We start from the raw sequence: 72,089 nt of genomic DNA on the forward strand, positions 1-72,089 counted from the left end.
AGTCGTAGTGAAGTGGCGATTAAACAGGTGGCAGGATCAATAGCAAAATTTTGACGATGCTTTGTTACGCGCCAACGTCATCGTCACGGTTTATTAGAAACTCTTCAATTTCTTTTCTGACTACTGGGGTGGAAAAATGTACAACAAACTGCACAGTAACTTGTTGCTGCCTTTTTCTTTCTTTAAGCAAGGCAACAGTCAGGCCCCATGGAACTTCCGTCAACCCTTCCATGATTGCAAGAAATTCAAGTTGGCTCTAAATATTGCAAAACGGTGTGTATACCAAGTACTTCCAGTGCATCAAGTGGTATTACAAGATGTACTGACAAACATTTAATCTTATATGCACGTGTTTTTGGCTTATTGCCATTTTCCCTACGTGACGTCATACATTTCACAGTTGAGTTTCTTAACACAGTACCCAAGATACCCCTCTGACCAGATTTCATAATTTTCGGCCATGCAGTCGAAAAATTTTCGCAAATATTACTCTGCATATTTTTCCTTTCAGTATATTTACATCTCCAACTGTTTTCTCTTTAAAAACTCGTTGAAAGTTAAGTGAGTTAATTTATATATATATATATATATATATATATATATATATATATATATATATATATATATATATATATATATATATATATATATATATATCTATCTATATCTCAACTTTAAAAGTAAAGTAAATCAAATGTAATATTTTTTATTCAAAATTAATAATTTATAAATTTGATTTGTACATAACGCATTCAAAGGTATTTGTGACTGTAAATCCTTTTCTTTATGACCTTTCAACAGTAGTAACTTAAAATGGATATAAAATTGGAGAATCATAGTCAAGGGTATTTTTCTGTAGAAGTACCTGGACGCCGTCAAGATACCAAATTGATGCACAGCTATATATTTTTATACATATACAGACAAAAGATTAAAAGTAAAATATTAAGGGAAATATAAAATATCAACTTCATGGGTGAACATCTGATACATAATTCCTTTAATTCGTAACTGCTTTCTACTTTTATACGTAAGCCAAATGCAACGAAGCTTTTTTCCCAGGTAATTAAAAAGGTTTGTTTCTTCTGTATAAAGAGAGACATCATTTACAAAAGAAAGAGCAGAGCAGGAAACAGAAGAATTGTTGCAGAATCTGTATGTTCTTTTCACGAATCATATTTTTACACTAGATGTGGAAGGAGAGAATGCAAGTCCAATACGACGTCCATAGACACAAAAAATCGAGTATTCAAAAAGTAAATGGAAAGAACACAATGTTTTATTATTATTATTATTATTATTATTATTTTTATAGATTTTTAGCCATCTTTAAACAATTCCAAATATAGAAATACAAGTATGTATTACACCTATAGAATCACACATTATTTAGGGCACACAGCTGATATTCACAATTCTATTGCCAAACTTTATTACTTAAATACAGATGACCAATTATAACAATTTATGTCAACAATTCATTGATATACATAAAGCAATATGACTAAAACAAAATGTTTCAGTCAATTATGTTAGTAGACTTCCACAGATACTAGTAATGAATCCAATCAAATATTCTTGTAGTAATATTTGGTCTCCAAGTTGAAAAAAAATATGATAAGCACTGATACAAGTCACACTGACTTACAAGCGTGACAGAAGTGCACCTGTTCCTGATGATGTTTGAGCTGGTTTGATATATTTGTAGTAAGAATCTAGTACCTACAACAAAATAAAAATAAAAATCTAGTATATGTATTAGTAAAATCTTAATTATTTTTTCACAAAATTTTATCTGAAAATTACTGAATACATTTGTAAAAAAGAACAGAATTTTGTTCATACATGTACCTCTTTTTCATTCAGCGGGGATTCTCTGGCATATTCATAAAGAGCCTGATAAACCTGTCCATCATATCGCCCCAAACAACTATCAAGTACAGAATCTGGATAATCGAAGGCATCCACTAAAGCCACTGCATTGGGCCTTATCTCTTTTAATAATGAAGTCAGCTTGTTTTGTAAAATTTGAATTTGATCAGAACTGAAAAAACCATCCTGAAACGAATTTTAAAAGTGTAAATTTTCCTTTCAATCATTTTTGTGACCTAAAATCTAATTCAGTTGTCGGAAAATATAAGGAAAAAAGAAGTTACATACATAATACAATGTATATTTTTTAAAGATATAAAACTCAATAAACAAACAGTATAGTAAAATAACACATTTAATATTAAAGTTAAAAAGGAAGCTCAATATTAGTTCTTTGCATATGCATTATATTTATAGTTATTTGCAGTTATATTTAAAAAGTTTTAAGGCTTTTATATATGAATGAATATAAAGATTACCTGGATAAATTCTCCAAGGTTTGTAATGATTCCATGAACAGCATAGAGCTTACATAGTGACATCATCACACGTTTAGTTTTGTCATCTAGATATCTCTCAGAGAGAATTTTCACAAAATTCTCAACAACAAACGCATGACAAAATGCCTGTAAAACCATTTATATATGATTTGTAAATAAATAATATAATTATATTTGCCACAGCATCTGAAGTGCAGTTATAATATCAATTTTCTTAAAGAGTGGGTAAATGAGGTCACTTATCCGAATATATTTACCCTACTAGCCCAAAACAGACGGACTGTTGAAGAATTCCATGCTTCCTGCTGACTTTTGCCTTTACTGACCAAGTTCTGAATATTGTTGGAAGCATCTGATACTAATCTATCATTTCACAAAAAAGAGAAAATGTTAAACAGAAAACATTTTAAAATATATTGTATTTTTCTTAAAATGAAATTAGACATAACTGGAAGGAAATGGGATCAAATACAATTAACTGATGCTTTGCACATACCTTGCAACCCTGTGATTGTATGCCATCACAAGACATTTGAGGGCAACCTCATCTGTCATGCAAGACTGCTTGGAAAGGTCAATTCCTAGACATTGTGCAAGGGTTGGAAGAGGTTTCCCTTGCACCATGTTGGCATACTGCTTCATAAGAAACCTGAAATAAAAATGTAACATCAAACAAGAGGCCCAAGGGCCTTAACGGTCACCTGAGTATGATACAACAATTTCAAGGATGCATAGAGTATAAAATGAACTGAAAGGTGAAGCTTTGTTGCCCAAAAGCAAGAAAAATAGGTTGATTATGATCAACAAAATAATTGGTCTTAATATTCATTAACAGTTCATAAATTAGGTTCTAATCTGTTCCCCATTTATCACTATCACTATACAGTATATTAACAAATTATCAATGCTTCTGTACTATTTTAATCCTTTGTTGAAATCTCTTACATTGGCATCTCTTGGTCTTTGATGAATATTTAATAAGACAAGTTATTTTTGTCTCATTTTTATTTATCTACTACTTACAAGTCTATCTGATCATTAAAACTATGAAAGTACTTTTTGTATTATACAATAAAAGTTTTTGCATAATTCTCTTATTCTATTTACCTTTCAAGTATATTATTTACAGTGATAAATTATCAAAAGTAAATGGCAAAGGGGAATAACTCCTCTCAGTAGAATACAAACTAATAGAGCCCTGGGCAGGACCAGAACACTTGACCAAATGGTCCAGATGTTCAAAAATCTGGTAAAAATTCCCTTCCTTGTAAAAACTTTTACTCTGTTTGCCTCAGATATGCCCAGGTGCGGAGAAGATTTTTAAATAAATAATGCATTTTTACTACAGATTCACTATATTATCAATAGAGCCCCCAACCCCCACCCCCAAAACACCAGAGCTTCTGACCCCGGGACCATATGTTTGCTCATCATCACTTTGTTTATCAGCTTAACACTAAGGAGCAAACAGGATTATTTAATAGAATTAATGCATTTTCACTAAATTATCAAGAGCCCCACCCTCACACCAGCACATCTGACCCAGGGGTCATGAAATTCACTACTCTGGAAGAAGAACACTTGCTCATCATAACTATACACTTAGCTTCTTTGCTTTTTTAACCAGAAGAAGAAAAGAATATTTTCAAAGAAATTTTGCTTTTTCACTTTATAATCAATATAAGCCCCCCCCCCCCCCCCCTTTCACCAGAACCCTTAAACCTGGGGTCATAAAATTCACAATTTTGGAAGAGGCATCCTTGTGTATCATAACAATGTACTTTAGTCTGTTTAAGCAATACCCAGGGGCAGAGAAGAAGATTTTCAAAGAAATAATTCACCTTCACTATAGGATCTATGTAGCCCCGCCCTAACACCAGAACTCCTGTCCCCAGGGCCATGAATTTCACAATTTTGGAAGAGGCATCCTTGCTTATCATAACAATGTACTTAGTTTGTTTAAATAATACCCAGTTGCTGAGAAAAAGATTTTTAAAGAATTAAAACATTTTCACTTTATAATCAATAGAGCCCCGCCCTAACACCAGAACCCCTGATCCAGGGGCCACAAATTTCACAATTTCGAAAGAGGCATCCTTGATTATCATAACTATGTATTTAATGTGTTTCAATAATACCCAGGAGTAGATAAGAAGACTTTCAAAGAATTAATGCATTTTCACTATATAATCAATAGAGCCCCACCCTAACACCAGAACCCCTGACCCAGGGGCCATGAAATTCACAATTTTGAAAGAGGCACTCTTGCTCATCATAAGTATGTACTTAGTTAGTTTATTTAATACCCAGGAGCAGAGAAGAAGATTTTCAATGAATTAATGCATTTTCACTATATAATCAATAGAGCCCCGCCCTAACACCAGAACCCCTGCCCCTGGGGCCATGAATTTCACAATTTTGGAAGAGGCACTCTTACTCATTTTAACTATACACTTAGTTAGTTTATTTAATACCCAGGAGCAGAGAAGAAGATTTTCAATGAATTAATGCATTTTCACTATATAATTAATAGAGCCCCACCCTAACACCAGAACCCCTGACCCAGGGGCCATGAAATTCACAATTTTGAAAGAGGCACTCTTGCTCATCATAAGTATGTACTTAGTTAGTTTATTTAATACCCAGGAGCAGAGAAGAAGATTTTCAATGAATTAATGCATTTTCACTATATAATCAATAGAGCCCCGCCCTAACACCAGAACCCCTGCCCCTGGGGCCATGAATTTCACAATTTTGGAAGAGGCACTCTTACTCATTTTAACTATACACTTAGTTAGTTTATTTAATACCCAGGAGCAGAGAAGAAGATTTTCAATGAATTAATGCATTTTCACTATATAATCAATAGAGCCCCACCCTAACACCAGAACCCCTGCCCCTGGGGCCATGAATTTCACAATTTTGGAAGAGGCACTCTTACTCATCATTACTATATACTTAGTTAGTTTATTTAATACCCAGGAGCAGAGAAGAAGATTTCCAAAGAATTAATGCATTTTCACTATATAATCAATAGAGCCCCGTCCTAACACCAGAACCCCTGACCCTGGGGCCATGAATTTCACAATTTTGGAAGAGTCACTCTTACTCATCATAACTATATACTTAGTTAGTTTTTTTAATACCCAGGAGCAGAGAAGAAGATTTTCAAAGAAATAATGCACTTTCACTATATGATCTATATAGCCCCGCCCTAGCACCAGAACCCCTGACCCTGGGGCCATGAATTTCACAATTTTGGTAGAGGACTCAATGCTTATTAAAATGATGCCACAGTTTGACTGCTTGATGTCCAGGAGTAAAGAAGAAGATTTTTAAAGATTGCATTAATTTTGGTGGTTTTAGCCCCACCCCTCAGGCCCACGGGGGGCAGGGACCATGAAATTCACAATTTTTGTTCCCCTTCACCCATAGATGCTATATGCCAAATTTAGTTGAAATTGGTTGAGCGGTTTCAGAGAAGAAGCTAAAAATGTTCAAATGTTAACGCACATCGCACGACGCACGACGACGGACAAAAACGGATAGCAATAGGTCACCTGAGTGACTCAGGTGACCTAAAAAGACTAATCCTGATAACCATCACTTCCTATAATAAAACAGTAGAGTTCTACATCCTAAGTTTATTTCAGTAGATTAATTGATGGACAATTCTGTAATGGATCTTCTGCCATTGTTTTTTAAAAATAAAAACATGGCTTTTTGGTGTAAAAAATGCATTTCAACATCTGAAGAATATACAACTTTTAAGTAACAGTATAGGTGAAAATTTTGATTAGTAGAATACTGTTGGAAAAATTACACAAAACAAGGAAAACCATATAAATTAACAACCTTGCAACTTGAAGCATAAGAACCATATTTTCTCCTTCGTAGGTACAGGCTGGTGTACAATCTACGTAGATTTTGGGTAGTCCACTAGCATGAGAGTAACCATGTCCGCCGCAACACTGTCGACATGTTTCTACTCCCTCAGAGCATGCCCAGGAGCTGAAGGCCTTCAGTCCGGCACTCATAGCGTGCAACTTAAACAACAGAAATAGCAACACTCAAGGATAGTTCTACCTTCAACATGGACATGACTAAACTAAATATGACAAACGTTAAAAATCGTTGGAAGATTTAGCCAACTATTATTATGATTGTCATTGTCTTGTTTTCTGTTAAAAAATATTTAACTGAATTTTAAAAAAAATACACCATACAGAATACCAGCAGACCTTGAAAAATAAAAAGTAATAATCATCTGCCTTTTTATTATGCATTTATAGTATATGTGAAATTTAACAATCATATACAATGAATTTGGTGCCATTGATTTCAAACGTAACAATGCTGCATAATCATGTAATATTTTCTGGGTTCCATTTGCTGATTTTGCAAAAAAATTAGTAGGATTTTTGTTCGTTTGAAACCGTAATTGTCTCACAGTTAGGATCATCGCATAAGTTATAATTAATAACACCTCTCAAAATCTCTGATAAATGCTAGAGAAGATATAATGCTGATGAGATAACTGGTCAAATAATTTCATATCTACTGACAACTAAATTCTGATAAAATGAAAGCATTCTTAAAATGTCAAATTAGTGTAAAGAGATAAAATAATATTTTATTTGTAAATCTTCAACGAATAAAATTATGGTGAGCAAAATTAAATAGAATTCAGAATAAATATTGCTTCAAAATATTTCATCTAGAAAAAAAAAAATCAGATTTCTAATATTTTCTCCTGCATAAATGACTTTTATATTGTTTTAAAGTTAAGCTGAAGTTTATTCATTCATCAGTTCCAAAATAATAAAAGAGAAGTGCCAGCAAGGCCTGCAAAATGCCTATATCTTTAAATGTGTAAAAATCAAATTATCGGAAAAAAAACTCTCCCGGCAAAAATTATTCTAAGGTAAAAAATCAGGATTTCTTGGGATTTGTACCCAAACAATAAAAATCCTGAGTATGTTTTTAGAGACTGACATGCTAACCATTACACCACCCAGCTCATAATAGGTAGTGCTATTTAAATTTTGTTTGTGATATGACCATTGAATAACTGGACTTCAAATTTTCTTGGAAAAATACGATTTTTTGTTGTAAAAGTGTATTTTTACAGTAGAGTGGGTCCCTGTTCCATTTTTTTTGTTAAGCAAAAAAAAAATGTAATTTTTTTTAACATATTTTAAGATATACTTTCAAAAACAGGGGCGATTTAAGACCCACTTATATTGAAAAATGTGTGTTATAGTATGGAGAAAAGATTATTTTTACCCTCTTTGGTATAAGTAAGCTATCTCAAAGACGAATAATTTTAACAATTGGCAGATTGTTGCAATGTTTGGAAATTTTACATAAAATATTATATGCTCTGCAACATAGAAGAATGTTGTTTTACAACTGAGATTTAATTTTTCACTTTCTTATTTATCGAAGCATAGACATTTTGATCTGCTTGTTCGCCCATCTTGATTTTAAAAATGTATTTTAAAAAAAACTCCAAAAATATCATTTACTTGTGGTAAGTACTCGAAGTTTCCTGCAGCAATTTCTGGATACTTGATTTTGTAGAAATTAGATATGAATTCCCCTGCAAAAATCATGGCAAATGAGGTGGCTAAAAGAGGAAAGAGTTTGTACTGCTGGGTTTGGTAGTCAATTATCTGTGCCTCTTCCCCTCTGTAAAGGAGAAACAACATCACTTAAAAAAACAATGTTCTTTACCTGTAGATGTAAAAGGTGAAGATGACGAAAAGTGATCAATCTCGTGAATCCAGTAAAGAATATAGATGGTGAACCGAGCAAAAAAAAAAAAATAAATAAATAAAATAAATACATGTAAATAAATAAATAAATGCAATAATTCCTTTTATTCTATCACATTTCATCAAACATAATTTATATTACTTTAATTTGCACGTTCAAAAAATAAAGCGAGAAAAAACTGAGATATCCAAGGGTTCAAAATATTGAGGGTAAAATACTTAAAGAAAAAGTGATTGGGACTTGAACTCACTTCGACATATCCATGGTATTCCAGATATCAGTATCTGAGATACCGAAGCTCGGCTGTATTTTAATTTGCATGTTCAAAAAATAAATCTATGTCATATTCATGTATATCAGTACTCTACATATTTGAGACTTTTGAGTCATTTCTAGGAAACACATTTTATGCCCTGTTCACACGGAGAGTTTAATTCGAATTAAACGTAAGTTACTGCGAATTAAATTTGATCCGCGTTCACACGGAGAATTTAATGCGAATTAGTTTAATTCGAATTAGTTTACTGCGCATTAAATTACTTCGCATTAGCTCCGTGTGAGCGCTAAGCGAAGCTGATTCGAATTAAATTTTGACGCATGCATAAGGGCAGAATTAAGTCACAGGCCACACGTCGAAGGTCAAATATAGGTACTTGTGCTATTTTTGAGTGGAAAACAAAGGAAAATTATGTAAATCACTAAAATGTGTACAGACACTATGACATTATGTCAAATGTATGTCTGCTCTGCACAATATGACGTGATTTGTAAATGACGTCATAATAGCCTCACTGAATAGCCTTGTTGTAGAAATAAAATTATAATTCGCATTAGTTTACTTCGCATTAGTTGTCGTGTGAACGCAATTTAATTCGCATTAGTTTAATTCGCATCATTTTACTTCGCATTAATTTACTGCGAATTAAACTCTCCGTGTGAACAGGGCATTAATAAGATAAAGGACAAATGACAATAATTTTATCTCATCTGTCAAGCTGTATGAAGCTACATTGTAATTCTCATTTTGTCAGAATATCATTATACATAAGCCAAAACTAAGCCTTTTGTAATATTAATCATAATTTTTAATATTCAGGGACACAGTTGGTGAAAATAGATTGGTCAAAATGAATTGTTATCATGCTAAGCTCAATCATTGTATTGTCATTTTACAAAAAAAAAAAAAGATCATTAATAAACTATTCCATCAGATATGACATCTAGAGAAGAGGGAAAATAAATTAATATCTTTTGCATTCTACATAAAAGGGTCAATTGCCCTTCATAGAGCAGAGAGAACTGTAATTAATCAAAAATACATTCCCAAAACTAATTCAATAATTTAAGAACAGCTGAAAAAAGTTCATATAATGTTTTCAGATAACAATCTTCTGGGTTCTTTATTTTCATTTATATTTTTGGTACAATTAGATGAATTGTATAATTTTAGAATCTGGCCTTTTTAAAAAACATTTTATTAGCAACGTTAAATTCAGATGTATCAAGCAGCTGAAAAATATCATCACATTTTGATATTTGCAGTCAGAATATGGGTAAACTGTAATAGAACAAAATATATTGATATCATTTTTGTTCCATGACTTTTTCAAGGATTTATATAAATCAATCTAATCTATAAAACTAACACACCCTGGTCTGATCTCTGTTTGCCTCCGTACTGCGCTGTAACGGATAGCTATAACACAGGCCTCTGAAAGACATTCTGCTGTTGAAGCTGTTATGGAACACCTCAAAAGAACCATAGAACCATAGGCTAACTTGTCACTTGGAGGTTTAACGTATGTTCCATCTTTTAAGACCTTTGTAAAAAGTTTCACAAAAAAATAATACATTAATTTCTTGAAAGAAGAATAGGTACTTTTGATAAAACAGAATACATGTCACTAGACTGGTCAATTGTCAGGGATTTGTGTTTGAATCCTAACAAAGGTTACAGGATGATTCATCAGTTTTGAAAAAAAATGTAACATTTTTAGATTCTTTTCAAATAAAGCTGACTTAAATTTTTACCTGTGAATCGTGGGACAGTTGAGATACTCATCACAATGACATACTGAGAGCATAATATACTTCTCATGGACATAAAGATTACTAACCTTTTACCATACAAACAAAAGAAATTTTAGTAACTAGAAAGATAATTATCAATTAACTAAAAACACCTTAGAGTATTTCATGAGCATGTTCTCTCTTGGAATGCGGACATTATCCAGCCTTAAATATCCATTGTCGATTTCCTCAAATCCGAACTTTGGACCGATGTCCCCTACTTCTACACCTGAAATTTAATATTATACCAAATATGATACACTGTTTTGTACGTAGTGATTCTACTTTTTTGGACTTTGAAGAACTTCCTAATGTTAATTATATTTACAAAATATAGGGATTTCACCTGGCAATGGTACATGTGTATCCATGTCTCTAATTTGCACCATGAACATGTGGATGCCGCAGTTCTTCCCCTTTGTGTACAGCTGAGCCATGACAACACAATGGTTTACAGTCTTTCCCACTATACAATGAAAATTTGTTTTAGGAAAAAAATGTGATTGTTCTTTTACAACTGAAGAGCACTTTAAAGAAATACCAATAGGCTATAACTGTCACCTGGTTTTCACAAGTTTCTCTGAGTCAGATTAAATACCAATAGGCTATAACTGTCACCTGGTTGTCACAAGTTTCTCTGAGTCAGGTTAAATACCAATAGGCTATAATTGTCACCTGGCTGTCACAAGTTTCTCTGAGTCAAGTGAAGTACTTTTATCTTGACTACTGTCGGTAAAACTGGAGAGCCCAATCATATTCCTAACTGGTTCAAATACCAAAGGTGTAAACAAATTTGATTTGAACTTACACTACTTCATATTTTCATATACAATTAAGAATATGTTTATTCTTAAGGATATTTTAAATGCCTTTATCTTATCAAATACTATATTGTTTTCCCATTTATGGTTTGGCGGTTCAACAATCCCATTCTAACTCTTATAAATATTTCTTTCTTCTGGAGAGGGACAAAACCCTCTAATTGAAAAAGAAAAGAAATGAACAGGTCACTAATGATTGCTTTGAGGAAAATTTGGCTGAAAAAAAATAAGGAGAATTAAACAAAAATATTACATGGCTTGAAGTTTGCTGAGCTTTAGACAATGCAAATTATTGAAAAATAAGATAACTTACATGCCCCAGGCCAGTATTTAGTGGCTGTCAGAGTTGGGGTGTTTACAATGAACTCCTCTGTCTGGGGATCATACATAGCAGTAGTCTCTAATCCACGGATAAATGTTCCTTAATTGAAAATAAGAGCAATTAATACATAGAATGTATTCTTTTCAACAATTTAAAACTATGAAGCCCGATAAGGAATGAAAATTATTTTTGCTTCTAATTTTTTTCAGCTGAAGTCCGCTGGATCTACTGATCAATAGACTTTCGTCTCTTTTACATATTATTTCTTTCATATGACATAGTTTTGGTTTGGTTATGGGATTGAATGAAAGCATTTATTAGTGTGATGTGATCTGAATACAAATTTTAAATGGAATAAACAGGACAAAGTGCTCACCATGACCCAGTTCTGTCTGAGCGTATGTGGCAATCATGCGCAGACTTTCTGCCATTGGCAGCCATTTTTTCTGTTGTTCCTCCGAGGATTGATTTTTTATTGTTGGAATGATCATTCCAAAATGGAGAGCCATGGGATGTCCCTCATGTGGAACCACAGCACTAAAATAGTTTATACTTGTTATATTGCAAAAAGAAATGAAAACCTGTTACAAACATTTCGTACTTATACTTGGTTAATAAATACATAAATATATGGGCTATGAAAGGCAGATCCAGGATTTTTTCTTAGGCTGTACCTTACCCATTCAAAACAGTTCGAAATAATAAAATGTTCACCTAATGGCCTAACACGAAAAAGAAAAGATAAGAATCGTGAAAAGTAGGGGGAGGGGGTTCGACATACATGTAGTCTTATCTTATAGACAAGCCGCCTCCCTTTTATATGACTCTTCCTATCGATTTATGAGGAGTCCGTGCTTCGATGGAGGGCATCCAGAATCATGCATTTTTAGGTATAACTGTACTATATTTTAATAGCGAGCGCAGCGAGCGGCGCGAAGCGCCGCTCGTCACTGCGAGCTCTTAAAGCAACGCCTGGGCGAAGAGAAAATTCGGACTGTTCACATTGATCCAAATGAATTTTTTTCCGCAGTAACCTGTAGTCCAATAATGCTTTGCGAATTGCATCTCGCCGCAAACAACGTTCTCGCGGTAACGAAAAGTTCCAAGAAAAATATAAACTCACCTTGATTTGATGGATATATAGCAGATAAATAGTACATTAAACCTTCTTTATTAAAATTAGCACTGTTCTGACTTCGTTTTGGTAATGCAACTTACAAGCGACGTCATGTGACGTCAGAGTCTAGACGTACTAAATGTCACGTGCGGTTTGAAGAGCCCGATCTAAATTAAAACTGAATATAGGTATCTGCGCTCGCCATAACGGTCGCACCGTCAACATATTAACACTGAAAATTCTAGAAAGTCCATACTCCCCCACTGGATTCCAATGTAGGTATTAAACTCATTGTCGTTGAAGTATATTTCCGCAATTAATAGGGCTGGGTGGTCATGGCCATTTTTAGACTATATTGATCTCCTTTAGAAGAAGAGCTCCATATAACATGTATAAAGATATACAAAAATGATCAAATTTTAAAACTAAAATGTGTGAATTTTTTCTTTGCCAAATGATAGTTAACAGCTTAAGATATCATATCTAAAAAAATAAGTTATATCTGATGGTTAATTTGTTGACCCCCCAGCCTCCTTAATTTGAGTACACGGAATTCGCCTACAATTTCCATTATATTTTAGACCATATATATATTGACAGAATTAAAAGATCAAAATTGTATTACTCTCGAAGGAAGTATTTTTCTTTGATGTCGGTGATTCCTAGATTTTCTTGTAGTTTGTCCAAGTACATGTGTTTCCTCATGGCAGAGTCGGCTCGTTCCTCTCGAGTCTGGAACGCCCATCGTTTATCACGCTTCAAATTCGGATCCTGTTTTACTAAATTCTCTGAAAATAAAATAAGAGTTCTTACTAATTTTATGTCATCCCAACTTTCTCTTATAAAAGAAACTACCTCAAAAGTAAGACTACAATTACAAATTGAATTATTGTTATCATCGAATGCAGACATTGGCATCATTAGCGCCCTAGAGCGCTAGCAATATACATGTATTAACTTAGTCTTTTTAACGGGAATACGCTTGCTCGAATTCAGATACAATGTCAGCTTCGTATTGACGTTACGCGTGATGGTGGTGCCATTTTACAACTTTAGTACCACACGTATTAAACCCGTCGATGATCTCAAAACTATACTTGCAAAATGGGTGATTTTGGTATGAATCAATACGTTTTGAATAGAACTTCTCGATCCAGTCAGAAAATAAAATTTAAATAGATTTTATGCAAAATAAAGAATTTTAGAGCGCAAATTAAACCTTGGTGGGCTAGTTGCGATGATTTTTACAAATCCTTTCACCTGGTGGGCTCTTCACCCACCTGCAGCCACTAAACGATTTTTGTGTAAATACACTTATCCTATAGCTTTTTGGTGCATGCTTTATAAATAATCATTATGTTATTTATTTTTGTGGATATAGAGCATATATTTCTTTTCCTGTAATTTTAGTATGATTCTACTTGTTGTATTTTATATGTGATACGTTAGCTGATTACAAATGTTTCTTTACATTGACAGATCCCCCCTTTGCAATACTGTAACTTCACTTAAATTTACATTGTAGCATCCATTTTGATATAATGGACGGTAATTTACAAATTTACATTGTTTAATCCATTTTTGTATAATGGAACTGTAATTTGCATATTTACATTGCCAAATCCATTTTGTTATACTGGAACTGTATTTTACCATGTTTGTACGCGTTTATGATTTGATTTGATCAGAATATTATCATATTTTGATCAATAAACTTTTTTCAACACACATGTGAGTTTGTCTAATTTTCAAGTATAGGTATGGAAAGAGGAGGCATTAAGATATTTTAAGCGCCGTGTAACGTGTCATATTTTTAAGCAGGGATCGCGCACTTTTCTTGGTTACAATGTTCAAAAATGAATCTACAGTTCTCATTTTTCTCACAAAACAAGAGCAACCTATGCCATTTGTAACGTCGAAAGGGATTTTGCATTCAATGGTGGCAAAAAAGAAAGCGATAGTTTTTACGGAAAAAAGAATGTAACGCAAATAATGAAACACATGCATATGAATATAAACATTAGATTAACTTAATTACAAGAAAATTTAATTAGAAACAAAGACGATGGGCAAGAATAAGGCAAGCAAAATGCCTACGGTGCGACAAATATGAAGCTGAAAAATTAAATCTTAATTACAACAACATTTTCTTTGATATTTCATCTAACATTAGTGTATACTTTATGTAAAATCTTCACAATATGCAAAAATCTCACAAAGATTAAATTTATTTGCCTATGAAATAGCATACACACACCAAAAAGGGCAAAAAGGTTCAATTCCTCATATTACAACACAATTTTTTTTTGTATGAGTGGGTCTTCGCTTCATTTTTTTTTTTTTGAAAGTTTATTCTGAGAGTTTGCGATAAAATACACATTTTTTGGTGAACAAAAACATGGAGCAAACTAAGAAGACCCACTATACCTTACAAATACACTTTTATGACACAATACAATCTTTCCGAGAAATATTGGTCCATTTGGTCAAGGGACATATCACAAACATGAGTTAAATACCAATATTCACCAAGAGTTGTGTATCGTAGTGGTTAGCGTGTTAGTCTCAAAGAAAAACGATACTCAGGATTTTCATTGCTAGGTTTCGAACCCCAAGAATATCGCAGTATTTTTGATAGTAGAATAATTTTTGCAGAGAAAATTTTCCTCAGAAAAGTTTTGTGTGTCATAATGTCATAAATTTCAATAATAAAAACTTGACTCTAAAACTAAATTCACAAATTGAATATGATTTTTATATATCTGAAGCTAAAGGCATTCTGCACGCCTTGTTCGCCCATCTCCTTCTTTCAAAATAATGTGCTTTTCTTATTATAGATTTTAAAATTTTTCATTAAGGTTGATAGATCAAACTTTATGCTTTGTAGCGAATAAAAGGATTACAAGTTCAACAACAATTTCAAGAGTCAAAGATGATGTGCAAAAATAAGGTCAAGCCGTTTTTCGAGGGATTAAATTCTATTTTTACTCATCGATTACAAAATTAATTATATGTTCATTATGTGCTAATCCAAACGGTTAAAATGAATATCAGGTTGATAAATCCGAAATGATTTAATATTTACGCAACATTTAGGAGGTTCATAGTTGTTGTTGTTGTTGTTTTTTTTTAAATGTCCAGTGGATGTTCTTCGCGCGTAATTCGTTTAGCTTCAACGTAATGCAGGAAATTGCGTTTAAGAAAGGTTTGAGTAAATAAACTTTATCATACAAAAATCGAAAGCGTTCTTTTTGTTCATTTGTTCAATTAAAAGTTGTCTTTGAGTTTTTACTAAAACTTCAAGTACATAGAGATACATGTATCGATAGGACACCAGTCATGCTACAAATGTAGTAGCACTATAGAAGCCTAACGTCAATATTTCGAGGCGCTACTACCTTCTCGGGACATTTCCTGTCTTACACAACCTTCCATGACAACCCATTTTCACAAATATTGAAATAAATGTAAGGGGACCTTATATCGGTATCTATAGAATCGGGAGCTAAACTATTGGATGCAACACACGATATTACCTACAATATACCACAGAACGACAATCAACTGTATCCGGCCAACATTTTGATTGATGGGAGGCGACTCCTAAATTTTAACATCCGGTGATGTAAAGTTCTTTCTGAGCTAAAGGTTCGAGAAGATGCGATTGCTACAAAACAGTACCACCCTAGAACATTTTAAACTAAATTTATCTCTTTACGCTTTTAGTTTCGGTACTTTCCGTTAATCTTCGTATATTAAGAAAACTGGTTTTTCATGCACGAGCGCATGCGCGCTAAGTATAAATAGGAATGTTTAATTAATGCAACGTTCGTTACAAAGAATCGCAAGTCGTTTTGTGTCTTTGGTTTTCCCTGCCTGCTCAGCCCTTTCATTGTTCATTTTGTAAAATTTATATATTTGTGTTATATTGAACAAAAATGCGATTTGTAAAGAACGCAACAATCCTATAAAATATTCTTTTTCTTTGTTTTTCTATAAATTAATAAAAAAAAAATTTTTTTGAGGAGTGGAAGGAGGGAGAAAATAAGTGCAAATTGGCTCTACCGATCTCTTAAAATAGTTTATTTTCTATCTCAGTATAGAAATAATATTGAACAACAAATTGCTTAAAACAAAGTGATGTCATTGACTACGTGAAGCCTAATCGAGTTTTACCATTCTGAATTGAGACTCCCCCAAACCCCAATGCAGCACTGTCTTCCTATTACTAACCAATGACTTAGAAATCTACTTCTGTTTTTTTTTTAATGAATACAACACTGACTCTTCTATCTTTTTAAAGGTAAGCTTTTTAAAAATATCTGCATGTATAATTTCTGGGAATTTGACGAAGCTTGTACTGTAAAATGACTTTTTACTTTGACAATACAAGAAAGTACACTAACATTTCAATACATATATTGAACATTCCTTTTATTTCCCTGAAAACAATGTATTTGCATGAGTTTCAGCTTACTCTCTTCATATGAAGTGTTCTCATCGTGGTCTGTTTATTTACATTTGCTGTTTTTTTCTTTTTTTTAAAACAACTATGAAATTGATTTGAATATTATTCTCGTGAATAGTCACGCGTAGAAATATATACACGGAGAAAAGTGGTATTGTGAAGTCACAATGACGCGACGGAAATGTTTTTAAATATTTATTTACATTTGCAAATATTTTTCTTAGATGAACCTATAGAAGAGAAAATATGTTCAATTCTGTATGAACTTATTAGGGGGTCAGAGGTCATGGCGTGACCGAATCACACAGCGAGACGATATCTTGTCTACATATTTCTGTCACAGTGACACTGGTTTCGGAACTTCTGAACCGTCAAAGCGATGAAAAAGATAAAATTATTGACACATATATTTTTTTTTCGTTCAACAAATGATCGTTAGATCTTTCTTCGGTGTGAAGAATGTTTCTAATTAGCCTAAAATCACGCTTACCTCTTTAACCCGAAATTCCTTTGAAGGTATGTAAACTGAAGACGATAGCACCGCTTTTGACTTTATATATAAAGAACTCGTACAATAATAGTAAGATAATTCCCAGTAGCGATCATTGTTTTTTCATTATGAACAGATATTTCCTGAACTGGACTGCTAAACATCAATGTAAGTATTCAAATGTTGGAGCGAGGCGAACTCTCAAGACCAAACAACTTCTAGGTCATTGCGCGTCACAACATAGCAATACGGCGGGCCGTTCGTGTAATAAATGCAGTCCTATTCAGAATATTCGTCTCAAATGTAAATAAAAGTAATAAACAACAATGTTAAAAAGTTCACTGGGAAATGAACTTGGTTGGTACGTGATCAAATCTTCTGAGAAGCCCTTCGGGCTTCACAGGATTTGATCACGTGACCAACCAAGTTCATTTCCCAGAGAACTTTTTAACATTGTTGTTTATTTCTTAATTATATATATATATATATATATATATATATATATATATATATATATATATATATATATATATATATATATATGACATATGGCTTTAGGAGACCAAGGAGGATATATTTTCTGGCTTAGGGAGACCACTGGATTAAGGCGACCTTTTTCGGTCTCCCTATTATTTTGACCTCATCAGTATTGCAAATGTCTTTTTATAGATAAATAAACAGTCTGCCATTAAATATTATTAATCTTTAACTCTGTTATTTAACATTCAAAAGTTGTCTAATTTCTATCATCTTCCCTAAAAAAGGAAAGAAATTATAACCTACGTATAATTTCAAAGGATAATTTTTCTGCATTTTGGAGACCATGAAAAACATGCAATTAAACAAAAAATCTAGCATATATATTTTTTCCGCTTTTGATTTGTTCAAATGAGTGTTTCTTTAACTTAGTTTTCCATGTTTTATGTTAAAAACCTAAAAAGGAAAAATATTGTAAATTTATGAACCATGTTTTGAATTCTTAGCAAGTGCTTTCCGTCATTTGTTCCGAATGCCATCGGAATGCCCCTTCAGTTTTCAGAAAATGACCTCTGAACACCATGGATGTTGAGAAATTTGGGTAAGTAACTAAAATGATACAGTAATAAGTTGTAATTAAGAATACACAAGACAAACATTCGGTTTTTTTTTTCTTGCCTAGTAATTTAGCTTTCAAGAGAAAAAGTATGATTTTAAATAATCGTTAGACTATAGTTCGGTATATAAAATCCTGAAGAAAATTCGAAATAAAGTTAAATGATAGGCCCCTATATTTTTTAATTCTTTTATGCAAGTCCACAAACAAATTAAATATTTAAAGATTAGGCCGAACGTTGAAAAAATAGTCTCGCAAGTTGACGCAGCTATTTCGAGCTTAAAAATTTAAATTAAACATTCTGTAAACATCATGCAGGACATGATCATCATGATATAGTATAAATGAAACAGACCCTGTAAGAAAAAAATAGCTGTAATTTAATAATTGTTTATTAATATAATGTGGTCCTCTGCTAATAGAATATATATGCTGTAAAAAAAATCTGAATCAGGGTGAAGCAGATTTGATACAATACATGGCTGAAGGAACGGGGGGGGGGGGCGCAGGCCCCCTGAATTTTTGCTGAAATTTAGGTATACTGTAGAAAACATTGCTCCTTTATGCTTGGGCCCCCTCAATAATAACCTCTGATGATCTATTTTTCTTTTGCTTTTGGGCCCCCTCAATAATAACCTCTGATAATGTATTTTTCTTTTGCTTATTAAAAAATTTTTGGTTTGTAGCCTCCCCCAACCTGAAACTGAAAATTGTTGTTTGGTTGTGCTCCCCCCCCCCTCCAACTAAATTACGTACGGGCCTATTCTCCATCCCTGAGGTTTTCTTTCACCAAAGAAAGATTAATTGGTAACAGTTCAGATATATATAGCAATATTTACGGAAGGGAATATTCTCGTTTAATTATGAAGATGTGACAGTAACTCAGTCAAAGCCACAGTGAGTGTAACATTTATTTAATATTATTGTTAATGTTTACAAATAGTGAAATACTGATACTGTGAAATTTTAATGGAAATAGAAAATATAAAAGTACAACCATTTATTTTAAATCACATACATGAAAAGCTTCTTTTTTTCAAGCAATTGGAAATTCTTCATTTTTTCATGAAATTATTTTATTTCGTATGTATGATAATTTATTTCGTATTTTAATTCAGTCAACAAATCATTGTCGCAGCCTAGTTCCCTTCATTATTTTCAGCAGTTCAGTGACAGAGAAAAAATGATCATTTGAGGTTTATACCCCCCCCCCTCCCCACCAAATGAAACTGAAAAATGTTTGGTTTTGATCCCCTTCAACTGAAATTGATTCCTACTTACCCTACTTACAGGCTTAACTATGAAGATGTGACAGGGAGTGTAATAACAATAATTGTTCAGATGGATACATATTAAGCTGATATTCGTATCAAATTTTAATGGATAGATAGAAATTAATAAACAATTACAACCATTTATTATAAACTACATAAAGATAATTTTTCAAGCAATTTGAAATTCTTCATTTTTTATGATAATATTTTATTTCGTATAAAGTTTATAGGTTTATTCGTATCAACAAATCTGTGTACGAGTTAATAACGCAGCCTGGTTCCCTGCATTTTCAGTGACAGAGAACCAGAATAAGATTGTAGGGAAACAAGCCTTGTTACAAGGTTTGAGGTTTGTTTATTTTATATTTTAATTTACACTTTTTAAAAATTATTATTATTATGCAAAAATCTGTGTGCAGATGAATATTTACATTTTAATGTTATAAGTCGTTTTGTGGTTCATATTTGCGGTGACTGTCCCACGTGTGTTTACCTGTTTACATTCACCTACTGACCTAGAGTCTTCAAAATATACCTTCTGTAATCATGACTGTTGTAATCTTGTTTTTATGTTAGTTTACCGTATGTAACTTGACTGTTGTATAGATTTATAGCGATCACTGCAAGCTTTTAATATTTAGGTGAAGAGAAATTTCAGACTATCAATCACAGGCACTTGTTTCATATACGGTGCACCCCTACTTATTTTTACCACAAGGTTTCTAACTCAATTTCAGGCACCCCCGCTTCAAGCTCGTATTTTGTTCATGTATCATTATCAATCATTAACCTACTTTAAAATGACATCGTTCGCTTCAAGAGACTTTTTTCTTGTCAAATAAATCGTTTCAGACATCTCTGGTCGAGTCTCTTTATTGTAAAGCACTTATTTATTCCACGAAAATTACCTCGATACATTTTAAGACTTTAGATGGGATACAACTTCCAGTTGGGGGTAGAATAAAACCAAAGACTTCCGAGTATTCCATTCCGAGGTCTCTGGTTTTATCCTTCATTTATAACCCCAATCGCAAATTTGTATCGAAAATTACCTTGATACATTTTAAGACTTCAGATGGGATACAAATTTCATTTTTTTCACAGGTCACGAGGTTTCAACTTAAAAAATAAAAATTATTATGTAATAAAGGGGACTTTATATGATCACCCGGCGCTGTCGCTTTAGTTCAGTCTTCAAAACAATTCTTTTTCAGCACATGCCCTTCGGGCATGTAGACCTATCATTTTCACCCAACCCATTCAAATTTGTACATGTCCTACTCAAAATTCTTACATTTACCAGTATTGTGCAACAAAAAAAACCCATTAAGTATAAAGGTTTTATATTAATTTTTTCAGCGTTGTAAACCAACCATGGCCTGTGATTGCCATTTTCTAAAGTGTTTTTGTTCATAAATAACTTTTGAGTTGCATGCTAGTCATTTGTTGGCCGGTTTAGCTAAACTGAATTTCAGAAATGGGATCATGACTGTAGTGCCACAGTATGTGGCATTGATGAACATTTCGTAATTTAGCAAGCAACTTCGAGAAAACAAATAGGTTAAACTAAACACTTCAATGATTAGAATGACAATCATTTGACAGGTCGTATCGAGAATGTAGACAGGCAATCCATCGACATTACATATAGCAATGTTTAAGCGAATAATGGGGGTAGGACAGAATAAATGGCAAGTAAAGATCGTACAATGAAAGAAGATTCACATATGCCCTCTTCGGACATGTAATTTGGCAATTTTTACATGCCCGGCTGCAAATTTAACAGGTCCCTGGCATTGGACTCCCGGGTTATTTGGAAGACTGTTAGTTTTAATATATAGTTTCATGAGGTCCGACAACATTGATTCTCAATGTCTGCTCCCTCTACCCCATACACTTATCTTGATAAAATTATATAAATTATATTATTAATTATATAAATTGATATAAATTATATTTACTGGTCTTGCTTATATAATTTTACAATGTCATAAACAGCTGCTTAAGTGCATATAATATTGTAAATGGATTTATATATAGGATTAGGGAAAGATCCTCACTTGATTATGGCAGCATATTTAGCTCGTAAGAGTTTATTATCTACCACACATGATCAATGTCACTTTTGGACGTGAATGACTTTTGACACCCTAACTTCAGTTCAAATCAACGTTAACTTTATGTGATGTCTCTCTGAATCTTTTTTGGCATGTAACTTGGGTAAAAACAATTAAGTACTCTTGATGCATTTGATTTCTCTTAGCCCGTTTAAACATTTCCAAGGTCTATACCAGTTTTTGCAGGGGCGAAACTATGTAGAAGTTGGAAAAGAAACCCATCCCCTTTTTGACGTATTTGGTTTTCAAGGGGTGAAAATTTTCAATATTACACTCAACTACATGCAATATTTATTATATTATACTGAATGTTTTATACAAATACAAATAATAGTGAACCTTGAGCGCATAAATCTGCACAGTCACTATTTTTTGGAATATCACCCGTCGTCAAGTAATGTTGACTGTTGCGACACTGGGCGTGGCTTCATTATTCAGCGGATAATAGTGCTTTTTAACAAATGTTTCTTGACAAATCAGATTAATTCATCTAATATACCTGAAAGTACAATATTAATTAAATGTCATCATTTTTCTATGTTACCATTTTTACTGGTAATGGTTTTGAAATGATAGGAACATGCACTGTTCAAAAAGTCTTAAAATGTTGTTTTGGCTCAATTTCTTTGTTAGATTACTGTGTTGAACTAAGGCAGGTCAATTAAAGTAACATGATCCTATAGATTCCATGTACATTTAGTACTGTAAAGTAGACAAGTTTATTGTTCTCACAAGTAGTTCTCAAACATTGATTTAAGTTGGTCTCCTGAAGGATGTAATAATGCAATTGGTCTGCTTAAGGTACAGTGTATAATATAGACATGCATATTTTATTTTGAATTTGTATTATGTCAATCATTAGAAATATATGGATCTTAATTAAAAAACATTGTTTTCATTAGAATTTAAGATATGTATAATAGGCATATATTCTTCATGCTTTTCCATAGTTAAGTCCTTTTTTACAGGGTCTCTGCTAGAATCATGTGGACCCCACTGTGAGTGTAACAAATCTATGGAAAGAGAGAAAATCTCAGCTCAAGGGTCAACATGTCTTCATTCCAAGAAAGGTAAATTGATAATTTTTTCTGCTAAAATACTCTTTTATAAATTATGATATCAATGCAAAAGAGTGAACAAACAATGTACCTAACAACATTTTGAAAATGAAAGTGCAATAACAGTTAATAATTATGATCAATCGAATGAATGTTAATAATCCAATCAAAGTCCTTGTTGTATATCATTTTTGCTAGGGCTGTGTATTGAGCAAAAAAAAAAAAAAAAAAAGAAAGACATTTTTTAATGTGATATGCAATATATTGAATTCTTTATCAATTCTGTCAAAAAAGTCTTATAAATCATTATGCATGAATTTTATAAAAATAATAATTGTTTTTTACTCATTTTTAATTTTTTGTCTCACTGTCTTTGAAAATTACACTTCAAATTCAAACTTTTCTTGACTGTAAAATCAACATGTTAAGTAAAGTTGTCTATGTATTTTTATGATTTTGTAATAATCATTTAAGATGTGCTACCTCCTTAATGATTATATCATTTTTATCAGTTTTAATTCAAAACAGTTACCGGTAAATATAATCTTTGGTGATTGAAATTCCCAAGTTTTTCACAGAATTACACAAAAAACTGCCTGCCCAAAATGTATTGGAATTAAGTTATTTTTAGCTCACCTGAGCCAAAGGCTCAAGTGAGCTTTTCTGATCAAAATTTGTCCGTTGTCTGTCGTCGTTGTCGTCTGTGTCATTGTTGTTGTTGTTGTAAAGTTTTCACATTTTCATCTTCTCAAGAACCACTGGGCCAATTTCAACCAAACTTGCCACAAAGCATCCTTGGGTAAAGGGGATTCAAGAACCACTGGGCCAATTTCAACCAAACTTGCCACAAAGCATCTTTGGGTAAAGGGGATTCAAGTTTGTTCAAATGAAGGGACACACCCTCTTTCAAGGGGAGATAATTAAGAATTAGTGAAAATTTAGAGGTATCTTTTAACAATCTTCTTCTCAAGAACCACTGGGCTGTAAAAGTTGAAACTTAAGTGAGACCTTCATTACATAGTGTAGATTCAAGTTTGTTCAAATCATGACCCCATGGGGTAGGGTGGAGCCACAATGGGGGATCACAGTTTTACATAGGAATATATAGGAATAAATCTTTTAAAATCTTCTCCTCAAGAACAACAAAGCCACGATTAGTCATATTGATATGGAATCATCCTCAGGTAGTGTAGATTCAAATTTGTTCAAATCATGACCCCCAGGGGTAGGATTGGGCCACAAGGGGGGATCAAAGTTTTGCATAGGAATATATAGAAAAAATCTTTAAAAATCTTTTTCTCAAGAACAACAAAGCCACAATTAGGCATATTGATATGGAATTATCCTCAGGTAGTGCAGATTCAAGTTTGTTCAAATCATGACCCCCAGGGGTAGGGTGGGGTCACAATGGGGGATCAAAGTTTTACATAGAAATATGTAGGACAAATCTTGAAATTGTTTTTCTTAAAAACAACAAAGCCACAATTAGTCATAATTTATATGGAAGCATCCTCCGGTAGTGTAGATTCAAGTTTGTACAAAATCATGACCCCTGGGGGGGGGGGGGGGGGGCACAATGGGGGATCAAAATTTTACATAGGAATTTATAGAAAAAAAATCTTTAAAAACCTTTCTCTCAAGAACAACAAAGCCACAATTAGTCATATTGATATGGAATCATTCTCAGGTAGTGTAGATTAAATTTTGTACAAATCATGACCCCCAGGGGTAGGGTGGGGCCACAATGGGGGATCAAAATTTTACATAGAAATATGTAGAAAAAAATCTTGAAAAATCTTCTTCTCAAGAACAGCAAATTCACAATTAGTCATATTGATGTGGATTCATCCTCAGGTAGTGAAGATTCAAGTTTGTATCAAATCATGACCCCTCGGGGTAGGGTGGAGCCACAAGGGGCGATCAAAGTTTTACATAGGAATATACAGAAAAAAAAATGAAAAATCTTCTTCTCAAGAACAGCAAAGCCTTGTTAAGTCATATTGATATGGAAGCATTCTCAGATAGTGTAGATTTAACTTTGTTCAAATCATGACCCCCAGGGTAAGGGTGGTGCCACAATTGAGGATCAAAGTTTTACATAGGAATACATAGGAAAAAACTTCAAAAATCTTCTTCTCAAGAACAGCAAAGTCATGTTTTGTCATACTGATATGGCAGCTTCCTCAGGTAGTGTAGATTCAAGTTTTTTCAAATCATGACCCCTGGGGGTAGGGTGGGGCCACAATGGGGGATCATAGTTTTACATAAGAATATATAGGGAAAAAAACTTGAAAAATCTTCTTCTCAGGAATAGCAAAGCCATGTTTTGTCATATTGATATGGAAGCATCTTCAGGTAGTGTAGATTCAAGTTTGTTCAAATCATAAACCCCAGGGGTAGGGTGGGGCCACAATGTGGGATCAAATTTTTACATAGGAATATATAGGAAAAAATCTTTTCATCAACAGAAAAGCCATGTTTAGTCATATTGATATGGAAGCATCCTCAGGTAGTGTAGATTCAAGTTTGTTCAAATGATGGGGGGGGGGGGGGGGGGGTTAGGGAGGGTCCACAATGGGGGATCAAATTTTTAACAAGGGAATATATAGGAAAAAAATCTTTAAAAATCTTCTGCTCAAGAACAGTAAAGCCATTTGTTATATTAATATGGAAGCATCCTCAGGTAGTTCAAAATCCAAGCCCCCTCCCCTTTAAACTTTTCAATACTGAAGTGATTTGTGCTTTTTCCTAGCCAATGTGCTCAGGTGAGCGTGTGGCCCATGGGCCTCTTGTTTTTGATACGATATATTCATTAATCTAGATATGTATCGATATACAGGTAAACTTCGGTATCTCGAACACCGGTATGTCGAATACCACGGATATCTCGAAGTGAATCAACGGTCCCGGCCGTTTTTATTATATTTATGATTTTAAAAAACCCCGGTATCTCGAACACGGAAATCTCATATACCTTGCTTATCTCGAAGTAGATTTACGGTCCCAAGTGCTATAAACACATGCGTTATCTCGAAGTCCAACAAATTCTTGCTCTGCTGAATTCACACCTTAGTACACAATAATCCCATTATGCTAATTTTACGGTCTGTTGACATTTCCGTTAGGTCTAGCACAGGCTTCATGAGACCATTGCTGATTATCACACCTTATTAGTCCCAAGCTGTTGTTTTTGGTAGTTAAATTTAATTACGCAAGCCAGGTGATTTGGAGGTGTTAATAAAATGCATTCTCAGAGATACTATGACACGATAATGAAACAGCGGCTTGGGGACGATTACTGTACTAGAAATTTAAATTATCGAAAATACACGCTTATACACATCATTACATATCAAAGTAAACACTGAACACGTCAAAGTGATATTGAACTCAAGAAATTAAACAATTAAAGACATTATTTTGAGTATAAAAGTCAGTACCAAAAATCAAATCTTCAGTAAATATCATGTCCGATAAGGCAGTCTAACGAAGGACCCGGTAGCCAACCAGGGGGGATAGTTAGATTATCTGACCATGGTGTAAAAAGAAAACTTAAAGTTCATACAATCGAAACAAAGTTTGCTTTCGTTTATTCATATTGGCAATTTCAATAAATTATTGTAGAATGATAATTCCTGTTGTTACATTTAGGCATGTGGGTATATGTACATATCCTGTTAAAGTCTGTGTATCACATTATATCATGATATACTTCAGACAAATTAGTACACCCGTAGTTTTTGAATACAATTCATTGATTTCATTTGCCACAATGGTCTCTTTAATATTGCAATAATTCATTTGGTCTTCCTAATGCATGTATAATGCAGGTACTGTATATACTCTATGTCCAGCTTATAGGTGAGTCATAAAAAGATTAGTATTTTGAAACCAGGTTAAAACATCAGAGCATTGATTTGAAATTGTCAATTGATTCTGGCAAAAAGTTGTACCAATGTATAAGCGGGTCAATAGCAAATCCCTCCAAAATAACCTCAAAAAATACAACTGACTTATAGGTGGACCACCTTATAGGCAAGTATATATACGGTATAGTTTTTGTTGAATTTTGCTAACAGCAAAACACTATGAATAATGAATTTTGGAAAAAAAAGATTATTAAGTTTAATGATGCATGTACATGTATGTAGTATAGAAATATTGTTCACATGCCTGTACATGGTACAAATATGCATTTTACAGAGTGTACATATGCCAGAATCATATGGACCGCAGACTGGCCCTGGTGATTCCGTTAAGAAAGAAGAGGAAAAATCAGTGCTTGTGCTCATTGGTCATTGGACAAAGGTAAATAGATTTATTTCATGAAACTAAACATGTAAATTACTAGGATATTAAAATATCACAATTAAAATACATGTACTGATTTATATATATATGGATATCAGTTGGTCTCCTTGATGGAGTTAAATGCATTTGTTATCCCTTTTAAGTGGATCATTTAAATATTATGCAGTAAACGTTTATTTAGAAGCTCTTTATTATCTGCACTGTTCACTTTTACAGGGTGTATGCCAGAATTTTTTCAAGAACAGTCTGAATCTGACATGGAAAAAATGAAGAAAAACGGCCTTTCTGTTTATAAATCTACATTCTGACAAAGGGTAATTTTGTTTAGTTCAATTAGAAGTGCACATTTAATTTCATTTGCTTTCCTTAATGATATATTATAGCATTTTTATTCCCTTATGAACAATATGTATACTTGTAAAGCATGTATCACAAAATCTTCTGCAAACAAAGTTTTGGGTGTATAGTGTTTGTTGTTTAACGTCCCTCTTGAGAATTTTTCACTCATATGGAGACGCCACCACTTGTAGGTGGAGAGCTGCAAATTTTTGTCTAATACTCAGCACTTACGGCCATTGAGCATTGAGGGATCTTTATCGCGCCAGCACCTACTGTGACATGGGACCTCGGTTAATACCTCTGTCTCATCTGAAGAACGGGTCTCCATGTCCCACAGTGGGATTCAAACTCGCGATGTAAGGATCAGCTTCTTTCTCCGCGACTCTAGAGTAGACGCTCTAACCACTGCATCTGCTCTACTTTGGCAACTTTGGGTGTATATAAGCATAGGAATCATCATGTCCATCTGTCTGTTCATGTGTTTGGCCACTTTTATGATTAGTTTTTTGTTCCAATTCTGGCTGAGATAAATTGATTTAAGTCATCTAAATACAAACAAATTAAGGGAAATTACTATGGTATTGGAATGAACATTTTGGAATACTGTCTAATTGTTCCATTGTAGTTCGGGTTTCTTTAATGTTGAAATAATGCATCTGGTCTTCCTAATGCATGGCATACACTGTATGCATGTGTAGTGTTAAAGTTGGCTGAATGTAAAACAGTTCTTGCGTTATGACAAAGGTAAATAGATTTAGTTCATGTAACTAAACATGTAAATTATTATGGTATTAAAATCTCAAGTTTTGAATACTGATTTACATGTGGAGAGTAGTTGGTCTCCTTAATGCAGTAATAATACATTTGGTCTCCCTTATGCATACTGTATATTATATAAATTTAATGACTGACATGTACGAGGGTTGATCCAAAAGTTCATGGAATTTCTTCATATTTTATTTATTTATTAGTGAAAGTGGTTGAATACTGATTTACATGTGGAGAGTAGTTGGTCTCCTTAATGCAGTAATAATACATTTGGTCTCCCTTATGCATACTGTATATTATATAAATTTAATGACTGACATGTACGAGGGTTGATCCAAAAGTTTGTGGAATTTCTTCTAGTGTTGTACCGATAATCAGAAAACATCGATTGTCGACAAAAAAATGCTACCGATTCCGATGATCGATTATAGTTTTTCATAATCGATCATCGGAAACATACTTCAAATACAATACATTCCGGAATTATCCATTTCTGGTTTAAAATTTATTTCTTCTTAAAGAAAGAAAATGGCATCTGCATCTGATACTAGCCAACTAGCACGAAGCAGAGGTGATTAAGAACGGAAGATGCATATATAGGGCCTAAAAAAAATTATTTTTGTTTCCTGTAATAACCCGACTGACCCATTCAATTTACCCCCGGGTGAATTTTTTTTTTCTGCCAAATCTGTGTTTGCTCTTTGGTTTGATCAATCAGCTGATTCTTTTTATTCAGAAAATATTAATTGTATCTTTTATTTGAGATATAAAATATGCAACTTAGTCACTATTTACCTTAAATATAGAGTGATCAATTCCCCCCACAACTTTTTGAAGTTCGTTTTCTGCCGCTAGGCAGCCATGTTGGGTGTCCACTGTAAATATTTTTAGGTCTAGAAAGTGTAAAAGAAGCAAAACAACAAAGAAAAATAATATATTATGTATTTTATATATTCATGTTAAAGAAATAAATGAAATTATTGTAATAGTCTGCTTTTTGTATACAAAACTATGAAGAAATCCGATTATAATCGGTGAAATCGCATCAGAAGCAGTAACTGATTCCAACCAATGATCGATTATGAAAATTAACTGATGTCTCATCACTAATTTCTTCATATTTTTTTTTATTTATTAGTGAAAGTGGTTGAATACTGATTTACATGACTGTGGAGAGTAGTTGGTCTCCTTAATGCAGTAATAATACATTTGGTCTCCCTTATGCATACTGTATATTATATAAATTTAATGACTGACATGTACGAGGGTTGATCCAAATGCTCATGGAATTTCTTCATATTTTATTTTTTTATTAGTGAAAGTGGTTGAATACTGATTTACATATGGATAGTGGTTGGTCTCCTTAATGCAGTAATAATACATTTGGTCTCCCTTATGCATACTGTATATTATATAAATTTAATGACTGACATGTACGAGGGTTGATCCAAATGCTCATAGAATTTCTTCATATTTTATTTTTTTATTAGTGAAAGTGGTTGAATACTGATTTACATATGGATAGTGGTTGGTCTCCTTAACCCTTTAACCCCCAGAGACGCATTTTCAGCATCACAGATATTTAACTGTTGGCGTTTTCTAAATATTCGGGTTACAACAAAACAATTGATATTTTCTGAAACTAGAAACTAAACATTTTTACTACTCAAAATTTTTCTGTGCGATGTTGAGAAATTATCATAAACTTGAATTGAATATTGCATATCATTGCAGGAAGTTGATAAAAGTACGCATAAATGACTGATTTTGTGCTATCTTCTGTTGGCTTTATCTAAATTACAACCACAATAAAATAAAAAATTGATACTATAACCTGAAAGCTGGGAATATGCCCTATATTTTTTATTCCGGACATTATAAGGTACATGAATCCGTTACAGAGATATTTGTCGTTGAATATTGGTGCTTTTACGAGTAAAACACACAAAATGCACTATGACGTCATTTGACGTTTTGCATGCACAGTGAAATCGTTCATGAGTTCAGTGTTAAACAAACTGGCTCTTTTGATATATGGAACAGATTTATTTTTTTAAAAATGAATTAGTCAAGAAGAGTTAATGTACGACACTTTTTGAGCCATAAACATGTAACAAAAGGAATTTTCTGAAGGTAATATGAAAAAAAAATTAATTGCAAAATTGTCATTTTTATTGAACAAAGGGGTGTAAAATATAGGCTGGAATCGAGAGTTAGTGTGCGTAGTTCTTTGCCATACTCTCCCCATGGCCTTCTTTTAAAACTTAATGATGAACTAGTGATATTGTATGTCCGAGTACAAATCAGGGTGTTGTGAATTCTCAGATGCAGGTCTCTGGAACTAGGCAAGTAATTTTATTCAGTGATAAAAAACTCTACTGAAAGTAAATGGAAGGGGGGGGGGGGCATTTGATGTCAAAAACGACTGGGCATTCATATTGTTTCTTCTAGAACACATGGGTTTTCCAAAAAGAAAAAAAAGATATTTTCTCGCATGATTCCGCGGACATCAAATCAACATTTAACAAAGAAATTAGAGACAATGTTCAGCAATATCCCTCCTCCTCTCCCTTCGACCAACGTTTAATATATGTCAATTTTTGTAACGTTGATATTTGTAATTTTTAGGGATGTCAATTTTGTTAATAATTCATATTCGAATATTCAATGAAAGTATTCGAATATATTCGAATATTCGATAAAATAAGTAAAATCCTACTCTCATGAAAGGTTTAGAGTAGGTATACTTATATTGGAAGTAAAATTGTATGAAGCCTTTTGTAGGTGTACAATAAGAAATTCCATTTGATATTTGTCAATGTTTGAAATAAATAAATGATTTATAAATGTAGAAAAGTATAATTTTAACAAATGAAACATGTGAATTTATAGTAGCTCCAACGGAGGAACCAGTCGTCTTACCAAAGGCAAGATAGTCGTAACGGTATACTGTTCAGATTTCAATACGTGTAATAAATTACAATTATCTGCCTAATAAGAGATATGATTGTAATCTTTGATACAATGTAAACAAATATTTCCATAGACAATTTTCCTAGGTAATTAACTAATTTCCCGATAGTGAATATAAAATTCTGGATTATCTACAACCCGAGATAATCAAGTAATTAACAAATTTATTCTAAAATTAAGCCCTTTACAATATTAATTACAGACTAATTCTATCGGACATTCATTCAATGATCAATTAATTTATACTCTTCACGCCTTTGAGACATCCTAAGATTCATTTTGTTGTCCTCTATTCTAGATCCGATCATATCTAACTAATAAAAACTATGAAAGTACATTTTGTATTTTACATAAAGCATTATTGTACAATTCCTTAACACCTTACTCAAAACAAAATACATGTAATTTAGTAGATCTATAAGATAAGAAAGTAGTGAAAGAAATCAGGCGATCGAAATTGATCGCTAGTAAATTAAACAGGGATAATTCCATCACTGTTCTAATCAAAAATTTATTAATCACAGTACTTCTTTTTATGAAATCTGAAAAACATCGAATATTCGAATCTTAAATTCATATTCGAATATCAACTCATCGAATGAATATTCGAATGTTCGAATATTCGTTGACATCCTTAGTAATTTTAATGTGTACCATGGCATTGAATATAGTATACCCATGTTTTGATAGAAAGTGCCCTTCTAAAAATTGCTATTTTTGTAACCATGGCAACACTGTTCATTGAAATAAAAATACTAAAATATTGAATTTTGTGTCTTAGCCTAAGGGTTCTTTACATGTGTACCAAATTTTATTGAAGTCAGGCAAAAACTGTAGGAGGGAAAGCGATTTTAAAATTGCTGAACATTGTATACCCGTGTTTTGTTAGGAAGTCCCATTCTCGAAATTGCTATTTTGTAACCATGGCAACACTGTTCATTGAAATAAAAAAACTAAAATAAAGAATTGTGTATCTTAGTACACTCTGAAAGTGTACCAAATTTTATTGAAGTCAGATAAAAACTGTAGGAGGGAAAGCTATTTGTAAATTGCTTATAATTACGACAATCAGACAGCTGTAAAGCCAAAGTCTTACGGATGACGGACATTGTGTAATTGTATAAACTCTTTCTATCAAATAAAATTGACCAGTATAACTAAAAACTAATTGTTTGCATGCTTTGTTTTAATAGTATCACTAAATCCTCTGTTATGGAAACATTATTTGTAAATTTGTTTGTATTTCTGTGATGTAAAAGGGGAGAAAAACACATATTTTGGCAATTATGGGTCTCATTCGTTGCCATGGCAACCACGACGTCATCTTACTCTGCATAATTAAATAGTTTAAGATTTTACCTTTCAGAAAATGTATAGGTTGCTCTATGTAAAAGTGACTAGAAAATGTTAAAATTTCAATTTGAAATTTTTAGGCAGTTTTGCAGAAAAAAATGCAAAATCTCTGGTAGTTAAAGGGTTAATGCAGTAATAATACATTTGGTCTCCCTTATGCATACTGTATATTATATAAATTTAATGACTGACATGTACAAGGATTGATCCAAAAGTTCATAGAATTTCTTCTTATTTTATTTATTTATTAGTGAAAGTGGTTGAAAATTACAAATAAGAATATAGACACTTGTTGAATTTTTTTAATAAAAAAATATTTTAAATATTAATGATAGTAACTCTATGCAGTTGCCATCACAAAGGATGTTTTAAAATGCATGGGAGACATTTACTCGTTCATTATCATTTTAATTCTTAATACGTGATATAAGAAAAAACCTGCGCTAAGTGGCAAATAAAATAAGAATTTTGTCATTATTACGATTGCTTGACCACTAATATACCTGTCTGTGAGAGTTTTACTGATTTAACTTGATATTTAGATTATTAGTTGATGATTTCTTGTTCATCTTTTAATTGTTAGAGAACGTCACATTTCAGTCAAGTTATAAGTTTTGTTAAAATCTTAGGAACACTCTGACTTAAAGGGGTATACTACTGATACAGGCTGGAGAAAAATCCATTTAGCAACTCAGATTTTCCAGTGGCGTGAGAAATTTAAGAACAATAGAACTTCCATGGAGGTTGATTAAAGGTGTGGCTGCTTTTGGAGGGTCTGTTTTTCTCGTAGACAAATTAAGCATTGATGAATGTTGACCGCTGACGTACTGTGCTTGACTTTGCTACTGAAATTGGAACATCATATGTAAAGATGGGGAGTATTTTTGAAATATGAGTGTAATATAAAGATAAGTCGATTGGTGGATACCCAGGCTTTTCTTGAGAGAAAAAAGGAGAAAAAGGCAGAATATTCTGTAGAATTACTTAGTTGAATTGAACATGAGGGTGAGATGCTCCTATAACATGACATGACATACTTAACTTGACATTACGTCGAAGTCTCCCCCGGATTTTACAACTATCAGTGTTCAGAAAGCTCAATAGACATGTGACCTTATTTGTAATTGGAACGTGGTGAAATTTTCCAGTATTGTTGCATAATGACTCTATATTATAAATATGCCTATTGTTTGCTTTCATCAAATCACAATAAAATTTTAGAAATAATTAAATTCCATGAACTTTTGGATCAACCCTCGTATTAGAAAAAAGATGGATCTAAGATTGAACAGGTTATAATTCACCTGAGTCATTTAAATTACTTATTGCTATCTGTTCTTGTTCAGTCATCATGTGTCAAGTATTGTCTGTAAACTATTGAACATTTTCAGCTTCTTTTCTTAAACCAGTTTCAACTAATTTCTCGGTTGAAGTACTGTATAGGGGATTAATTTCAGGGGTTGTAATTTTCATGTTTTTCTCTCCTCTGACACGATCGCGGTTTGTTGAATTCGCGGAATTGATATATAACTAAGGTTACATGTACCTCCCTTCAATGTCTATATCCGTTTAATCCATAGCATAGCTAGAAGGCATTAATCAGCGTTATGTATTCACTTCACGAACAACAGGGTAGATTTATACATGTATATACATCAGCAAGTTCGATAGTTATTTGAATGATTTTTTAAAACCAAAATGTCGATAAAAACATGATAATGCAGGTAACAAATACACGTCGTAACATAGTTACATACGGGTATTCAAAACCCATGACCCTTAGTGTTTTGATTGATGAAACATGTAGCGTTGGCTATTAAAACAGTTTTTTTTTTTTTTTTTTTACAAATACAGGTTATTATCTGCTGGGTGATCTAAATTAATGTCAAGTGTGATAATTAAAATAATTGAATGACAAATACGATTTGTAATTACTGAAATGACCATGCACTGCACGTATATTTACCTATCATGGTCTATTCTCAAATTTCCAAATATAACATGTAGGTTATTGAAAACTTATTCACTGTTTCTTGAATTCACGGATTTATTCACACCGTGAATATAGCGAATATAAACACCGCGAGTTATTTTCCCCCTATACAGTATACAGACTTAATATAGAAATGATTTTATCAACTTTCTCAATCTATCATGAATTTAAAAATGTAAATATAAGCATTTAATTGTAGATATTAAACATTTAGCATCTCATAACCAGAGTTGGAAATTACTGACTGCCCGAGGCAGTCTGTTTTTCAGGTAGGCAGGGACAAACTTTAGATTAACCTCGGTGGTCGGGGTCATTTAAACAGGTAGTTCCTGTTTTCTTTTTTTTTCAGGGTATAGTAAGTCTATAGAAATTAAGTAAAATATAGTATATCAAAGGAACACTTCTAGTTAAAAATATGAGATGACCTATAGGACCAATATTGGTTTCAGTCTTTAGAAAAAGCTTACCGATATATGTTCCGGTCACTGACTTTAGGTCACATATGTGTAGTTTCTTGTTTCTCATGTATTGCTTTAGTTCTATATTAATGGTAATCTAATAACCAAGCTTTATGATAAACGTGATGACTTTAACTTTTCAATCCTCAACTTCCCTTACTTATTCAGTAATATACCTTCATCACCTGCATACGGGGTTTATATCTCTCAGTTGATTCGATACGCAAGAGCATCCTCTATGTATGAACAATTTTTAAAAAGGAGGTAAGTTATTGACAAACAAATTGCTGAAACAAGAATATCAGCAGTCTTGTTTAAAGTCATCATTTTGTAAGTTCTGTGGTCGATACAATGACCTTGTCAGCAAATACAATTTATCATTAAGTAAAATGCTGACTGACGTTTTTCATACTTATTGTTAGGCCATTATTTACACACTGAATTGTGTATGAATTTTTCTATTGTTTCCCAGTTGTGACAAGGAGCACACAGCGGGTGTGACTGGTCTGCAGGGGATGCTCACTCCTCCATGGCACCTGATCCCACCTCTGATGTTTTGGAGGTTCGTATTTGCTCTGCTCCTATTTTGTATTTTTTGATGGGCTTTTGAGCTTGAATACTGATTGTTATCTCGATATATTTCATTCTACTCAACTGTGTGTTCATGTGATCCTACCTCAGTATTTACAGAATGATACATCCTTTGTTTGAGGGTCATTCTTGATGTCTGACTGAGTAATGGCAATGGGACATAAAACCTTAACTCACCTTACCACATTCTTTTCTAATCTGAAAACCCTCATGCATTTTTTCGCCAATGCACACATTTTTCCCGAGGAATGAACTGCATCTACTCTGCATAGAACAGTATCTCTCCCACTGGCACAACAGTACTATTACACGTCATTATGTTCTTGAAAGGCAAACACAGCAATTATTGCTCGGCATGATTTTTTTTCATGACACCTGCAGTATCGAGTAACACAAAGTGAATGATTCATGTCCTCGAACAAAGTGTGCTTACAATGAGGTTTAGTTCCGGTTGATTGCGTTTAGTTAAAGAGAATTTATGATCTGCATTTCCATAGATGTCTTTTATATCAACACCAAACATGCATTTAAGGAAGAAAATATATTAAGTAAAATGCAAAAGTCTGTATTAAAAAATCAAAGGACAAGTGCACTTAAGCAATGCTTAATGGGCCCTTTTTCAGTGCCATATTACTTTAGAATGTATTTCCAAATTGTTCTCTTTTGGTAATAGTTAAACACAAGTGGACATTTCTAATTAAAATCACATTAAAACATCACCTAAATCAGCATGGATTTGAAACAAATGAAGTTTTTTAAATGCCTATAGATACCCCAAATCCGGAAAAGTCGTACCGAACCTATTTTGAGTTTCGTTTATTTAAATTAAGGGGAGGAGACATTTAAATCAGACACTTGAACAATCTGATGGTGGATCATTGACAGGCGCGTTTGCCGAATGATACTTCTTGTGCTATTTTACCCGAGAAAAAAATCAAATGAAGTTGTATAGATTCCTGTATCCATAGTGATCAAACTAAGAAATTTGCATGCTTGCATTTAAAATAATACAATAAGTATTAACATTATTAGTTCCTTTAAATTTTAAAATGAAAAAAAGTGTATTTAGGTGGCTTTCAATACCAGTACCATTGTCTTGCATGAATGTTAAAAATGTTTGACACTTTTATTTATGATGACATTTTAACGACACTAAACTCTCCTAACCATCCCGTCCGTGTTCCTAAAACCGAATACATACAAACTTCTCTATGCGGCTTGACTTCGATATAATGATACAAAACATGGTTATGTTTTACAGTGAGCATCTTTGAGGAATGTTTACCTGGGTAGAACTCACGTGACTACCAGTATTTTAAATAATTTATTCCACGGGTGGGTTCAACATAGGTCATACAGGTAAATAGCTCTTGCTTGTCATAGGAAAAACATTGAACTTTTCATACATTTTTAATATTTTAAGTACAAGCCTAATCATGTACAAATTTCCTACTTTCACACAAGTTTTATATTAAATGTATAATGCATTTTTTGTCAATCGCACAAGTTTGTACAATGTTAGGCTGACAATAAACAAAAGCTTTGAAATGAATGACCGTCCTCGATTTACTATAGAAAATCACGAATGTCGGCTGACCCCTACCACATTGTATGGCTTTGCTCTTTGTATATTCATGAATTTCAGCGATAAAATTTGTTGAATCTTATGGTTTAGATATCAATTAATGATCTGAGATGGAAAATTATGCTTAATTTAATTCTTCTTTTTTTCCACATTTTACCAGGGCTCATAAGTGCACTCGTTCTTTAGTGTTTATACAGGTAAAAAGTTTGAAAAAATAAAAATGTGCCAACAAATGGTTTCAAACCAGGACACTAAAAATGTTCATGGTGAGAGTCTGCGGTCTATCGTTCTGGGCTATGCTGACTATGAGGACATTTGTTATGAATATAAACCAGTATGATAGAAATAGGTTTTCACGTTTTTTGTAGGTTTTTTTCTATGAATTTCGACCCTAGGCACCTCTAAAAGAACCTTGTTTTAAATAATTGCTTACTAGATCAAAATCTATCAAAATTTCATAATTTAATTTAGGGGCAGGCAAAGGGTGATTATATTGCATCTATCGGGTATAATTTTCTTATCAGAAAATTGTAGAGATATGCAAGGTTAATTAATGACAACATTTATTTTTCCTTTTTGCCTAATACTTTTATGATTTTCACTAATAAATTGATTATTGAAAAAAGCCTTTAATATGACTGCTGATTTTATCTCCATCTGTTAATTTTCAACACCTTTTCTCATGATTATAGTAGATAGAGAACAGATCATGATTTCTAACATTTACTGTTACAGATCATTTTCTTGAGATAGGTGGAACCAACAGTCAAATACAGACACTTTTAAGAAAAGTAAAAATCTGGCTCAGGTAAAAAAAAAAAAAAATCATTTACAGTTTTAACAATTAGTAATTTTACCTTAATTAACTGGAAAAATCTTATTTGACGAAATACAGGTCAAGAATGAAGAGTTAAAAGCCTAGTAGGGATTTTGGTCAATCATTACAGGTAATCTGCAGTCCCTCTCGAGAATTTTACACTCATATGGAGACGCCACCACTTGCCAGTGGAAAGCTGCAAATTCTGTCCTATACTCTGCACTCATGGCCATTGAGAAGTGAGGGGTCTTTTTCATGCCAGCACCTACTGTGACACGGGTCCTTGGTTTATAAGGTCTCATCTGAAGGACTGGTCTGCATGTCCCACAGTGGGATTCAAACCTGCGACATAAGGATCAACTCCTTACTTCGCGACTCTAGAGCGGACGCTCTAACCATGGCGCCACACTTGTGACTAGCTCAGTTTTAAAGAAATCATTCAAGATATTTTTTATCAAACTTAATATGCTGATACATATATAATTAGTAAGACCTATTCAACTATTTCAAAAACTTTTGACCTTTCCTGTGACCTTGACCTCACTTTCCTTCAATTTGCATTTTGCATGATTTTAAAACCATTTAAAATATTGATATTTTAAGGCTATGCATCTATACATAATTTGGTGAGAATTTATCATCTATATCCATTTATTTTAGATTTCAATTTCAATTTTAAAGAAACTTTTCAAGATATTCTCATCAAACTTCATACACTAACACAAAATTTCATGTTGCATTACCATACACACGGCGGGCATACATGTCCTATGGACATCTTTCTAGTGTATTGCTATTTCTGTTGTTTGTTTACTTCCGGTCAGTAAGTGCCCCCTAGGGGCAAGCCCCAGTCCTGTTTTCTTTTCCAGGGTTGCAACAGCGCCCCCTAGAAAAACAAGTTGCACCATCCAATCAAATTGTGTTTTGTGCTGCTTTATGCCAATGAAATTAAGGCTGGACAGCATATGTATTATATTCTGACCAATGGGGTTGCCGTATTTTCAAATAATTAGGATAGACTTACCACTTCAGCATTCCTTTCATCACTGAAGTGATATACATGGTCAAAAATTAAATAACTTTCATTTTTGTGTCAACTGCAGAGCAGAACGACACTTAGAGATCACTTTACCTGGTGTCTGTCTGTCCGTCTGTCACACCTTATATCTCCAGAATTTTGAGAGGCAGGGTTTTGATAATTAGCATTTATATATGTTTTTGAGCTCATGATACTATACTTTGAAACTGTATGAAATTCAGTTACCACACAAACTTATATTTAAATACTATGAAAATACATTGGGATCAGTATTCCACAATGAATCGTGTTGACTGACAAAGTGACAATTAAAGTAAAGACAGTCTGAAATTCCTTTCCTCCGAGGATTGTTGGAAGCACCTACATGTGTATTAATAAAATGATAAATAGTTATTCCTCATAATTTCAATTAAATTATTCATTTGAGGACTGGGGAACCATATTTTCTTTGATTGCCAGATTCTATCCCAGTCTTTTAAATACTTTTGGATCCTTTTTTTCCTTGCAGGCAAATGCATGAACCTCCATGCTAATATTAAATTAATAGCTGACCACTCTTAGATTTATTTACCTCTTTAATGACGATACCTAGCAGGTGACATATACATTCCTTGAAACACTCTAGTTCCTATTTGATTTTCACTAATATAAAGATTATTGAAAAAAGACTAAGGTGCTCTATAGTGATCAGTCTATTCGTTCATTTGTCTGTCAAATACACATATCCCTTGTTCAGAATACAGGTGACTCTAAATACTTCAAACTTTATATTTTTTAATTAGATACATGTAGCTGCTTTGGAACATCTGAAAGGTCTATTACATTATCACTAGTTTTACTAGTTTTCTTCATGTAAGTTGAATATATTTTAAACTTTTAAATTTCTATCTTTTCCAGGTAAGAAAGAAATTCAGGAGTTCTTAAATTGCCCTTGGAGTTCTTGGATTGCATCAAACTGCTAAAAGACCTCAACAAAAACAGTGTCTTGAAAATAAAAATGAAAATATTCAGTGAAAAAAAAAATGATGAAAGAGCCACTAAAAATCTTCAAGCCTTTGAGCTGAAATCTGGAAGTCAATCTGTGGACTTTACTAGTAAGTCATAATTACTAAGTCATCATTTGTGTATAATAAATACACTAAACTGTAAACACTTGTTAAAATGTGTATAATTTTTAGATATAATTTGTATATCATAGACTTCAATAGTTTCATGTAATTTAAGTAATAATGAAAATTTCCTGTTGTCTAGCTAGATTAGAAACTATTATTGTCCAATTTTGGATATTGTGAAATAATTCATCTAGTATGCATACATGTGTGTACACTTACGTGTAAATTAATTGTTATAGCAAATTCAATCGATCATTAAGTTGAATGTTGACTAATGTTTTTCATCAAAATTGTTTACACTGAATTGTTTGTGGATTTTTCCATTTGCCCAATCATGTCAAGGAGCACATGGCAGGAAATGCTTTCTCCTCCATTGCACCTGGTGTTTTTAGAGGTCTGTGTTTGCTCTGCTCTAATTATGTATTGTTTCAATGGACTTTAAAGCTTGATCACTGTTGGTAATCTTCATATTTCATATACTATTAGAGTTCTTGAAGAAAACTGTAAAGATTTAACATACAGTATAATGCATGTATATTGCACTTTAAGTACAGTGTATGTGGTTAAGAAATGTTAAATTGTCTCATAGTGCATTGAATTTGTTGAAAATTAGAAAATGTGTTGAAATTTTTTTTGAAATAATGTTAGATTGCAGATTTTTTTAAATCATGCAAGTAAGAAATTGCTAAATATTTTTTAGCTTTTCTGGACAGTCTAGATGAGTTCTTACTATATACCTAGCATTGTCATCCCAGTTAAAATTTAAGGAGCAAGGTTCATTCCTAAGCTCTACCTGGAAAAACTTGCATGGATTGAAGCACATTAACAGATTTACTTCAGATGCTTGACCTGATCTACATTTTCCTCATGTGTTTTTTTGTTTTTGTTTGTTTGTTGTTTAACATCCCTCTCAAGAATTTTTCATCCATATGGAGATGCCACTACTTGCTGGTGGAGAGCTGCAAAATTTGACCTATACTTTGCACTCAGGGCCTTGAGCAGTAAGGGATCTTTTTTGTGCCCACATCAACTGCTAGGCGGGACCTCGGTTTATATGGTCTAATCTGAAGGACTGGTCCCCACATCCCCAGTGGATTTGAACCTGAGACTTAAGGATTAAATCCTTACTCGCAACTCTAGATTACAAACTCTATCCTTTGCGCCACATGGGGGACTCCACAAGATTAAGTGTTTTGAGCAGTCCTATTCTCATGTAATTATAAACTCTATGTTGAACAAACCTGCAAAGATGATGTATGTACATGTAAATGTTTCAGGGTACCAGTCCTTGATTTGACTTGGATTTTCTGGATTAATGACCAGTTTTTTAGAGAAGGTTCATTCAAAGTAACAATGTACTCTTTGGTGATCAGTAAACATAGATGATGTATCCTGCTTCTGATGCTGGATGTAACATACATTTTCAGGGTTATTGAGCAGTTAAATCTAACCCAGACCAACTTGCATAGATTTTGGATCCAGGTGATATACATTACCAGAGTGTTTGTTGAGTGAGACTTTGCCTTACTAGTAGATAACATTTATAGGAGTGAGCTTTGTATTCTTTGATTAGGTATGTTTTTTCTTTGCTCAGGATATATATACCATCAGTGCCAACTACCATACATTTTATATAATAGATGTAGCTGTTGTTCAACTGAATATGATAAAACTGTGGATGAAAATAATTTGATTTTTGTACCTTTGAATGTATTGAATTAATTTGTAAAAGCTGTTATGATACAATGTTTGATATTTTATAAAAGTTTTTAACATATGCAATCAATAAATGTATCAACATTTTTATTTTATTATAATTTTTACCCTGCAAACTTCTTAAAAACAGAATAGTAATGATCCATTTAACTGATCCTAGGTTAGTGTCACATTGTACTGGTATATCATGTATACTGAACTGTAAATAAGAAACATCTAAATAGGTAAAATCACAGCATGAATCATTGGATTATGTAAGAAGTGCACTATCTTGTGCTTTGGTATGGTATTAATAATAAATGTTAAACTATCATTTTTTTTCAAATTAACAAAGGATATGCTTGAGTGACTGTATTTTGACTAGCAGTAAAAATAAAATGATTTTTAAGCATTTGAATTATTTTGATTCATGGTCTCTGCAAGTTTAATGATAGCAAATATGTATATTGAACATGGCATCCACATATTGCTATACTGGATGGGGCATAACTTTTACTGAATCTTAATCACAACCTTGAAATTTTATGTAGTACATGTACTCTTGGTTTCAACTGGTCAAATGTATTCTTAAATCAGAAAGAATTTAAACAAATATAGGCATAGGTCAGAACTTCATCAATTAGTTGGAAAGCGAATGCACTCAGTGACTATATGGTTTAAAAGAAGCTGGGTATAAATAGCAGGAAAAACTACTTGATGTCCACTGTGAACTTTGTGTCCTCAACAAAACAATATGGAGTATACTATACTTGGTCTAAAGAATAATCTGTGTCTGCATTCACTTTTAGGTTAAACTGTTTTGGGCATTGAGAGTTTGTTTGTTGTTTAACGTCCCTCTGGAGAATTTTTTACTCATATGGAGATGCCAACACTTGCCGATGGAGAGCTGCAAATGACCTATGCTCGGCACTCAGGGCCAATGGGCAGTGAGGGATCTTTTTCATGCCAGCATCTACTGCGACACTGGACCTCTGTTTGTATGAAGGACCAGTCTCTACGTCCCACAGTGGGATTCAAACATGTGACAAAAGGATCAACTAACTCCACGACTCTAGAGCATAGGCTCTTTCCACTGCACCACGTGGGCGACAGCATTGAGAGTTAAATGTGGATATCAGAACAAGCTACTCTGGGCTTATACTCTCTATATATTGATTGATTGTATGTTGTTTAACATTCCTCTCAAGATTTTTTCACTCATATGGAGACACCACCACATGCCGGTGGAGATCTGCAAATTTTGTCCTATACTCGGCACCTACGGCCATTGAGCATCGAGGGATTTTTTTCGTGCCAGCACCTACTGCGACACAGGACCTCGATTTATATGGTCTCATCTGAAGGACCGGTCTCCCCATCCCACAGTGGGATTTGAACCTGCGACGTAAGGATCAACTCCTTACTTCGCTACTCTAGAGCAGACACTCTAACCACTGCGCCACTGGGGCAACTACTCTCTATTTAAGTCACTTGTGCAATGACTTTAGTTTAATTCAAAGTTTTGTACTGATCATGTTGAGTCACATTAGCACAAATATCTTTCTGCTGACCTTGACTAATGACCATCCGCAACTATTCTGGTTGGAAACAATATGTTAATTAATGCATAATAAGTGAAATTACTATGAAAGAAAAATGGTCTACTTAAACCACAAGTTATATTTATAAAAAATATACACTGGTCTCCTTAAGTCATATGAGAGAAACATAAAATATTAAGGAGACCATTTTTTTCATATATTTTTAGGAGGCATTTATTATGAAAAAATAAAGCAAGAGTCGACTAAATGGTGTTCTATAGATCTTTGATCTGGTATTTCTTTTTCGAAAAAAGCAAATTTAAAAAATCTGTATATTGTCTCCTTAAGCCATATATAATGGTCTGGTCTCCCTAGTCCTTAAATCAGAGTTATATATATATATATATATATATATATATATATATATATATATACACACACACACACACATGTACTTGTATATATATATGCGGTCACATGTCCACGTGTATCTGGTAGTATGTAATGATAAAGATGAGGTACCATCAGTGTTCAGAGAAAGAGAGAGATGCGAAATTGTTTGTTTTGGAATATTTTTGACAAATACTTTAATTTGTGGAATCATCATTGTTCGTGGAGAACCAATGTTCGTGGATTTCATGGGTCACCTTTATACCCACGAATTTACATCTCCACGGACGATAAGGTTGTCATCTTAACAGTACAATGAATCTATTTTCCAGTAAAATTTTGGTCAATTGTCTTATGGCTCCCACTAATTTAAATGACCCCATTGTAGTAAAAGATTTTTAATAATTTTATTTATTGCTTTATTGTTTTAAGAAATTTGCAGCCATGCATCTATTATACAAATGCTGTGTATATGCTGGTATATTTAAGAGAGTGTGTATAGATTTATTTAAGGACATATAATACTCAGAAAAATATGTTATAGAAATTTATAAAACAACTTGAACAGGGTTTGTTAATGTATTACAAGGTTTCCCTGTCAAACCAGTCTTATTTTGTCACTCTCCCAAAATCTTGACCCTTAATTTAAATCTATACTTGACCCTTAATTAAATCTATACATGTACTGAAATTCATTTCAAAAGCATGAAAAAAAAATGCATGAAAATATAATTTTACCGTAAATTTAACATGAACACATTAATTTTAAGCTTAAAAAATACGAGAAGAAGCTATGATACTTATAGATTTCTGGTATCCCATGACCTTAAGTTGCAGCATGCATTAATAAATGAAAAGTTCTATACACTGTTCGATCACTGCCCTATCTTGTGCTATTTAAAGTCATCTCTGTATCCTGCATACAAGCATTCCTTTTATTATCTTTAAATATAATAATTTTGCACACTAGCTATAACTTTCGTATTTATAGCTTTCAGGCAGTGATCGTAGGGCTAAGGAAACAATTCTCCCCCGTCATGTATAGCATTACAATAAACCTGTGAGTGGTGTATGCATGGTAGGCGCGTGGCTTGCCCTCTCTTTGTACCATAGTCGAAGGTTTTATTAAAATTGTATATCAGCTGTTTTGATATGGTAAAAGCGTGGTTTATTTATTATGGCTTCAGGGCCTGTTATGTTAAGGTCAGAAAATCAGACACTTATTGAAATTGGTGATGGCCCAGTTATTTAAGAAAATTCTTCTTGTCTGCCAAGGCTACCTAGAAGGAAACTTTTACTCGATCTGCGAATGTTTAGGTAATTATGTATAAAGTACTTTACTTGATAGTTATTGCTACCACTAACTGTAATATTCCTTTAAAACATCAACAATTCGTTGTTTTTTTTTAATAAAAAAAAATATATTCTCACTGGTGATGCCATCTTATACTGGAATGATTGTGATGTGTGTATACGTGAATGATTTATATATTGCGATCAATACACTAGCTAAAATATGAAGTTCTGTAGAGGCAGCAAAGGAAACATATATAGGCCTATATTATGTGTGTAAGTCCTATGAGGAAGAAAAAAGTCATATTAATAATATTACAAATATTTGACGTGTATGGTTTTCTTCCTTGTATATAATTTTACTAAGCCACAATGTCGTCATGTCAAAACATTGTGCTTCAATAATGTTTATCATTATACTCGCAAGGAAATCAGTAACGAATTCATGTGAACTGTGCTCACTCTATAAATAAGGGATTCAAAGCTTCTAGCAGCTAGGGTGATATCAGTGACATTGTGCGGGTACAAAAATGGAGAAGTAAGTATATATATGGCCATGGTTAGGATATTGATTCACTTCTAATTTTGTTGTTAAAAATGGTGTTTAAAGAGGAAAAGTTACTGTTTGTTGTAGGACCTAGATCTATACACTGCTATAGCTTGCTTGAGTTTTTAGCCGACATTTAATTTTTTTTTTCATCTTCCTGTTTCAAATTTGATTGTGTCAGCATTTAAGTGAAATAAATTGTGTGGGCTGTGTTTGTAATATTCCTCATAAGTTCCTCTAGATGTTACAAAAATATATTGGAACCATCTATCTAGATATAATAATTTTGAAATTTTCAGATTTCTGGCAAGTTAAAAAAAAAATTTCATATCTTGCAAAGAGCAATTTTAGTGAAAGAAATTAAAAAAAACTGTTAATGAAAGAATATTGATTCACAAGTAATATATTGACATGTATGTCATTGTGGTATACTGTACATGTAGTGATGTTCTACAGCATTCAATGTCATTTCACGTGCGATCAGCCGGCAGACCAGCCGACTTTCCTGGGTGTTGATTGGTCGATATTAATAAGCGGCAGCTGAACACGTGAACATAAATCGTCCTTGACATTGTCAACAATGTCGGGGCTCGGTGAAATACACATGTACTGTGATATTCAGTGGGATGACTCAGAATAAGTACATGTAATTCATACAGAATCGAATAAGGTAATTGTCTTTATGTCTGTTGTTCATGGGGTGGTTATAGTCTTTCGTATTCATTGTGGACTTTTGTTAGTGGAAGTGGTTACATGCAGTTTCCTCCCCGGTGTATTCAAAATTATTGATCAAGCAATTGGGGAAAAAAACTTTATTCATAGTTTTCTCGAGTGGAAACAATTTCGTTTTTGTTTTTGTTTTAATTTTAATGCAAATCAGGAGTGCTTTACAGGTATGTTATATGCGCAATTGCATAAATTATGATCATAAAACAGGTTCCAGCCTGGATATCGATATTTTTAGCCTAGTATCTCTGAGCTGCCGGTAAATTACCGGCAAGCAAAAACTGTAATTTTGTGTTTTACGCGCCTTGGGTTTACAATTTTAAACTCGATTTTGTGTATAGTTGTAATTTTTTGAAGTACATTTTATCTCATTTAAGATGTATGGTTTCGTCATTGATTGAAAGTTTTCATCGTTTATTTTTTTTTTCCCAGAAAAATATTGACTACAAGAAACGTAATCTTTGATGTACACGATTAGAAATGTTAGAAATGTTATTACATTTGAAGAAATAAGCAGATCATTGTAGTGGTGGTGATTAAACGAAATAGCATTGATTTATATGACTGCATGTTTGTTAATAAAATAATAAATAAATAAACGTACAACACACTTTCATTATGACTTGCAGGATAAGTAATATGCTGATCATTTGCTTTGTCATCTAATTATGGCTTTCATGTACTCAAAATTAATAATAGTTAAAAATAATTAATATGATTAAGTATTTTAATCTGATCAGCTTAAGAGTTTTATTTCTGTCTCACCTTAAATAACCAAGGTTAAACCAGCCATACCCTGAGGATTAGCACTCAATTATTACCAAATTGAGCTGTTACATTCAATTACATTATTTTTTTCATCTTTGAGCCCTCTACATTCAGACACAGTGGTTGCATGTTTATCTATTTGTTAGCTGTTGTCTGGGAATGCCTGGAGCATAGTTTGGTCAGAAATATATTTGTTCCCTGTAACTTGCTCTAAAAAATCAGGTTGCTTATTAGGCCTATACAGTCAAACATCAATATCTCAAACTCAATGGGACCAAGGAAAAAAGAGATCTCGGAAGGTTCAAGATATTAAGGTTAAAATACAATAAGAAACAGTGCTTGGGAGTTTCAAATCACTTTGACATATCTATGGTATTATATACAAGGTACTGAAGTTCAAGTTGTATGCATATATACTTGCAGCTAAGACACAAGGAGTCTAAAATATCATTCACTGTGATATGACCCCCTAAATGCAACCTTGAACTTCTTCAATATTCCTAAGTTTAATGATACATGGGATAATTTTTCCATTTCAAAAAAAAAAAAAAAAAAAAAGACTGATAAAGCACATGTATATTTGTAACATCTTTACATTTATTCTCACAAATTCTTGATATTCTGATGGCTGATAATTCTTTTGTTTGCGTGTTCAGACTTTTACCTGTGGCCACTGTACGCTACACTGACCTTGATCATAAATCTGACCATGGAGTGCAGGTTTTGCATCTGTATTCTGTACCTGTGTGGAATATTTCACTGGAAAAAAAAGTGAAGACTGCATTCAGATATTACTTATCAGAGTAATACTAGTGCCTACTCAATCACTGAAGGTCTACAAGCAATTGATGTGATGGCACCTCCATTGCTAAATGTTGCAGAGGACATTTGCACCTTACAGTATCATACTTTCACCTGATTTTCCTTTACAAATGTAACATATCAGACATACTTGTTTCATCAAGTTTATCTAAAGAAATCAACAAAGATTCATAAACAAGAGTGTTTATTATTTGTGACAGATAGTTGGATGAGAATCAACATCTGTTTGGAAACCGTTGGACTTTCTGAGTATCAAATAAACATGATGAATAGATAGTGTATCTTATATATAAAGTGCATGGGTTTTGTTTTCCCCTAACCTTTGTTGGTTCCCCTAGTTTTGAGAAATCATCATGTCTAGCAACTATATGTGGTGGTGTGTAAATGGAATGTGAACACACAGGACTTTCTTGTAATTCATCAGTAGGTACATATTTGTTCTTTGAATGTGATGTAATTTTATGATGGCATATCTGAGAATTGACGAATTTACTTGTGGTCATGATTTTTTTAAACATTCTGGTAATGCTGATTTAAAATACAGTCAAACCTTGTTATCTCTAACTCAATGGGACTGAAAAAAAAATCGAGATATTTGAAGATTCAAGATATCCAGGGTAAAATAGTTAAAGAATAGGGGGCTGGGACTTCCAAATCACTTCAACATATCTATGAATGGTATTTGAGATATCAGTGTTCGAGATATCAAAGTTCAACTGTATATTTGAAATATTTTGTGTATATATATATTTCTATACATAATTACACATTTTTGGATTGATATTAATATTGTGAATTCTTGCACGTATCATCTAAACCTCCCTTTCAAAGATGACACAGGGTTGGTATATAACATGTTGTAAGCATTTTTATTCATATCCGTAAATTAGATCAGTTAATCATAGTGAAGCTGAGGGGTCAGCTTATTTGATCAGGAAAAGGAAATACTTGAATCGGTGTAAGCTGATGTCAATGTGATTGAGGCATCAGCATAAATACCCTCTTTTCTGATTAAAAAAAAAAAAAAAAAGAATTTAAAAAAAAAATGATCATATGTACATAATGAATGAGAACAACAGAATTAAATGAAATGAGTGGAATTGTAAATTTTTATTTATTTTTTTTTTAAAAATTTTTTCCCACAAGGCTATACTTTTTAAAAAATGATACTTGTAATAATGAGGAGTGTTTTCCCTTAGAACCAGCCACTGGCCAAATTAACCACTTCAATTGAAAAAAATGCCACTTAGAAATAAAAAATTTAAAAAATAATTGTTGTAAGATTTTGTTCATAGACCTTAACCATTAGCCTGTTACAATCGATCTCTAACCCTTTACTTTTAAATAATGGGAAAACACTGAATGAGCAATACTGCGCAGTTTGCTTGCCCCTGTTGTCTGGTTTATTTATACAACAAAAATAGATTAGCGTGACCTTGCTGACTAGCATATTTTAAATTGTTTATCAGATGTTTTGCGCTCTTACATTGTTGGTGTCAGCAAATTGTTGTCATTTCATTAAAAGGAATTGAGGGATACAGTTGGTATAAAAAAGATAAAAATGGGGAGCATTGAGTGAGTCATGGAGTCATCATATGGTCATGTACAATTATCTCTGTTTATTTGGATTATAGCTTTAAAAAAAATGAAAGACTGTTGAGACAGTTTATAAATTTGAAGCTGTTCAGTGTTTTATTTAATATTGATGAGTAATTCCTTTGTTAATGAATTTTTTACAAATTTCAGATATTTTTGATAACAGGTGTTTTTTTTCTTCAGATTTCCAAATGCTAAGAACACTGTCCCACAGTTTTACACTTCAAGAAACAATGCCTGTGGATTATACAACTTATCTTCTGTCAACAAGCCCACCTGCTTCCATGCTGGAGCAGTTATTATCAAGTCACTGTGACAAGATACCTACACATGACTTGAATAGAAATGTGTTTTCGTTCTCGGAAACAGCAGCTGAGGTCAAACTAATGGAGAATGAAATGGAAAAGAAACCACCCAAGTCGATAATTCAGCGCTGTAACAGTTATGAAGAAGAAGAAGTTGAATCTTCTTCAGGGTGTTCATCCGGGCGCGAGTCTCCTACTCCTCCTTCACCAAAGGGGAAAAAAAGAGTTTCGTTTGCAGACAATCGAGGATTTGCTCTCGCAACTGTTAAAATCATGACAGAACCTTCAGATGTACCTCCAAGACTCAGACCTGAAATTCTGGAGTCAATAACTCAGGGGGCTACAGCTGGGGTTTGTTCTGGACCTCCCCTTATTCTAGATTTCAAACAACCAGCCTCTGACTATCTTTCCTTCAGAGACAAATTGGAGAAATATTGTGTTTCTTTGGAAAATGTCATAATTCGAGACTATACAGTCCTTGGAACTGTTAAAGTTAAAAATCTATCTTTTGAAAAGAAAGTGATTCTGCGATGCACTTTTGATTCTTGGGAGACACACATGGATGTAGAATCTAACTATGTGCCATATTCTGAGACTAACAGTATGTATGATACATTTTCTTTCGAATTTGAAGTGCCTACAAACTTCGACCAGCAGAAAAAGATGGAATTTGCCGTCTGCTTCGAGGCAGATGGAAAGCAGTTATGGGATAACAATGAAGGGAAAAATTACAAAATTTTTTCAGCAGATGCCAAAGCTTCTCCTCAAGAGGATGCAAAACCTGTCAAACCTGTGGAAGATATCTCCAAACTAAGAAATGTGGAGTCATGGACACAGTTTGCTCCATGGAACAAAGTAGACACATCTCTTCCATATTGGTAGCATTTTTCACGATCCTTCTTGAATTGCTGTGGTGATCAAACCCACAGGTCTAAGAACAAGGCTCTAACAACCAAGAATTTCTGATGAAGTTCCCCTTCACAGAAGTTTAGTCAGGTCTGTGAATCTAGAAAAAAACATGGGTGTCATTGAATGGACAAAAAATTCATCCATCAGACTAGTGTCTACCCAAGGTTGTGCTGGCTGTGATGTGATAAACAGTTGCCAATGTCAGTGTTTAACACAGGCATGAGACTGTACATTATGTGTACAAATGTAGAAATCATGTATATGTATAATCTATAAATACATGCATATGAGATACATTTTGTAATATAAGTTCATGTGTCACTCGAGTGTTTTTCATCTTGTTTGAAATCAGTTGATGAGGAATGTTATTAATTACTAGTAATGTAATTACTGAATACTGGCATACAGTCTAATTTCCTGTAAATTTATTGTTTAAGATCTCTTATTGACTTCAATATGTGAATATTGGAAGAATCTATATTGATTTCAGTGGATTTTTCAAATGTGAATGAATGTACAAGTCGACACAAACGAATGATGTTGATCTTATGGGTGTCCTCATAATGCTACACAAGTCATATCTGCACACAAATTTAATATTTAAGAAAAACTGAAGAAAAATCATATTGAAGTCGATACAATTTTTAAAAATATTTTTAAAGTAATATTAAGTAATTGCAGTGCAATTTTTTATATACTATTACTTGTGCATGTAATTTTTACATCACATATATATATATACTTGTAACTGTATGTTCACTGTATGTCTATGCACAGAGTGCACGTTATACTATGGTTTCATCAAGGGAACAGGTACTCCTTATCTCTGAAGAATAGGGCAACAGATAATATAACCCTGTCTCCTCATCATTCAGCATTCACACACCATGGGCATTATCAGTCTGACGTTACCCCTGCATAACCAACATAAAGAAAGATAACTCTTACTCTTTCCACGGTAGACTTGTATATGTCATAATAATAATATTTACAAGGTGGTACACAACCATCTGCAGGTTATGTAGGTTAGTTATTCTTTGTTGCTTTTATTGTTTTGTTATCAATATTATTTTTTGTTGTAAATTTTGTGTCACAGCTTTAACAATCAAATCATTACAGATTGATTTTCAGTACTAACTACTTGCTTTCTGTGTCATAGTTTAAGTATATATGTATTACTGTATTATCATTTTCAATCCTTGTTGTTTAATATCTATAACAATGTACATCATTCAATTTGAAATTTTATGATGAAAAAATTCATTTTCTTGATTTAGCTTATTCAAACATGTCCAATACATGAATCATTTCTGGAGGAATTAAGCTTAATTTGTATAGAATTTGCATAGAATCTCCTTCTGTTGCAAAGTTCTTTGTAATAAGAATGTACTGATTGATGATTGAAGCACTGATGTCCTAACACTATTGAAGAATTTAAACCTTATCAATGAGACAATTGTTCTGAATTTGTAATGATGAACAAGACTAATAAGTTACAGTTCAATTCTTAGATTTAAACAGGATTTTTTTTGCAATTGAAAAGGAACATATAATGATTTCTGTTCCATTTTGTATGTTCAGTATTACGCTATTTTTAAGGTAATGACATTTTCATGGGGGGGGGGGGGGGTGAGTGGAAGTAAGGTTACATTTCCTATTCTTAATTGTTTTTTGCTTTAAACAAAACCTTGTTACTGTGATAAGATAATGGACAGCCTGATGCCCTTTGTAAATAGCTTTACTTTTGTAAACCAACATGGTAGACAAACTTTTCTGTCTACTGTGGTATATATATCCTGTTGTTGGGTGCTAAATACATATTAATTAACCTGTTTATAAATATCTACATGTATACTATTAAATAGAAATAATATATTTTTATCATGAGAGAGAAACTACTTTGCACTTATAGAGTGAGTGAAGTTTGAGTCATAAGATCTGTTTTCTGTAGAGAAAAAATCATTTAAAAGCAATAAAAAATATCAAAAATCTGTTTGTTTGAGATTTGTTTAGCTTGCAGCTCTTACTTATATTGAGTTTGTCCAAAAATTGGAATTTAATTGAATGCTTTCAGTATAGATTCTGTTTACCATGATATCATCAAGTTAGCCCTGTCCTAAAATCTTTACCATGGGTCATTAATTTGACAATTTTGATAGAGTACTCTGTGTTAATTATAATACTGTAAAACATATTTACAAGGAGGTCACTGGGCCTCTGTATCACAAAGATTCTTCATTTCTACGTAACATAGGAACCTGGTGAAAACTAGTCTACAGGATCTGTAAAACTTTCCTTATAACTGGGGTATCCTTATGAGTAAATTCTTTATAATCAAGTTTTACTGTAATACAAAGATTGTCTGCCAAAAGAAGTTTTTTTTAAAAGTCAACGTATTTTCAGTTCACATGTTTGACCAACTTAGCTCCACCTTGATCATGTTGATTCTTGGTATACTTGATTTTAAAGTTTATTATAATCGTGGTAATTATTAATTTGCCCGATAAAAGTCCCTGAGTAATGACTAAATATTTTAATTTAAATATATGACCATCTAAGCCCCAACAAAGGGCCTGAACTATAGACCCAGGGGTTTTAGGAAAGGATTTCATTTTAACAAATCGAGATTTAAAAAAAAAATTTTCGTGTAAGGAAACAGTATGAACAAAGAAAGATAACTCTTACAAAGATACATTTAAATTTATATTTTCCTCATGTGTACGTTTCATGCTGAGAATTAACACGGATGTCACAAAGCTTCGGAAAATTTGTAAATCTTCGATAAACCACACGGCAAAAATTTGATGTGTTACGAAACTAGAAGTTTTTGTGGACACTGAAGCTCAGCATCTACTGGTGTGTACTTGGTGTATCATGTACTACAATGTCTTATTGAAAGCGGACCAAAACTGTGGGAGGAGTAGTGTTTTGAAAGAAGTTCACAGAAATTATTTTTAGTAGCCATGGCAACACTGTTTGTCAGAATCAAAAACCAGTATAGAGAATTATGTATCTTAATTGGTACAGTGTACTTGTATACTAAGTCTCATCGAAATTTGGAACAATGTAGGAGGAGTAGCGTTGTGGAAAAAAAAAATGTTTACAGACAGAAAGACGGACGGACGACGGACAAATAAACATCGCAAAACCAGAAGTCTCTGATGTGACTGTAGTTCTACTGGTTTGTAATTTAAACAAAGGAAGAGAAAATTAGTAGCGCTAACATTTGAAACAATGCAACAGCAATGAATAGAATCCTTGATTTAGTTTCTTTTTGTGACAAAATTTATTGCAATCAGACTAAAACTGTAGGGGAGTAGCCTTTTGCAAGAGTTTTACAGAAATTTCTAATCTCAATAACCATTACAACACCATTCATCGAAGTAAAACACTCACATACACACACAAAGAGAATTATGTATCTCGGTATAGCCGGTGTACTTGCATGCCAAGTCATATCAAAATCAGACCAAAACTGTAGGAGGAGTAACAATTTGAAAGTATTTCACATAAATTTCTATTTTTAGTAACCATGGCAACACCATTCATCGAAATCAAAAACAGTTAGAGTTACTATAGTATGTACCTTAGTGTAGTCTACTTGTGTGCCAAGTTATATTAAAATCAGACCAAAACTGTAAGAGGAGTAGCATTTTGAAAGTATTTCACAGAAAATTTCTATTTCTAGTAATCATGGCAACACCATTTATCGAAATCCAAAATAGATAAACAGAATTATGTATCTTAGTGTAGTCTACTTGTACGGCAAGTTAATATACTGAAATCAAACAAAATCTGTAGGAGTAGCGTTTTGAAAGTATTTCACAGAAAATTCTATTTTAGTAACCATGGCAATACCGTTGATTGAATTCAAAAACAGATCTGTAGAATTATGTATCTTAGTGTAGTCTACTTGTGTGCCAAGTTATATACTGAAATCAGATCAAAACTGTAAGAGGAGTAGCATTTTGAAAAATTGTTTGCAGACAGATGGACACCATAAATTACTATGGCATTTCTGGTCTCTGACCAGTAGAGCTAAAAGGGGCATAACTGACACTAAATTTAAAACACAAGTATACATGTATATATAGGCATCATGAATGGACAGAGAAACAAATTCCTAGAATGCAGTAACAGCAGCAGTAATGTAACAGCTCATCAAGGAATTCAAAGTCAGCCAGGTAAACAAGGAATTTAGTATTCCTACATACCACTCTACACAGGCCATTTTGATGGCAACTTAGATTCCTTAATTCCTCCAATAAAATGTACGTGCAGTAAATCATTTTTATATAAAACTACCTGCTTTTTTTGTTATCAATTTCACAAACACAATTTTTTTCAGAGAGTGTAAATGTAAAATCAGTATGCCACATGGTGAAAGACGAGAGGCCCAAGGGCACCTGAGTTTAACAGTGGCAGATCCAGAGTTCCTGAAAAAGGGGGGGGGGGTTGACCAGTTGGGGATCGGGGTGAGGGCCCAGGGACCACACCAAAAAATTAATTCATTAAATCTCTTTTTTTTTGGACACAAAAGGGGGACTGGGCCCCTCTAAAATACAACAATTTAGAGGATCCATAAAGTATAAAATAAACTGAAAGGTGAAACTTTGTTGCCCAAGAGCAAGATACATGGGATGATCAGGATCAACGAAATAATTAGTCTAGTATTCAGTAACAACTCATAAAGTAAGTTCTCATCTGTCCCCCATTTATCACTATCACCAGACTATTAACAAACTATTAGTCAAAAAGTACTTTTTGTAATATACGGTAAAATTTCTTTCATATTTCTCTTATTCTATTCTTATTCTATTACTCTTTCAAATACAAATATTTAAAGTAATTAACTAATTATTAAGCGTGAATGGCAAAGGGGAATAGCTTCTCTCAGTAGAATACAAAAATTAATAGAGCCTTGGCCAGGACTAGAACACTTGACCAAATGGTCCAGATGTTCAAAAATCTGGTAAAAATACCCTTGCTTATTAAAACTTTTACACTGTTAGCCTCCAATATGCCCAGGAGCAGAGAAGATTTTCAAAGAAATAATGCATTTTCACTACAGATTCAACACAGCCACAACCCAGGATCATGAAATTCAGAAATTTGACAGAGGCACCCTTGCTCATCATAACTATGTACTTAGTCTGTTTAATACCCAGGAGAGAAGATGATTTTGAAAGAATTAATGCATTTTCATTATATTATCAAGAGCCCCTTTCCTAACACCAGAACCCCTGACCCAGGGGCCATGGAATTCACAATTTTGGAAGAGGCACCCTTGCTCATCATAACAATGTACTTAGTTAATTTGTTTAATCCCAGGAGCAGAAAAGAAAATTTTCAAAGAAATAATGCACTTTCACTATATGATCTATATAGCCCCACCCTAGCACAGGAACCCCTGAGCCTAGGGCCATGAAATTCACAATTTTGGTAGAGGACTCGATGCTTATTACAATAATGACAGCAGTTCAACTGCTTGATGTCCAGGAGTAAAGAAGAATTTTTTTATGTAGAACTTATATGTTCATTATCCTGAAATCAAGGAAAAAACACCTCTTATTTGTAAGAATTCATCAGACCCCCATCAGGGCTTTGCACTGGACCCACTGGGGCTTCAATACAGCCCCCAGGCCTTCTACTGCCCCCCCTCCCCCCCCCCCATTATAAAATTCCTGGATCCGCCACTGATAAATGCCTATATTCCAGCAGTACCATATGATAATGAACTGTAACAAATAACCCTGCTTAAGATTCTTTATTTTAGTTAACTTTTATGTACACATCACAAAAATACAGAACATTAGTATATAAGGTGGGAAAAAACAATAACCTTCTCCTTGATATCTTACAGGTATATATATACATATATATATATATATATATATATATATATATATATATATATATATATATAATCCTTTCTGCTACAACTGAAAATTTGGAATTTTATACCAAGAACGATTTCAATATACAAAATGTAACAAGTTGTTGCAAATATAACAGTACTGTATTACAAAAAATTCAGTTACCTTTCTTTCATTTCTTTTAAAAATAATTTACAGCATTTTCAACTTAAAAAAGGAAAACTTTAACATAAAACAGTTATTAATCAAGCGAAAATCAATTCTATGCAGAGTTATAATTACTCAAAGTTGTAGTAGAACTGATATATTTTTTTTTTATATTAAGCAAGACCCTGTTTTACAAAAAGACTTTACCATTATGACTGAAAAATCACACTTGCTTCTAAAATTTCCCTACTTAATAATGTTGTGAAAACATACAGCTGCACATGTCTAAAATAAAATCAATTCTTTTTTTTTTTTTTTTCCATAAAATCATGTATAGGACACATTTTTGGTTTTATTATGGGTTTTTTTTTCCACAAAAATAAACCCAAAAGATTGAGAATACCAAAACATGTAGGCAACGTACACCCTTATGCATGTCTTATGATGGTGCTAGGGTAAATGATGAAATGTTAAACAAAGAAGACACAAAAATCCACAACCTTAAAGCTCTCTTTACAGTGTACCATGGCTTCTCTTCCTAGTGTGCATACAGTTACATCCAGCAAATACAGTTACATCCAGCAAATGATAATTTACAGACTTGACAATGACACAAAATGTGAACATCCATCCATATAATATTCAAAAATTAAGTTTTGAATTTTCCTTCAAATTATCTCCCCTCCCACTTTGATCTCTCTTCTTCTTCTAAAACAAAAAATCTCAAACACTATTCAAACTTAAATATATGAAGAATATAAGAATATGAAAGAATTTGGCAGTTCAAAATGAAATAAAATTATTTCACAATACTGAAAACTATAACACACTTAGAACATTTTGAATACTGCTAAAAGATATATTGCTAGGGGTTAAAAATATAGATGAAACATGAAGGATTGTTATTAATGATTTATGGATTTGAATCATTTAGCTGTGGAAAGGGACATCTGCACCAACAATGGAGAACTTCTGCACCAATAATTTGCACAAAGTTGCAATTTTCTATTTAACTGCTTGGAGCTTACCTTGAAAACATCTATTGGTCAAAACATTTTTACTGAAGAATAAATTACACAATTTTTTTCTTCAAAAACTTCAAATAATTTGCTTTAATAGTGACTGACTCTCTATAGAAGTGATATCTGTTTTGTTTAAACTTTATGTTTGACCAAGCCACATAATTTGAAGGGGGAAAATATAACCTTACAATTTAATCTAATCTTTGAAAAGTTTTAGAATTTGAAGTACAAGTATGTGAAGTTTTGTTTCTTAAAGTTTCTGGGAACATTTTCAAGAGCCTATATTTACATTAAAATTTCTTATTGGATTTCAACTGCATGAAATATCTTTTTTAAAAAAAAGAAAAAAAAGCGCCATTTTTTGTGTACTTATTCTTAATTAGCACAGGCTTTAGATTCTAGGAGTGATTTTTTTTCAATACCATTGGCTGCTTTTTTTAAAAACAAAATTTAACAACTTCTTACAAAATGCCAACTCTGAAAATACATGTGTTTTTAATATTAAATTCACGTGCAAGTTTAATGGCTTCATGCAAATGTCCTCTTTACCCCCGCTCAAATGTCCTATACAAAATGTCCTGATACAAGTCAGTTTTCCAAAGAATCCTTCAATCTTTGAGCTTTTTTTTTCCTTTTATTAATTAACAAAATTATGTAATGATATTCTAATCAACAAAATGAAAATAATTCATTAAAGCAGGACTAGAAAGGGGGATATATTTGCACACTACCATTATTGCATTTTTGTTAATAGCTATTAAATTAGCAAAATTGTAATTACCAATAATAAAAGACTTTTTGATCCCCAATATGTTTTTTTTTTTTGGATGACTACTTTCTACTTCTGGACGGCTTGTCACAAGAATGTATAAAAAAAAAATTATGAATAGAAAAATAAAAACAATATCATAATATTCTAACTCATATCTAAGCAAAGAAAGAATGCAATTAAAACTAATGTTATATAATAAATTCTGTGCTTTTTGACTTTCCATTATTTGTGCATTTTAAATTTGTTTATGAGTACTTTTATCTTCTAAAACAGCAAAAAACCATTTCCATAAAATATATTACTTCTATAAACTTAGAAAAAAAAGTTTTGCTATATTTATAAACTACATGTATCTCTATTTTTTTTTTTCCAAATCACAAATTATACAAAATACATTGTTCAAAGAGGATACACATGAAAACATGAAACAATTTACTCTGCACAAAACCTTTCTTGTATGGAATGTCAAGAGACAATATAAACTATACAAATTACTGGCAAATAACAAACTAATATCAGAGACGATAAACTACAAAACTGTGAAAAATATAACGCAAAGAGACACAACATATATCATCAAACATTTGCCCTCAAAGATAATTTACTCTGCTTGAGTTTGTAAATATAATTGCTCATTCATAACTGATTGCATTTGTTCAGTGCACTTTTTCCAGAGAGTGCTTGGAAAGGGAGTTTCGTGTAAATGCAAAAGACTCATGAAGCCACAATGCTCACCTTCGTCTCCTTGGCCCTACTTTCATCAGATTTTCATCAGATTTTTGAAAAATAAAAATTCCCTTTTTATTTCCCTTGAGAAATGTTTCCGAATACCTAGCCCCAAGACGTTATGATGTAATTTTCTTGATAATCTCCCTTTCAAGCGAATATGGCTCTTCAGTTGAAGAAACTTGAATTCCCTTCATCTAAGGATGCTTTGTGGCACGTTTGGTTGAAATTGGCCCAGTAGTTCTGGAGAAGAGGTCAAAATGCAAAAAGTTAACAGATGGACAGACAGACAACAGATAACCAGAAAAGCTCACTGAATACTTTTGTTCAGGTGAGGTAAAAATTACTCTGTGCTAACAACATAAAAACAGATAAAGGTTTCAAATTGTTAACTTATACAGTTGTTGAACACTCAAATAGTTTCATATAATACTGGGTATTTCACAAGACAATGTATATTAGAATAATCACTTCCATACTCAACATCACACATAAGTAATGCCACATCCAGTGTACTACACAGTCACTATATTACATGTTCATGTTTGTATGTGTAATATCATTGACTTAAACATGTGATTTCTGAAAAAACTGAACAGCACAATAGAAACACAAAGAAAACACAGTGAACAATAACAAAATATGTAACATACATAGATTTGCATAAAACTCCTAGAATTGTCTTAACAGTTAAAAAAAGAACTTTTGAGATAAAAAAAAATTCCTTCTCTTCTAAATTTCAAAGTTTTCAAACAATTATCAATAAGTTTGATTAGAAAATAATACTACATTGATAATGATTAAGGTTGTCAAAGGACATTTCAGAAACCTTTAAACTTTTGTGACCTAGCTACAATGGTGAAACACACACAAAAATCCCAAAGCATTGTGACCTTACTTATAATGCAATAATAAACAAATAACAAGATAATAGAGTACTATCATGCATTGCCTGTTTTTAATCAGAAAATGCAAACAAACAAGTTCTACACAATGCAAGCCACCTAAAATGTATTTCCTTGTTATAAATTATGAGTACAAAATGAGTAACATTCCTTGACATTTTATTTCACAAAAAGATATTGTTAGTGCACATCCTTGATAACAAATGCATGATATGCTTTTATACAGAAAACTGACATGCCAGGCCTATTGGCTAAATATGTTAAATATCTCTACTTCAAAACATTGATCAGTCAAACAGTAAGTATTGAAAAGCGTCATTAAAACATAACGATATTCATCAATACTAGAAATAACAAAACAATGTCTAAATGTTTTCATATATGCATGTTTTTTTTCGGAATTAGAAAATTTTAAAAACAAGAAAGAAAAATAGCAGCAGAACCTCGGTATTACTCTGTTGTCAATGGTTTACGAAATTTGTGTCATGAAGACTCTTGATCTCTATCACTGACTTTACAGGTGCTTGTTATTAAGGGGGTTTGTTCATGTTGTTCTGGGTGGCCTTCATTGTCAGATTTTGCATCCTCCCATCCCAAACTATCACCGCTGTCTCCAGAACTTACTTTGGGCTCCAGACACTGAAGGGCTAAATCATTCTCATTAGGTTCTGTAGCAGACCTTTCCCTAGTTTCAATCTTATCCGGGTCACCTGACACGTTGTGGATGATAATTCCTCCATCTGTTGAATTGTGGACTCTCCATTCACCAGACTCAGTTCTGGTTTGTATCTGATTGGTGAATGGAACAGATAAACTAGAAGCCCTCCTCATTTTATCCGGATTACGACTGTTGTTAAGATGGTGGTTGTCATTATTAGACAGGTTGGACAAGATTTTTGCCTTGTGCCACTCTTTGGCAAAGGCTTCATCCTCACTCTTGACATTGGCTTTGCCCATCATGGTTGCCCGTCTAGCTGCAATATACTGAGCACGCCTTACTCTGACAAATAGTAGGTTTGACTCCACCCTGACTGAGAAATCTGGTATGTAGGGCTCTACCTTACTATACAGGCTCTCAGTACTGCTTGGGTAAATCAGAGAGTTGTCAGTGATCTCTGAAAAACACACAAAAAAAATATATTATTTAAGACTTAGTTAATAATACTTATTACATGTATAATAAACAATTTATATAAGCTTTATTTGGTAATAACATATCATTCTGAAATATTTCACAAAACAGCACCATTAGACATTTGTTCAGTTATAAATAAAAAAAAAAAAATTACTGAATACAGGGAAATTTTCGTCCCCGTTTTATTTTCACCCTTTTTCGCCCTACCCTCAGTTCAGGGATCGACATTAATGGTTGTCCGATTGCCCGGGACAAGTAAATTCCCAGTTGGGGCAAGTGAAATTGTTGACGTACTTGTCCGATCGGGCAAGTGAATTGTTCTCATACATTTTAATGTACATATTGATTTAGTTTACATTAATTAATAAATAAAACAATAAATTGAACACTTGATTTCCGTCACGCACCTGAATGACAATGTTTTTGCATTCGAAATTCCCTTGAAGCGTTTCTGGATTATACCGTTCATTTAAAAATCGGGTTCGTTATTTTCTTTCATAATAAATATGCTCTATGTCTAACAAAATTTTATTAATTTCTTATTATGAAATTAGATTATTTATTTACGCACAGAATATATAACTATTAAGTACAGTATGACACGATGTATCCTGATCAAGATAAGATGTATGTTTCGTAGCAACTATCTTCATTAAGCGTTGCTTCACAGTTATCTCTGAAAATCACGAATCACAAAAGGATCCTACCGAAAATAATTTTTTAACAAGAGGCCCAAGGGCCTTAACGGTCACCTGAGTAGAATACAACAATTTAGAGGATCCATAGAGTATTAAAATGAAATGAAAGGTGAAGCTTTGTTGCCCAAAAGCAAGAAAAATAGGGTGATCAGGATCAACAAAATAATTAGTCTACTATTCATTAACAGTTCATAGATTAGGTTCTAATCTGTTCCCCATTTATCACTATCACCATACAGTATATTAACAAACTGTCAGTGCTTTTGTACTATTTTAATTCCTTGTTGTAATCTCTTACATTGGCCTCTCTTGGTCTTTGATGAACATTTAATAAGACAAGTTATTTTTGTCTCATTTTTATTTATCTATTACTTACAAGTCCACATGATCATTAAAACTATGAAAATACTTTTTGTATTATACAATAAAAATTCTTGCATAATTCTCTTATTCTATTAATTTTTCAAGTACATTATTTACAATGATTAATTATCAAAAGTAAACGGCAAAGGGGAATAACTCCTCTCAGTAGAATGCAAATTAATTGAGCCCTGGCTAGGACCAGAACACTTGACCAAATGGTCCATATGTTCAAAAATCTGGTAAAAATACCCTACCTTATTACAACTGTTAATGATATGCCCAAGTGCAGAGAAGATTTTTAAAGAAATAATGCATTTTCACTACAGATTCACTATATTATCAATAGAGCCCCTCCCCCCCCCCCCCCTTCACCACTGAGAAACACCAGAGCCTCTCACCCTGGGACCAGAAGTTTCAAGTTTGCTCATCATAAGTTATCACTTTGTTTAACTGCTTAACATTAAGGAGCAGACAGGATTATTTAATAGAATTAATGCATTTTCACTACATTATCAACAGCCCCACCCTTATACCAGCACATCTGACCCAGGGGTCATGCAATTCACTACTCTGAAAGAAGCACTCTTGCTCATCATAACTATATACTTAGCTTCTTTGCTTTTTAACCAGAAGCAGAAAAGAATATTTTCAAAGAAATTTTGATTTTTCACTATATAATCAATAGAGCCCCCCCCCCCCCCCACCTTTTGACCAGGACCCTTGACCCTGGGGCCATGAAATTCACAATTTTAGAAGAGGCATCCTTGCATATCATAACAATGTACATAGTTTGTTTAAATAGTACCCAGGGGCAGAGAAGAAGATTTTCAAAGAAATAATTCACCTTCACTGTAGGAGCTATATAGCCCCACCCTAGCACAAGAACCCCTGTCCCTGGGGCTATGACTTTCACAATTTTGGAAGAGGTGTCCTTGCTTATCATAATAATGTACTTAGTTTGTTTAAATAATACCCAGAAGCAGAGAAGAAGATTTTTAAAGCATTAATGCATTTTCACTATATAATAAATAGAGCCCCGCCCTAACATCAGAACCCCTGACCCAGGGGCCATGAAATTCACAATTTTGGTAGAGTCACTCTTGCTTATCATAACTATGTATTTAATTTGTTTCAATAATACCAAGGAGTAGAGAAGAAGATTTTCAAAGAAATAATGCACTTTCACTATATGATCTATAGAGCCCCCCCCCCCCCCCCCCCCAGCACCAGAACCCCTGACCCTGGGGCCATGAATTTCACAATTTTGGTAGAGTCACCCTTGCTTATCATAACTATGTATTCAATTTGTTTCAATAATACCCAGGAGTAGAGAAGAAGATTTTCAAAGAAATAATGCACTTTCACTATATGATCTATATAGCCCCGCCCTAGCACCAGAACCCCTGACCCTGGGGCCATGAATTTCACAAATTTGGTAGAGGGCTCAATGCTTATTACAATCATGTCAACAGTTTGACTGCTTGATGTCCAGGAGCAAAGAAGAAGATTTTTAAAGATTGCATTAATTTTGATGGTTTTAGCCCCACCCCTCAGGCCCCAGGGGGGCAGGGACCATGAAATTCACAAATTTTGTTCCCCTTCACACATAGATGCCACATGCAAAAATTGGCTGAAATTGGTTCAGCGGTTTCAGAGAAGAAGCTGAAAATGTTCAAATGTTAACACACGACGCACGACGCACGACGGACGACGACGGACGAAAACAGATAGCAATAGGTCACCTGAGTGACTCAGGTGACCTAAAAATATGAATTTTATTAAAAGGAAATGGAGGGTTAATGCTGCATTGCAGTACGTGTTAACAGGTTAAATTTTACAAGTACAGCGGTATACATTTATGCACAAATACAGCATCGAAATTTTTTTTCAGGTAGCTCAACTTGCCAAATTGACAGTTGTGTATTTGGTCACATTTTTTCTTATCATAATGTCTACAGAAATTGATAATTTTCTTCTTAATTTCTTTCCTTATTTTGGGCAACCAAGTTTAGCATTCGGACAAGTCAAAGTATAAGATCACTTACCCGAAGGGCAAGTGGATCTGAAACTTAATGTCTATCCCTGGAGTTGGGTGAATTTAAAATGGGGCGAATTCAAAGAATACAGTACAATTTCTTAAACAGAACTGTGACTTGACGAATTTAAGATGGAGTAAAATGAAGTGGGGCGAAAATAACCCTGTATACAGTAATTGAAAGATGTTTTATTAATTTTGGAAATTTCCTGAAATACATTTAATACTATATATTCAGACAAATATCCTTAAAACAATACACATACTCAATGCTTGACTGCCATAATAAGAGAATGCTCCAGTGACAAACCGCAGTCCTTCTTTACCGACAGTCACCTCTACATTACCTGCAAATCATAAACAATAAATTACATCATTTACATAAACTTACTACATGTATATTCTCCAACACAAACTGTTATTAAGTATATTCTCATATAAAATAACAAGAGGCTTGTGTGCCTTAATGATCACATGAGTGTCACACAATTTTTTCCCCAATCTTTCATTTCGAGGAAAGAAGATGGGCGTGTTTGGCGTGTGCTCTGCAGGAATCATGTGTACGAAACATTTATAGTTTAAATGTCCACGATTTGGTTGGCTGACCACAGCTGGACAGGCTTTACATTAAGCTACGCACATAAGAAAATGTTATATTTAGTATGAAATAACATGTCATATTGTAATATTTAGGTCCGCTTATCTTAATAATCAAACTTTAAGATAGTAATGCTTCACATAAATAATAAACACCTACAAGATAGTAAGGGTATAGTTAAATGCAATTACAAGTACATGTGTATATTAAAGTATTACATGTAGTAGGTTGGAAGAATTGCTTTTGCTCTTGATGCAACAGAACCAGAATATATCCATTTTAAAATAAATCAGGACAAAAATATTAAACTGACAAAAGAATTGATTGCTTTCATTAAAAAAATATTAACGCTCCATGCGAGGATCGAACCAAAAAAGTTTCCGACTCCATTTGCATTGAACGGGTAACGCATATTACTGAGAACAGGGAATTATTTAATCTTAGACTAATTATAAATCCTGGATTTTCAAAAAATTTTGAAATCAGGTGTAGTGCCTGAAAACTAACTTAGTTTTGCTTGAAATATCAGTTTTCACTGTAGTAGATACTGTCTAAATGGGTAAGTGTGTATATAAGAAGCTAATATAATTGAATTATTGTTTATTTTTATTCATTCATGTTTTTATTGTGTTCCAATTTCATATTTTTATTGTTTATTTTCAGTCATAATTATTATTTCTAGGGTAAGTGTCTTTTATGCAGTGTATCTGGTGTTCTAGTATTGTATCTGTAGAAAATGACGCATGCGCAGATGGGGGTTAGTCGATGCCTGGCATCAAAAAACGACTAACCCCCATCTGCGCATGCATCATTATTTTCTCGCTAAATTCTGCATTTTTTTGCAATCAAACGGCGATATTAAAATAATCCATCGATTGTCCGTCATTAAATTATCCTACGACTCAACTATTATCGCAAAACGTTCCTTCCGAGTTGTAGATATCCATTAAACATTGCCAACAACGCACGGCTTCATAGTCCCCATGAATGCAGACCCGACTGAAGAAATGACACGCAGCAAACGAAAATACATACCGATGCGTATTCAGCACGACAACTGCTAACACCTACATATGTTTTCACAACCGTAACAACTTTTAAATCCCACGAAACGCCCAGAAAAACGCAGCGATGTAAACACTACCAAATTTACAGCAGCTTCCTAATGCAGACAACCACTACTCGACGTCACAGTCGTAAAATACGACGTCACAGGTACACTGTTTTCCCGAACTTTTCTAAAGCAAAATGGCGATTAAGCATTGTACGTAATATAAGGCATACTGTCTTTGTTGTTCAGCACACGTACTTTTAATTGTTTGCAAAAAGCTTTCACGGCTACACATACAATTTGGCTTTTAAAACGACAATAAAGCACCGCATTTACACATTGGAATTTTTTTGGAAAAAGTTAATTTTTTATGGTCTCTGGGTATTCTCTCCATTTTTTACAAATGATTGTTTGTTTCTTTGAATTAAAATTCATACAAATAACGTTTGAAAATCATGGAGAGATGACCCAGAGATAGCAAATTTTTAGAAAAACGTGTTTCAAAATGTGACATTTTGTACCAAATGAATCATCTAGCCTATTTTCAAGTCATTTTTTAGCAAATCAAAATTCAATTTCGGGAAAATATTTCCCTTTCCTATTTCACAGGAACCCAAATGATCAAAAGAGTGCTAAAATTTCGTTTGATAGATCAATGAAATTTTCACTTTTCAAGTGCGCCCAGATTCCTGCCGAATGCCAATCAAAAGAGCCCTCGTTCTTTGCTCAGAATATACAAATTGTATCCCTACAAAACGTCCAGGAAAAGACAAATATTTCCTACAGTTTATTAATTTTTAGAGCATATGATCAACATCAACTTAATTTCACCTGTGAACCTCTAGAGATGTACATTTCTTAATATTTAATAGACAGCATATTACTGAAACTTTACCATTTAGTTGACAAGGAAAAAAGTAATGTAGTATCCTGGTCTTTTTTTTATTTTAATAATGAAGTCAAAGATAGATAACTCCTCAATCCTACCTTGCAGAAGCAGTATAAAGTAATCACAGGGCACATTCTCCCTGAACAGGTATTGATCAGAGTTCTCTTTCTTGACAATCTCTTCAACAACATTTTGACGAATCAGTTTCTTCAACACATTCTCTGACACAAATTCTTCTTTGAACAGTTCAACAGCTGAAATACATACATCACAAATTGAAAAAAAATCAAAGTATATATAAGTTTATTCAGCCACCATGATGAAACAATACATTCTACTTTTTTATTTAATATTTTTTTTCATTATTGAATCATGGATATTCCAGTTTAAATTTTGAAATTTGCCCTTTTTTCTATCAATTTGCTTGTAAAGAATCTAGGAATGCAAAGTAACTCTTAGAGACAGTAATTATACATATATGATTATTCCCCTTACAAGTTGACAAGAATCTGAATGCAGCCAAGGCCAGCTGAGGAGAAATAAGTATAGAGTTGGTCTCCGATGTGTTGAACACACTGAAGTCTTGCTTCGCCAAAGTCCTTCTGGTCTTCTTCCTGTTGTCAACTAATACAACACAACAGAATAATATAATTTTATCTATGAATTTATAAATACTGTTTGTCCAAAACAAGTATACTGTATACGTGGAATTTTTAGCAAGATGCAAAAGAGATTTTTCGTAAAAAGTCTATATTTTATTTTAGCGAGAGGTAATTTTAGCGATTTTGTGATACCTAGAAAGATAAGGATAACCTCCAATGAGGAATGAATTGTTAGCAATATTAAATTTTAGTGATCTCAGCAACTTCGCCAAAAATGCCAAAATTGAATCCTTGCTAAAATTTCTGCTTATTACAGTATTTCATGTGTATACGTTATCTGGTTGCTCAGTCTGTGCTTAAAATGGCCAAGAGTATTAGAGTATAATTTTCCTAAACTATTCTTATGATTTTTTTAATTTTCTCCTTTCAATTTTAACTTTACAAACATAAAACTGTCCAAAACCAATGCTTTTTACTGCAATTGATTCTTAACTCCCTATGTACACTGAAATTTTTTTAATGACATTCCTGCATCGAAGCAACCACACAATACTGAGTCATCGCTATTCATGTTTTTCAAGTAATAAAATGTGTATCCCCATTGATTTCCAGTTAACAAGAAGTAGTCGCTATTGGAATCGATTCTCTGTCATGATGCCGGCCCAGGTATTGATCGATCACACATCGGACAATAGTATCCACTCATTAAAATACAAATATAAGTTATTAATTTCATATCAGATTCTATCATAATATGGGAAGCTTAATGATGTCAAAAACCTTATATAATAAAAAATATTAACAATACCAACAACAGAATACAATGTCACCCTGTACTTTACTTCTATAACGTATGTGTTGAAGCAGTTCATTCCTGCAGAGGCAATTTCTCAAAACCAGTAATTACTTTACAAAACCTGCCAAGAAACTTATCCACAATCATCCTAATGGGACTCAATTAGTATCAGCCATAAGGCACACAATAAATGAGATACCTTTCAAATGTGTTAGCATTGACCTAGCATTTATTTCAATTACAGTGATGAACTGTATACCCCTTATATTTATTACAACATACTTCATTGTGACTTTATTTTTTAAACATAGGTAATCAGAGATTACAGAGCTCACCTCAACGAATGTTGCTTTTAAGTAAGGTCAAGTCCCACACTAAACTAATAATCTAGGAGTGTGCATCCCTAGTGGGCTTGCAGTTACTTGGGAATAGACTTACCTGAAAACTTAAAACTAGTCACTCATCCAGAAAATGTAAGTCAAATCCAGCATCCGAAGCAAGTTTTGAGATTGTTCGTCCCTTGATGCATCATCCATGCAAGTTTTGATCAGATAGGCCTTATAGTTACTTGGAAATGAGATCTGCTCCAAAAATTTTAATCTGGTTACTCATCCGGAAAATGTAGGTCAGATCCAGCATCCGAAGCAAGTCCAGTAGTGTGAATCCTTAGATGTATCATCCATGCAAGTTTGGTCAATATAGGGCTTATAGTTACTTGGAAATAAGATCTGCTCCAAAAACTTTAACCTGGTCACTCTTCCAGAAAATATAGGTCAGAATCAAGCATCCGAAGCAAGTCCAGTAGTGTACATCCTTAGATGTATCATCCATGCAAGTTTGGTCAATATAGGGTTTATAGATACTTGGAAATGAGATCTGCTCCAAAAACCTTAACCTGGTCACTCATCCGGAAAATATAGGTCAGATCCAGCATCCGAAGCAAGTCCAGTAGTGTGCATCCTTAAACGTATCATCCATGCAAGTTTGGTCAATATAGGGCTTTTAGTTACTTGGAAATGAGATCTGCTCCAAAAACCTTAACCTGGTCACTCATCCGGAAAATATAGGTCAGATCCAGCATCCGAAGCAAGTCCAGTAGTGTGCATCCTTAGATGTATCATCCATGCAAGTTTGGTCAATATTGGGCTTATAGTTACTTGGAAATGAGATCTGCTCCAAAAACCTTAACCTGGTCACTCATCCGGAAAATGTAGGTCAGATCCAGCATCCGAAGCAAGTTCAGTAGTGTGCATCCTTAGATGTATCATCCATGCAAGTTTGGTCAATATTGGGCTTATAGTTACTTGGAAATGAGATCTGCTCCAAAAACCTTAACCTGGTCACTCATCCGGAAAATGTAGGTCAGATCCAGCATCCGAAGCAAATTCAGTAGTGTGCATCCTTAGATATATCATCCATGCAAGTTTGGTCAATATAGGGCTTACAGTTACTTGGAAATGAGACCTGCTCCAAAAACTTTGACCTGCTCCAAAAACTTTAACCTGCTCCAAAAACATTAACCTCGTCATTCTTTAGCTGAAATTGCACCATCTGAAACCTTGACTGGTACAATGAAACACACTAGAAGCATCCTCCATGCATCTCTGACTAATATAGGCCATAGAAGTACTTGAAAAGAAAACTGCTCCAAAAACCTTAACCTGGGACGCCGACGGTATTACATAAGCTCCCCCAACTTCGTTGAGGTGAGCTAAAAAGGCAATAGCATTGCAATCATTAGCAAAGCATGACTTTAGCATATCATCCAAACAATAAATAACTGAAATAACTTATTCTTATTGTTGATTTTTTTTCTAATCATTACAAGACGATTTCCTGATATATATTCAAGTATGATTAGAATTCAGGTTTATCTGGTTTAGATGATATCTTATTCTTAAGAATAACAATGTGACTAGAATGAGAATGAGAGTTTTGGGGGAAAATATGGAAGGTATTTCATTCTCCAAAGTCTAAGGAGAAAAAAACATCAAAGAATTATGCACTTTTCTAAAACTGTGACATGATATTAAGTCTCCTCCAAAGAAAAATATTGTTTGTATCATCTGTCCTTAAGGTAAGAAATTCTAATTATAAATAAACAAGAGGCCCATGGGCCACAACGCTCACCTGAGTCAATATGGCCCTGTTGTTCTTCATCAGCAGATTTCTTCTCTTATATATTCATATAAAGCTTTGATGGCCTGTTCTAAGCATACCCTACCCCCAGGTGCCATGTTTTGAATGAAATTGAATATAAACCTTCTGAGGATGCTGCTATATTCAGATAACTAATCATGGTTTTGCTGTTCTTTAAAACAGAATTTTAAAGATGTCTGACACCCTACCCTGGGGGGGGGGGGGGGGGGGGGGGGTCATGATTTGAACAAACTTGAATGTACACTACCTGAGGATGCTTCCAAATCAATATGACTAATCAAGACTTTGTTGTTCTTAAGAAGAAGATTTTTAAAGATATTTCCTATATATTTTCTTTCATAAAACTTTGATCCACCATTATGGCCCCACCCTACTACTGGAGGATGCATTGAACAAACTTGAATCTGCAATACTTGGGGATGCTTCCATATCAATATGACTAATCATGGCTTTCCTGTTCTTGAAAAGATCTTTAAAAATTTTTCCTATATATTCCTATGTAAAACTTTGATCCCCCATTGTAGCCCCACCCTACCCTCGGGGGTCATGATTTGAACAAACTTGAATCTACACTACCTGAGGATGATTCCATATCAATATGACTAATTCTGGCTTTGTTGTTCTTTAGAAGAAGATTTTTCAGAATTTTTTCTATATGTATTCCTATGTAAAACTTTGATCCCCCATTGTGGCCCTGCCCTACCCCTGGGGGTCATTATTTGAACAAACTTGAATGTACACTACCTGAGGATGATTCCATATCAATATGACTAATTGTGGCTTTGTTGTTCTCAACAAGAAGATTTTCAAAGAATTTTCCTATATATTCCTATGTAAAAATTTGATCCTCCATTGTGGCCCCACCCTACCCCCGGGGGTCATGATTTGAACAAAATTGAATCAACACTACCTGAGGATGATTCCATATCAATATGACTAATTCTGGCTTTGTTGTTCTTTAGAAGAAGATTTTTCAGATTTTTTTCTATATATATTCCTATGTAAAACTTTGATCCTCCATTGTGGCCCCACCCTACCCCTGGGGGTCATGATTTGAACAAACTTGAATCTACACTACCTGAGGATGATTCCATATCAATATGACTTATTGTGGCTTTGTTGTTCTTGAGAAGAAGATTTTCAAAGAATTTTCCTATATATTCCTATGTAAAAATTTGATCCCCCATTGTGGCCCCGCCCTACCCCCGGGGGTCATGATTTGAACAAAATTGAATCAATACTACCTGAGGATGATTTCATATCAATATGACTAATTGTGGCTTTGTTGTTTTTGAGAAGAAGATTATTAAAGAATTTTCCTATATATTCCTATGTAAAACTTTGATACCCCATTGTGGCCCCACCCTACCCCCTGGGGTCATGATTTGAACAAACTTGAATCT

At 33.3% G+C, this 72,089-nt stretch overlaps 3 protein-coding genes and 1 long non-coding RNA gene across 8 annotated transcripts in view; 2 read left to right on the plus strand and 2 right to left on the minus strand.

The window, feature by feature from the left end:
- Nucleotides 1–869: 869 nt before the first annotated feature.
- Nucleotides 870–15,915, minus strand: LOC133197348 (peroxisomal acyl-coenzyme A oxidase 1-like). The gene is made up of 14 exons (XM_061333342.1): nt 15,879–15,915; nt 13,106–13,268; nt 11,740–11,900; nt 11,355–11,462; nt 10,567–10,686; nt 10,334–10,449; nt 9,801–9,970; nt 7,901–8,063; nt 6,228–6,418; nt 2,869–3,021; nt 2,630–2,735; nt 2,352–2,498; nt 1,852–2,058; nt 870–1,722 (listed from the first exon to the last, which is right to left on the minus strand). Exons 1-14 carry the CDS (start codon nt 15,913–15,915, stop codon nt 1,645–1,647), a joined length of 1,920 nt encoding a protein of 639 aa, XP_061189326.1. The 3' UTR covers nt 870–1,644.
- An 11,285-nt stretch (nt 15,916–27,200) lies between these two features.
- Nucleotides 27,201–40,535, plus strand: LOC133179095 (uncharacterized). Its single transcript, XR_009720088.1, has 4 exons — nt 27,201–27,288; nt 27,508–27,605; nt 38,087–38,159; nt 40,105–40,535. It is a non-coding gene; the product is annotated as an uncharacterized LOC133179095 (long non-coding RNA).
- A 4,630-nt stretch (nt 40,536–45,165) lies between these two features.
- LOC133191174 (protein phosphatase 1 regulatory subunit 3B-like) lies at nt 45,166–52,355 on the plus strand. 5 transcript variants are annotated; one of them, XM_061326906.1, is made up of 2 exons: nt 45,166–45,262; nt 49,881–52,355. In XM_061326906.1, the coding sequence occupies exons 1-2, from the start codon at nt 45,181–45,183 to the stop codon at nt 50,882–50,884; spliced, it is 1,086 nt and encodes a 361-aa protein (XP_061182890.1). In that variant the 5' UTR covers nt 45,166–45,180; the 3' UTR covers nt 50,885–52,355. The 5 variants fall into 5 exon arrangements, with proteins under 5 accessions (XP_061182890.1, XP_061182907.1, XP_061182898.1 ...); XM_061326923.1 differs by lacking the exon at nt 45,166–45,262 and adding an exon at nt 45,721–45,776; XM_061326914.1 differs by lacking the exon at nt 45,166–45,262 and adding an exon at nt 46,363–46,455.
- A 7,810-nt stretch (nt 52,356–60,165) lies between these two features.
- LOC133191204 (metal transporter CNNM4-like) overlaps nt 60,166–72,089 on the minus strand; it is an 18,882-nt gene continuing 6,958 nt past the window's right edge. The window contains exons 3-6 of the mRNA XM_061326943.1: nt 67,624–67,752; nt 67,227–67,382; nt 64,857–64,937; nt 60,166–61,474 (exon numbers count right to left, since the gene is read on the minus strand). Of these exons, the coding sequence (XP_061182927.1) occupies nt 60,843–61,474; nt 64,857–64,937; nt 67,227–67,382; nt 67,624–67,752 (998 nt within the window). The 3' untranslated portion in view covers nt 60,166–60,842. The remainder of the gene's footprint in view (nt 61,475–64,856; nt 64,938–67,226; nt 67,383–67,623; nt 67,753–72,089) is intronic.

Source organism: Saccostrea echinata, unplaced genomic scaffold, assembly GCF_033153115.1.
Source record: "Saccostrea echinata isolate AGI-Se365-2 ecotype Australia unplaced genomic scaffold, CSIRO_AGI_Sech_v1 ptg000001l, whole genome shotgun sequence".
NCBI classification, from domain to species: Eukaryota; Metazoa; Mollusca; class Bivalvia; order Ostreida; family Ostreidae; genus Saccostrea; species Saccostrea echinata.

Bases quoted from the DNA above. Each gene is read 5' to 3' on its own strand.
- LOC133197348 (XM_061333342.1), bottom strand. From the start codon at position 15,915: ATGGAAGGTTGTGTAAGACAGGAAATGTCCCGAGAAG. The intron at 8,064-9,800 runs GTGTGTTAGTTT...TCTCCTTTACAG, and splicing joins CAAACAGAGATCAGACCAGG to AGGGGAAGAGGCACAGATAA. The intron at 2,499-2,629 runs GTAAATATATTC...ATGGTTTTACAG, and splicing joins GTCTGTTTTGGGCTAGTAGG to GCATTTTGTCATGCGTTTGT.
- LOC133191174 (XM_061326898.1), top strand. From the start codon at position 46,468: ATGTCTGTTGTTCATGGGGTGGTTATAGTCTTTCGTATTCATTGTGGA. The intron at 46,679-49,880 runs GTATGTTATATG...TTTTTTCTTCAG, and splicing joins AAATCAGGAGTGCTTTACAG to ATTTCCAAATGCTAAGAACA.